General features: G+C 38.2%; 2 protein-coding genes and 2 non-coding genes across 5 annotated transcripts; 2 read left to right on the plus strand and 2 right to left on the minus strand.

Moving 5' to 3' along the window:
* The first annotated feature begins 6,005 nt into the window (after positions 1–6,005).
* LOC139309207 (U1 spliceosomal RNA) lies at positions 6,006–6,169 on the plus strand. Its single transcript, XR_011599852.1, has one exon. It is a non-coding gene; the product is annotated as a U1 spliceosomal RNA (small nuclear RNA).
* Positions 6,170–7,706: 1,537 nt separating this feature from the next.
* Positions 7,707–7,870, minus strand: LOC139309141 (U1 spliceosomal RNA). Its single transcript, XR_011599799.1, has one exon. It is a non-coding gene; the product is annotated as a U1 spliceosomal RNA (small nuclear RNA).
* A 2,889-nt stretch (positions 7,871–10,759) lies between these two features.
* Positions 10,760–21,907, minus strand: PROX2 (prospero homeobox 2). Its single transcript, XM_070935956.1, has 5 exons — positions 21,818–21,907; positions 16,627–17,748; positions 12,771–12,872; positions 11,912–12,106; positions 10,760–10,945 (listed from the first exon to the last, which is right to left on the minus strand). Exons 1-5 carry the CDS (start codon positions 21,905–21,907, stop codon positions 10,760–10,762), a joined length of 1,695 nt encoding a protein of 564 aa, XP_070792057.1.
* A 419-nt stretch (positions 21,908–22,326) lies between these two features.
* On the plus strand, positions 22,327–50,271 carry DLST (dihydrolipoamide S-succinyltransferase). 2 transcript variants are annotated; one of them, XM_070940884.1, is made up of 15 exons: positions 22,327–22,455; positions 27,419–27,452; positions 28,933–28,981; positions 29,944–29,999; positions 30,633–30,707; positions 31,015–31,070; positions 32,475–32,586; positions 33,492–33,641; positions 33,864–33,949; positions 35,186–35,283; positions 38,389–38,519; positions 44,482–44,555; positions 46,690–46,773; positions 48,068–48,235; positions 48,356–48,471. In XM_070940884.1, the coding sequence occupies exons 1-15, from the start codon at positions 22,381–22,383 to the stop codon at positions 48,467–48,469; spliced, it is 1,362 nt and encodes a 453-aa protein (XP_070796985.1). In that variant the 5' UTR covers positions 22,327–22,380; the 3' UTR covers positions 48,470–48,471. The 2 variants fall into 2 exon arrangements, with proteins under 2 accessions (XP_070796985.1, XP_070796976.1); XM_070940875.1 differs by lacking the exon at positions 48,356–48,471 and adding an exon at positions 49,030–50,271 and having other exon boundaries at positions 22,329–22,455.
* Positions 50,272–51,709: the final 1,438 nt, after the last annotated feature.

Genomic DNA, 51,709 nt, shown 5'->3' on the forward strand with positions numbered 1-51,709 from the left:
ATATTTAAATAATGTAAGGAGGAGATTTCCTCTTTCTTCTTTCTCTTTTTTATTTTTTTATTTTCCCTTTCTTTTCTTTACTATTCCCTTATTTTATTCCTCTTTTTTTTTCTTCCCTCTTTCTTTGAATCTTTCTTTTGATTTCTTTTGCCATACTCTTATTCTTTTTTTCTTCTCCCTTTCTCTTTCCTTTTTTATTTTTCATTATTATTGAGAGAAGTGATTCTCAAGATGGGGAAAATGTGATTATAGAAAAACTATAAGAAATATGAAGATTATGAATGTATTTTTGATTATTAATAAGAATTGCTGATAGATTTAATGATTACAGAAAATTGTTTCTTTAAAATGGTTTAAAATATTGTTCTTTATAGAAAATAAGAAAATGTGAATGAAGCTTTGAATATTAACAAGAATTGTTTATAGATTTTATGATTATTTTTAAAGCGAGAAATGTCATTATAGAAAAACTACAAAAAATGTGAAGACCTTGAAAGAATTTTTTTTAATACTAATAAGAGTTCTAACGGTTACAGAAAATTGTAGGAGTCTGCAGTCTGCATATGTGCAGGAATTTTCCTATCTTGGATGGCAAACCTCAGATAGGGAAGGTTACTTGCACGTAGGCACCAGGAAATGGCATTAGAAGATAAGACCCTAACTCTGTAAATAAGAGGAACAGGAGGAGAGGAAGTGGGATGTGTGTTAGATTTTAATTATAGCTAAATATTATAAGTGCTTAAGCAAAGCAGTAATAATTAACCTATGATTTAAGTTACCTGGAAGATTCTGTGAGCCAATGATACGCTGCTAAGTATGCTGTAACTTGAAAGTAACAAACTATATAATGTCACTATGTAAGGCAATAAAGTTACCATATATTTCCACAACCCCTTTGTGTGTGTGGTCATTTACAACAGAAAATTGATTTTAAAGTGGTTTAAAATGTTTTTTTTATAGTAAATAAGAGAAAGGGAATGAATTCTTGAACTTGTATAAGACTTGTTTATAGATTTTATAATTATGGTAAATTGGTTTCCAAAATGGTTTAAATTGTTGCATTTCATAGAAAAACAAGAAACAAATAGGAAAGAAGACAAATTTAAAGAAAATTAATAGTTCAGGAGAGAGTAGGAGAGAAGATATATATTAAAATGCATTATTATTTTAAATTAGTAAGGAAGTATGATTTTGGTGATTACATGATTAAAGCTAAATTGTGAATTAGTCAAATATAAGGTTAGGAGTGGAGGAAAGCATCCCTGGAGAACAGCTGATTAGGTTGTGAACCAGCCAAAAATAAACTTAGGAGGAGAGTAAGAGATAATGCTAGAGAGCAGTTGGAGCCAAACTGTGAACCAGTTTAATACAAGGTAAGGAGTAGAGGAAAGCATCCCTGGAAAACAGCTAATTAAGCTGTGAACCAGCCAAAAATAAACTTAGGAGGAGTGGAGGAGACAATGCTGGGGAGCAGTTAAAGCCAAACTGTGAACCAGCTAAATATAGATTAGGAGTGGAGGGAAACATCCCTGGAAAACAGCTGACTAAGCTGTTATCCAGCTAAAAATAAACCTAGGAGTGGAGGAGAAAATGTTGGAGAGCAGTTAAAGCCAAACTGTGATCCAGCCAAACAAATAAGGTTAGGAGTGGAGGAAAGCATTCCTGGAAACCAGCTAATTAAACTGTAATCCAGCCCAAAATAAACCTAGGAGTAGTGAAGGAGATATTTTTGAAGAATAGTTAAAGCCAAATTGATAGAAGTGGAGGAAAATATTGTTGGGGAATAGCTATATAAGTTATGAACCATCTAAACATTAGAATTAGTTGTAATGGAGAAGAAGCTAGTAATTAGCAAAAACAAAACATTTTGGGTATAATAAATTATAGGTGGAAATAAATTTTAAAGTGAATTGATTTTGAAATGTTTTTAAGAGAGGAGTAAAATATTCTATGTTGGTTATTAGATGTGATTCAAAAGAAACATTGATTTGATTAGGGTCTTTGAAGTAAGGAAAATATATGAAATAGTGATTGTTAAAATGATAAATGAATATTATAAAGAGCTGTTTAGATTTGGAATTTAAGATTTAGGGTGATACATACTAGAATGTCTAATGCTAGAATAAGATTTTAGATTGAATGATAATAGTTGGGTTTAGATTTGTTCCTTTTTTCTCTCTCTTCTTTTTTTTCTTTAAGATGTTAATGGATGAAATTTGGAATTTATACTTATTTTATACCAGATCAAACCCTTGCTCTAAAAAGATGTGTTTATGTTTTATGTTTAAAAATAAATAAATAAAAATTGACTATACCTGTAGTCCCTAAAAATTGGAGACCAAGACTACAAGAATGCAAGTAGACCCACTCTACAGTATTCTTCATGTACCTTTTAAAATCTAGTAAAATTTTGTAAGAATATATGTTGGTTAAGCATACATTATATAAAAAAGAATAAAAAGATTTGAAATACATTTGTTGTTGTGTATAGACCAGGTAATGATTATGGGATTTATTTTCTGAAATTAATGACAATCAATTAATCCATAACAATGCACAGTCTTCTAATATTGGCAGCATACAAAGAGAAGACAGTTTCTACTTAATATGGAAATTGTCTTAATATTAAGACAATGTAAGTTAAACTGGATCTAAATGATCAATTTGGTTCAAAAAGTCAAATCTACTTTGGGTATTCAGTTTGTTAAATCATACCAGTTTGATTCAAATTTCCAAACTGAATCAGAACAAGCATGCCCAAAAGGATTCAACAATCTGAGTCAAGATGCTTCTGTTCATCCTTGAGCTAGGAGAAAACTAGGCCGGCAAGAAATTTGTTGTCTCCATTGCCAGTCTATCCTGTTGCCAGCCACTGGATTAACCAAGATGAAGTGACACAAAGCCTAACAGATTTCACGTTCTGTAAAACTGCCTTTTGAATATCACCAGAATAAACCCTACTAAATAAATAAATACTACTTTAACACTTACATAATTAAGGGAGACTCAATTCTATGTCACTTGCACCATAGGTTATCACTTAGCTAAACCCGAGATCACTTGGAGGCATGTTATTCAATTTCAACCAACTTCTAATCAAAACTCTGAATCAAATTTTTGAGCAGCTGTTCTTGTTATTTCTCTCTCTTCTATGAAATCTGAACCATTTCATTACCCAACATTTGTGACAAATATTGGAGACTTGACTGCATAAAGAATGGCTGAGGGAACCCATAAATGGAGCAGGTATCTGTCAGGAACTGCTAGTTTGGGCCATTGTTAGATGCAAGTGGGAAAGACCTGGATTCTTTGACATAGAAAGTAAAACAGCTTCATGACAAGACAATCCAGGCATTAAAGAGAACAAAATTTTGAATCAAATAGTAGTCCATCAAATTGCAAATTAATTCATAATTTAAACAGTAAAATGGAAAGGATTGAGCCTAACTGATACTTCATTGCCTATACTGCTTAAGAATAAAGTGTACAACTGTATTTAAATTTTATTTTTCTATTCTTTTCCAATAGCTTGGTACACTGCACTAAAATTGTATCTGCTGTTTGTTCTGTTCATAGTTCAGTGGATAAAAATATTACAACAAAAAAGATAATTATATAGGAGACATGTTTTTGCCTCTGAATCTGTATTAAATTTTAATTTGACAACTTGTCAAATTTTACTATATAATGCTACACCATATTCCCCAATATATTAGCTATATCAAGAGGAATTTCCATTCTGCTGTTGCCAGAAAAAAGATTTTCCCATCATTCCTTACATTTATTATCCAATCAATACCTGCAAGCATTACTGAGACAAATACTTTCACTATTCAAGAAATCAGTCTAGGATAAAATTCCACTAAATTTCATGTAGCCACTTCCCTGCAATTCCACTGTTTGAAGATCCCAACAGTTCTTTTAAGAACATTTTCATAATATACCTTTGTCTCACAAAGGATCTCACACCAAGCCATAGTTAAGGCCACCTACCTCATGATATATTTATTGAGTCAGGTATATTAGGTAAATTTAAGTAAATAATTAGCATGCTTTGTTTTCTCCCAACACATTTGTAGCATTTTAGTAATTTATAACACTTTGCTTGTATCTTGGGTGTTTTTGGAATACGTATCTACCATCACAATCAATGTGGCCCAACCCTTCTGGCTTTCAGGAAAATGGAGAATTACTTCTCAAGCAGGCTCTGAGTTACTTTTATGTGTGGTCCTGATAAGCCCCAGCATCAGTGCAACATATCCGATTTATTCTTCCCAGCAGGGTTATTATTTTAAAAGTTGGTTTTAGTGATAGGCTGAACTCTTCATATAAATCATCCAGAATAGTTGACAAGTGAGCAGCCTTAGAAATCCATTAAATAAATGAAATTATGTGAAACCTGGGAACAGCTCAGCTCCTTTTGCTTTCAGCAGCAGCCAATACAGCCGTCCCCTGGGTGGGGTGACTGCCTTGATAGCAGAAGATGTCGGGAACAGAAAATAAAGTGCTCACAGGCCAAGTTGTCAAGACTGATGTCAATAAATAAATAAATTAAATAAATAAATTAAATAAATAAATAAATAAATAAAACACCTCAACTAAAGGACAGCAGGGTTTGCTGAAACAGGCAAGAGTTCTAGTAATACCCATAGAAAATTCTCCACCGCCATTATCAGGAGTGGAATTCCTCCTTGGTTAGCAAAGAGGTGGCAAGCCAGTTTCACTCCACCTTCTGCTGCCCAGGCTTGGCTATAAGAAAAGTGGAGGAAGTGAATTTCCCAGGGGTTCACTTTGCCAGTTCCATGCACAAGGCCTGCCCCTCAACCACCACCACCACTCCTCTATGGGGACTTGCAGGTAACCTACAAGATGTGAAGTAATGAAGCAATCTCACAAAACAAAGGAGTTTATACCCACCCTTGCATATTCCATAGGCCAGTATTTGAAATGCACAAGCATAAGTCCTATTTAGGGGAACACTGGAACACTTGTCTATCTGCTCAAAGGTGAAAATGCTTTATTAAATAGCTGCACCCCAAGACTACATTTCAGGACAAGAGCGGGGTTCTCTGTAGCCTCTCATGCGCCTCCTTCCCAGGGGTAGATGGAATAACTTCTGCAACTTCCACCCATCACACCGACTCCGAGGAGTTTTTTTCCTCGCCTTCATTGCTCAACGTTTCAGCCGTCAGGGGCGTCTATCCGGTTAACTGAAGCAAGGCAGGAAGGGCAGCACCATTAAAACGAGGGAAGGCTCGGGGAAAATCAGCAGGCAGCCCGCCAAACATTGAAACATCAAAGGCGGGTGGGGCGAACAGACGCCAAGACTGGGAGGCTGCGGCTGCGCACTAGGTTCCATTGTGAAGCAAGGGAAGATTATAATGGCCGTAGAAATATTGAAAGTATAGTTATTTCTAAGTCTAAATAAGTGGGCATAAGATTTACGCAAAGTGCCATTTGGTCAGTCAGTCCAAACTAAGGATTGGATTATAAACAAGATTAGAAAGGGTTAACACTGTGCCTCCCACTGGCTGCCATTGGAAATCAGCAACTAGCAATATTGTCATAATTTAAATTAATTAAATCATAATTTAGCAGGCAAGCCGCCAAACATTGAAAAATCAAAGGCGGGCGAGCGAACAGACGTCAAGACTGGGAGGCTGAGGTTGCGCACTAGCAGCGTCCCCGGCACACACCTCCGCAGAAAGCCGGGCGAGCGAAGCACTGCCCAGCTCAGACTGTCCACCCGGCGAGAAAGAGGAGGAGCTCCGCGGGTCTTATGCAGATGAGGCGGCGGCGCCGGGCATTGTGGGGGGAAATCGGCAAGCGCGGCGCACGGAGGACCACGCGAGTGTATGCCTCCCACGGGCTCCCCTCACGGTGTTCTCAGCAAGTTTCCGTGTGTAACAAGCGTGGTCTGGAGGACCTGGGCGGCATTCTATGGCCCACCGTGATCTGAAGTGAGTGGAGCAATGGTGGGAAGGCGTCCCGTCGCGAGGCAAAGCATACTTACCTGGCAGGGGAGATACCTTGATCATGAAGGAGGTTTTCCCAGGGTGAGGCTCATCCATTGCACTCCGGGTGTGCTGACCCCTGCGATTTCCCCAAATGCGGGAAACTCGACTGCATAATTTGTGGTAGTGGGGGACTGCGTTCGCGCTATCCCCTGATTTTACTGGTCAAAGAATAGATTAATGGTATTTCCTGCAGAGGTTATTTTCTTTATAGAAAATCTTGCAATGTTTAAAATTCATAAACATTAGTTGAAGTAAAGAAGCACTAAACGAGGAAATGATTAAAATACGCAAGTTATCAACGTGGAACAAGTAGTGATTTATACCGGTGGGCATCGTTTTATTGTATAGCTTTATATAGTACCGAGAATGTCATACAAAAGCACACACGTGAAAACACAGGAAAATTATTCATACAATACTCATCATACAAAATCAATACATTTATGTATGGTTTGATCATTTTAGTCTGTTTCTTATTCTTTTTATAAAGTTAAGCAGAGAAAGCAGTGTCAACACTGGCTATACCACTCAGCATACCTTGCATTTTTTCCATGGCAAATGACTGATTACAATTTCTGTGTCCTCCTCACTACCGTGTTTCCCTGAAAATAAGGGTCTTATTTTCTTTTGACCCCCCCCCAAATAAGGGCTTGTCCTTATTATCAGGGGGTCTTATTTTGGGGGTGCAGGAGGTGGTGAGCATGGGACTGGATATCCTGTTGCCTCTCCTCCCTGTTCTTCGCGCTGGCCAAAGTTAATACGCGCATCTCGCAGCCCAACACATCCCACCCTACTCCAATGGCAACAGCAGCCTGGCTGCTTCTCTTCCCCGCCAATTCTTTATTGAGAGGGGTGGCAGGTGGTGCCAGGGAGAAGTGAGAAGCATGGAGAAAGACGTGGCTCCTCTTGCTGTCTCTTCTCCCCGCCCTCACCGGGCATGGCAGGGCTCCTGCCCCTCGCTTAGCCACTCACCCCCTTTAGGGATGCAATTTGGGGGTGGCTGGTGGGGCAGGTGAGAAGCGGAACACGCATCTTACCTTTCCAGGTCCGTCGCGTTCCTCGCCGTTGTGTCCAGGGAAACACGTTGTAAAAAAAAAAAACTTCTCACAAGTTCAGTCAAACTCCTCAAACTCGCAAGAAGTTTTCTTTTACAACATGTTTCCCTGAACACAACGGCGAGGAATGTGACGGAGCTGGAGAGGTAAGACGTGTCTCACGGCCCAACACATCCCACCTGCCACCCCCAAATTGCATCCCTAAAGGGGGTGGGTGGCTAAGCAAGGGGCAGGAGTCATGCCCGGCAAGGTGGGGAGAAGAGACGGCAAGGAAAGCCACGTCTCGTTCCACAGGTCTCGATTCTCACCCACCCCACCTGCCAGAAATGAGTCTTTGTGAGACTCAAAACAAATGAGACAGAGAATGGGAAGAGAGAAAGGAAAAAAAAGGGAGAGGGAGAGGAAAAACAGAGAATGGGAAGAAAGAAAGTGAAAGAAAAAGGAAACGAAAAAAGAAAACAGAAAACGAGTGTTATTTCCCATGGTGGGAACTATGCAACACTTTTTTGCAATGATTGTGTTGCAAAGTGGATTTGAGAATTACTTCATAAAATGAAGCATTTAAAAAACGCATTCTCATAATAAACTCCACAATAACTCAAAAATAATTTATCTGTTCTTTAACTTGAAATATCAGGGGAAAGCGCGAACGCAGTCCCCCACTACTACAAATTATGCAGTCGAGTTTCCCGCATTTGGGGAAATCGCAGGGGTCAGCACACCCGGAGTGCAATGGATGAGCCTCACCCTGGGAAAACCTCCTTCATGATCAAGGTATCTCCCCTGCCAGGTAAGTATGCTTTGCTTCGCGACGGGACGCCTTCCCACCATTGCTCCACTCACTTCAGATCACGGTGGGCCATAGTATGCCGCCCAGGTCCTCCAGACCACGCTTGTTACACATGGAAACTTGCTGAGAACACCGTGAGGGGAGGCCGTGGGAGGCATACACTCGCGCCGTTCCCCGTGCGCCGCGCTTGCCGATTCCCCCCACAATGCCCAGCGCCGGCGCCTCATCTGCATAAGACCCGCGAAGCTCCTCCTCTTTCTCGGCCCTTCGCCGGGTGGACAGTGTGGGCTGGGCGGTGCCTCGCTCGCCCGGCTTTCTGCGGAGGCGTGTGCCGGGGACGCTGCTAGTGCGCAACCTCAGCCTCCCAGTCTTGACGTCTGTTCGCCCGCCCGCTCGCCTTTGATTTTTCAATGTTTGGCGGCTTGCCTGCTAAATTATGATTTAATTAATTTAAATTATGACAATATTGCTAGTTGCTGATTTCCAATGGCAGCCAGTGGGAGGCACAGTGTTAACCCTTTCTAATCTTGTTTATAATCCAATCCTTAGTTTGGACTGACTGAGAAATTGACTAAATTGCACTCTGCATAAATCTTATGCCCACTTATTTACGGTTAGAAATAACTGTACATTCAGTATTTCTACGGCCATTATAATCTTTCCTTGTTTCACAATGGAACCTATGTTGAATTTACAGCATAAAAATGCTGACCTGTTAAATTTTTTTATTGGGCTAATTCATAAGAAAATGCAACCAGGCAAAGGTCCAGCAAGAAAATTTATTGATTTATTACATTTTTAATTCATTTTCCCAAGGAACTCAAAATATAGTTCTTCATTCTTGTACCAACCCTATGAAGTATGTTTTTAATTAAGAAAACAGGAACATTACTGTCAGTCAATTATCAGGATGAGAATTTGAACCAGGAGAAGCAAAATGCACAAACTTCAGATTCCTTACAATTTAAAGTAGGTAACAGCTGGCACTGCAGAAAACTGTTGTTCAATTAAATAATACAGCACTGGATGGACAGATAGTGTGACCTGATATAAAACAGCTTCCTATGTTCTTATCCTTTTGGGAAATGGAGTAATTGGCATAGGGCCTGGTTATTCTGTGATCCCAATTAGAGTCATTAGGCAAGGATGACATACTCTTACTGCTCTTCTAGTTAAAACATGAGCCAGAGAATGAGATGCAGACAAGGGGACTATAAAAGCAAAATGCATTTTCCAACAGTTCAGGTAAAGTTCTAGTCACTCATCTTGAGTCAGTATTGTTTTTATACCTGCATGAAATCAGCTGTCCCCATTTCATATCCATTTCCTGCATCTAGTGTTGCTTTTCCCACTCCTGCCAGTCACCTGATTTCCCTCCTTAGTAGCTTAATAGAGTTTGCATAACTTCAAGCTTGAGCTTTGTCAAGACTTTGGAGGGAAATAGTATTTTTAACCCTGGTACAATTTAGGAAGAATTAAGGTTGTCTCACTCATGGCCTGAGCATGAAATTAAGACATGAAAATGACAGAAATCAATATAATGAGAATACTACCATGTTTCCCAAAAAATAAGACCGTTTTATATTTTTTTGAACCCTGAAATAAGCGCTTGGCCTTATTGCTATGTGCTCAAAAGCGATTGGGCTTATTATCAGGGGATGTCTTATTTTGGGGGAAACAAGGTATGTTTCTTGAAAGAGTGGCACAAAGTATAAATTTTAATGTAGATCAGGAGTGTGAAATTGGCAGTCCGTAGGCCGGATGAGTTATGCACAGGCCACATCCACCCCATCTCCACAAATGGGAAAAACATGATGGCAACGTGACACCGTGAGTTTGACACCCATGATATAGATGCTTATTTAATAATAAATGTATTGCCCCTCCTTTTAAAACATTAGTTTTCTAAAGGTAGCTCATTATGCTAAGGGTTCTATAAATTCTGTTAGGACCATTGAAGAAAAGTACAGCATGCCTAAATTCCATTCAGACTGATAACAGAGTATTTTAGGGTTGCATATTCTGAGAAAAAAATAACAGAATTTAAATGGATATATTAGATCACGGCTGTCAAACTCCCAGCCCATGGACCAAATGTGTCATGCACTTGGCCATGCCCATGCCTGGTTTAGCAAAGGGGAAAAGAGCCTGATACGTCACATGATGCCACCGTGACGTGAGTTTGACACCCCTGTATTAGATAATTGTACAGAAGAATTACCTTATAAACATTTATGGTAGTTCAGTAGATTTCAAGGAAATGCATGATATTTATTATTTATTGGATCATACTATTGATTGATCATACTGCAGCTTGGCTCCGCATTCTCTTTCAAAGGAGGATAGGAAGGATTGTAGAAAACAATCCTTGATGAAACGGTGTTGCCTAGTAGGGCTTCAGTGGGGCTTTCCTTCTCTGCATGACACCTGACATGAAACAGCCTCTCCCCAGAGATACAGATGGCCCCAACCCAGAAAAATAGTGAAGACTTGGATTTTCTCCCAGGTACTGAATCCAGGATGGATCCAGTGGTGGAGTAAATGGAGGAGATGGTGGATAAATGATTGCAAGTTTTATTGGAGCCTCATCATCTTGTTTAGTGTACGGTACTGTATTCTGTTACTGCAGAGTGTTCCTTTTGGTAGACAGGCAGCTATATGTTTGCTTATATAGTTTGATTAATAAATAAATAATAAAACATACAACTAAGGGATATACCAGAAAACCTTTCTGTAGACAGTCCCAAAATGTCCCTTTCATATATTTATAGAATATTAGAATACTGATCATGCTTTCTCTGTTGATTCAGATTTCAATTGTTGTGTTAGTATACAGTCAAAACTTACACAACAGTAAATGTAGAATCATTTCAGTCACATGCTATGACAATTGTACATTAATCTTGGGTGAATTCCTTAGGGCAGTTAGAGGATTTAAATACATCTGGGATCTCACTATCAAGCTTGGAAATTATTTTGTAAATTGGTTTTTTCCAGGAAGGATCCAAATCCCGCCCTGCTCTGACAGCACTAAAGAACTCCTGAAGGGTCAGACTGGCAACATCCAAGAAACCATCAGGAACCTGTAAAGATAGAATGAAACATTTAAGAAAAGTTTATTTAATTTGACACCTGTATGGTCAATGATCAGCCTCATTTTAGCAAAGCTATAGCACTGCGGTGTTTACTAGAAACTACCTATGTTCCCCAAGGTACCATCAATTTTATACCATAAGTGATAAGTTGTCAATTCATGGTCCTAAAACCTTCTACTTCTAGCCATTTATGGTTTAATATCAGAATTGGATCCTGCCAAGCAGGCACTCATCCATTAAGAGTACCTTATGTAATTATTCCACTAAAAAACTTCATATGGTTCACAATCTCAAAACATCAATATAAATATCCATCTCAGAATAACAAAAACACACTTAGTGTTAAGCTCCTCCTTAACAAAATGTGACAAAGGAATCCAGTGTGCATTTGGGGCTGTGCATTGGACAGTAGCAGAACAATCACAGAGAAGAATATCAGGGGTGGGTTCTACTTACCTCCAAGACCGGTTTGCAATGGGAGTGTGTGCGCACTTCTGCGCATGCGCAGATGCTTCTGCACATGCGCAGATTGTTCATCATGATGTCCAAGCGGGTGGGCGGAGCCTCCCGCCACCGTTACTACCGGTTCACAAGAACTGGACCGAACCGGGAACTGAAGAACAACTGCTCAAGTACTTACACCGTAGGATGTGGCTATAATTTAAGTAGCTAGTTGTTACCGTACTTCATTGAATGTATTTGGAATAGAAACATCTGTTATTCTTATAATTCAGGTAGTATTTCAATACTTGAAATACATTTCAACACAGTCTCTAAATAGTAGGATCAGAATGTAACCAGTATCACAACTTTTTGAGATGCAGGGCTGTGATACAGCTTCCTCAATTAGTTTCACAATAAATAATAATTGTAAGCTAAAGTGATCTCTGTGGTATTCTGATCTGAAAAGATTGTGGATGGTGCTTTTTCTATGCTATTCAAATATAGTCTCACCTCAAAATCATTCCCTTTGTTGTAATGGACATTGAGGATCCGGAAGAGCTCAGAGTCCCTGGTAACAATAAGATCACTGAGTTCTGCAATTCCTTCCAAAAGAGCTTGCCTTGCAAATTTTTCCATCTGGATGTAATAAAATTCACGGAAATTGCTAAACCACTTGATGAGCTGGGAGGTGATACAGCGAGTAAACTGTTAAAAAAGAGCAGTTAACATGGCATTATATGCTAACTTCTGTTTTGCCTGGACACTATATTGTATTATATCCGTGTATATGCTTCCTCCAAAAATATTGCCTATATAGGTAGTCCTTGCATAACGAAGTAATTGGGACTGGAATTGCCATTACTAAAAAACATAGCAATAAAGTATGATTTCACATGATTGTGCACTTATTGACAGAAATTCCTGCACTTTGATTTGCTGTCATTAAGCAAATCACTTAGGATTGTCACCATTTGAAACTTTCTGCTGGCTTCCCTATTGAATTTGCATGAAGGAAGCGGAGAGATGATTGCAGACTGATGACATGACCACATGATGCTGTCATAATCATGAACCAACTGCAATCACATGAGGGATACTGCAACAGTCATCACTTCAAGGTCATCAGTACCACTTCATCGGTGTTGATATAGGTTCAAATAGTTTCTGAACACGTGATCATTAAGCAAAAGTCATGTGTACAGTGTCAATCTGCAAGTATTTTGTACACAGTTGGACATAATGATTGGTACTTAATTTTTGCATCATCTTTGCTTCCCTTTCCAGTTTTCACAAGCATCCATGCTCTGCTAAGGGGGATTTGGGAGAATCTGTTATACAACATCAATGGAATACATGAAGTTAAGCTTACCTGTATATCTAGAAAATAAGCTTTCAACAGGGAAGATGTGGGATAGCGCGAGAAGAAGAACATCAGTTTAGCCTTTTTCAGATGGCCTGGGGTCAAAGCTTCCTGGATTTAATCTGGAGTTAAGGAAAAAAATATTTGCCCAACTTGGGGCTGTACAGCTATCTAGATGCATAAGACAGGATGTATAGCACCTATTGGGAATGCCTTACATTAAAAACAACTTTTTCTGCAATTACAAATCAGCTGCAGACTACTCTCATGCAAGCCCAAGAAAACATTTTTTGCTTTAAAGCAGTGGTTCTCAACCTTCCTAATGCCGCAACCCTTTAATACAGTTCCTCATGTTGTGATCCCCAACCAGGGGTGGGTTCTAAATTTTTTTACTACCGGTTCTGTGGGCGTGGCTTGGATGTCATGTGACTGGGTGGGTGTGGCTTATTTTGTGGGCGTGGCTTGGAGGTCATGTGTCTGGTGGGCATGGCTAGCTGGTCATGTGACTGGGTGGCCATGGCTATGTGTATAGGGACTACTCAGAGGGCTGAAAAAAGTCATTTCTCACAGGTCCTCGCACTTTTGACTGGTCCTCACACTTATGACCATCCTCACATTTATGCCCGTGCAGCATTCTTAACAACCATGTCACTCATTTCACAACTGCTTCTTTTCACCATGGTGATAAAATAGGGCAAAAAACATAAAATGTGAGGATAGTCGTAAGTTCAAGGACTGGTCAAAAGTGCGAGGACCAGTCAAAAATAACTTTTTCAGCCCTCTGAGTAGTCCATGTGCACAAAAGGACTACCCAGAGGGCTGAAAAAAGTGATTTCTGACAGGTCCTCGCACTTTTGACCGGTCTTCGCACTTATGACTGGTCATCATTTATGCCCATTGTAGCATTTTTAACAACCATTAATTTCACAACTGCTTCTCTTCACCATGGTGACAAGATAGGGCAAAAACATAAAATGTGAGGACAGTCATAAGTTCGAGGACTGGTCAAAAGTGCGAGGGCCAGTCAGAAATAACTTTTTTAGCCTTCTGAGTAGTCCATATGCATGAAAGGATACAGCAATAGAGAGGGATGAAGGAAGGGAAGGGAAATTAGAGTAAGAGTGAGGGTAAGAGAGAGAGGAGGAGAAGGAGAAAGGAAGAGGAAGTAGGGAGGAGAAGAAGGGGAGGAAGACAAAGTAAGAAGGAAAGAAAAGAGAGAGGTGGTAGGTTTGAGGAGAAAGATTGCTGTACAATAAAAAAGATGAAAGGGAAGAAAACCAACCCCAAACAAATATAAAGATATTAAGATAAAGAATGAATTGTTAAACTTTAAAGAATAAAAGAGAACAAATATGAATAAATAACAATAATTAGAAACACACATACAAACATACAATGTATTTTCTTTGAACAGAGTATTTGGCCGGTTCACAAATTTAAACAGTGTTTAGTCATTTCAATTAAATTTACAATTTCTATATTTCCTTTTTGCCATATTTATTCCTCATCTATTTTTATAAAAAACCAATATTACCCTTCATCCTCATCTCTAATCTTAATCAAATTCAATTGTTCCCTTCTATTCTATATTATACCCCTTCCCATTGTCATCTATTTTTATATCCATCCTCACATTGGTTAATTATGTAATATTACAGTTGTTTAATATAAATTCAACATTTTAATATAAATCAATTAGTTATATAACTACCTTTTTTGTATATTAATCAATATGAACATGAATATTCCAATTATTTCCATACAATCCAATTTCTTACAAATCAATTAATTATATTTACCAATAATAAACCAAATAATTTCCCCCATATATTCCTCCAAACCACAACTTAACCATTTCTGCTTTCAGTACAATATACAATTAATAGTATCTCAATTATTACAATTCCCTAGTTAAATAGAACTTTTTTTCTTTTGTGTTTTAAAATCTTGAACTCTCCTCTTTTTCCCTAAATTTCCCATTGTTTGCACTTACCTTTTTTGGTGAGGAAAAAGAAAAGAAATCTGCCTGCCTAATTTTCCAACGTTGCAGCAACAGCAAAGCCAACAGCCTGCTTTACTTTCAGTTTCATTTTTCAGCATAGCTAGGGGAAAAAAAATCTGCTCCAGCAAGCAGCAGAGCCCTGAGCAAAACACCTGAGAGCAAATCAGCTGAGAGTTGGGAGCCGATCTGATCAAGGGCTAATTAGCCTATGCTGAAGCTCCGCGGGCCAATAAAATTACAAAAAGACACCAAACCATTTGTTAAATTACTGGCTCGCCCGCCCCTTGCCCACCACTATTTATTGGCACCACTATTTATTCCCCCCCCGCGGAGGGGCGGGGCAAGCCAGCAATTTAACAAACGGCTCGGCCAAACCCCCTAGAACCGGCAGAATCCCACCACTGGCTATAGCCCCGCGGCAAGAATTTAAACAGTTTTTTTTCCTCTAGCCATCAGCTGGGACTCAGGAGGCAGCAATAGATTGGGAGTGGGCGGGGTAAGCGAACGGCCAGCGATCCAACAGAGTAGAGAGTGAGGGTGAGTGAAGGCATGGGGGGGGGGGCGAGAGAGGGCTTTGGCGACCTCTGTGAAATGGCCGTTCGACCCCCAAAGGGGTTGCGACCCCCAGGTTGAGAACCGCTACTTTAAAGTGTTTACAGAAGCAGATGGTACTTGAAAGCCCACGTGTGCTCCAGAGGTGGTATTCAGCACGTTCTGACCAATTCTGGAGAACCGGTAGCAGAAATTTTGAGTAGTTTGGAGAACTGGTAAATACCACCTCTGACTGGCCCCACCCCCATCTATTCTCTGCCTCCCAAGTCCCAGCTGATTGGGAGGAAATGGGGATTTTGCAGGAACCTTTCCCTGGAGTGGGGTGGGAATGGAGATTTTACAGTATCCTTCCCTTTCACACCCACCTAACCATGCCCACCAAGCCACGCCCACAGAACCGGTAGTAAAAAAAATTGAATCCCACCATTTGTGTGCTCCAAATCCTACTGTATTCCTCAAATCAGATACTGTGTACAGCCCAATCAATGCTACATGTCCCCATGAGATTCCTTTCTATGGATGTGTTCTATATCAATACAATAGCAATGTTATCAGGTGGGACTTTGAGGGGAAAAAATCTAGGCTTTCATCTTGGAAGACATGTGAAGAAATACAGATTAACACCCAAAGGGTGATGTCCCTGCCAGAACATAAAAGATGCCCAATAGTGCCACTATAATGGAAATATTGTCTTAATCCCATGCAATAGAGACTAGCAACAGAGACCTATTTTTTATTTTATGCTTTATCTGATTGATGAAAGTAGAAATCAGTTAACTCATTGTCATAAAAATAACCTTGGGTATAGCCCAGTATCGTGTAACATTTCTATCTGCAGTGACAGCTTTCATTTTAAGCAGGCATTTGAATTCATTTTACAAGAGTAGAAGGAAATAGCACAATTCAGGCTTTAGTTCAAGGTAACAGCATTCAGGCGTTTTTCTTATAAATAATGCACAATTAATTTGTTTGGCAAGTGGCAAATAAAGGGATGTGGCTATAGGCAGAAATAAAACATTTCAAAATGTTTTTGGAGGTTCCAAAGGGAACAATGTTTTAAGCCTTGCCTTTTGTCCCTTACCCGTTGACAAAAATAGGTGCAATCTTTTTTATGCAATGTCACCTTTTAAGGGGAATAAAATGGAACAAATGAAGCCCTCATTTGATTCAAAGTGTCAGGAAAGATTGACTCTAACCACTTCAAAAATGTTTGTGGAATATTAAATGGGTACTAATGAGTTGCATGCAAGCTGTCCCTCCTACCCTAAATGCAAAGAGGTTTTAAAGACCCCTAAAGGATATATTTCTTGCTGAGAAGTACACTCCGTCCACCATGGCATGCATTTCAGTAAACATTGCATCTGTAGAAGAAAGAGAAGCCAAACTTTCCAAAGGAGGTGGATATTGTTTCATGCCTGATGTCTTCAGTTTGACTGGTTGCCATGGCACTTCTAAAGACTCAGGATATACCATTCTTGGAGGAGGACTGTTCCAGTGGCCTTTTTGACCACAGAATAACATTTGACTAAGAATGCCATTTTCTTGAACTTCAGAGGTCAAGATCAAGGGGTAATTCTCTGGTGCCTGGCAAGGTTTTCTCTCTGTTTTTGTTTGGATGGGATGAATAGGAAAGCCTGGAGATTTTTCTGCGATTAATGATATAGGATCTTTAGGAGAAGAAATCTTAGGCAGCCATTTACTGGGTATATTTCTTCCAACAGGTGTCCCTATGGAATTATTGGGCAACTGAGATGGAAGGCTTAATGATTTAGGCAAGATCTTTTTCAAAACTGAATCTACAGCCTGTGTTAATTCTTGTTTCAATATTTCTGAAAGTGCTTTTTCTTCCAAATGTTGAATGCCTGTATCTTCTTTCTCTGACAGCACAAGGTCTCTTACTCTGGGTGTGCTTTTCCATAAATAATCTTTATGCTGGTCGCAACACAACACTTGACTGTTGGTGCCTATCTTTCCATCATACATCTTCAACAAGCCCATCGTTCTCTCTATACTTTCTTGGCTTGGATTAGATTCGTTTTCCTCATCATGTTGAAGAAACCTCTCTCCAAGTTGCTTCAACTGATGTTGCAAAGCATGAAGCTGTTTCTTCAGCTGAAGGAATTCTTCTGCTGAGATGCTGCTTCTAGGAGGTCTTGTTAGGGAAATTCCTGGCAAACTTTGCTGTTGAGGAAGTTTCTGTTTCCTCTTGTTCTGTCTACTGCTTTCCTTTCCTTTTTCAAAACTGTGATCCTGTTCCTCCAGAGTACCGGACACTATTGGATTTGGCATGATACTCATTCCCTGGATAATATTTTCCACTCTAGCTCTCTTAGCTTGTAGTTGTTCATTATGGAATTGGTTTGTGTTACCAAAACCATAGGTAGGCAATGGACTTGTGGCAATAGCTTCCCTAGAAGATGGGTGCTCAGTTTTCTGTGAGCAGGGGAGAAGAAAGCTTATATCTACCTCACTATTTACTTCTGACCGATTAAGAAGATGTGATATAATAGATTCATAATAAGGAGAGCAAAAAGAATAATTTCCTTCTGTACAAAACTCTCTTTTTTGTCCATCTACACATACAGAACTAGGAATATATTTATATTGATTAGCAATACTATTCATATTCATATCTCTTTCTTCTTTTAGGACAAAGAATTGATATCCAGTAAAACAGTGAAAATTGTAGAGGGAGATACAACTTTTGATTTTGAGAGCACAGATGCCTTGGGACTTTGTTTTTTATACTTTAATTAGCTAGGAATCTGGAGCAGAAAGAAAGAGTAAAATATATTATCTAGTATGTAAACACATATGTGATTAACTGTCAGTGTACAAACTATCAGATATTGATGACTCTGCAAATAAAATAGTGCAAGAAAAACAGCACACTAATCTACGTGTTGGTAGATTAAATGTTACATCTTGCCCAAGTTAGTAATTTAAAACATTCCTAAAGAGAGGCTTGTAGGTGAATATGGAGAAAGCAATCTTTGCTATCAGGTTCACAATGTAATAGGATTAACTGATTTATCACTATATCATTTATCTTCTTGGATATATCCTTCGTATTTGGAATTTATCAAGATTTCTGGACATTTTGGACATGGGATCTGGTAAAAAAAAATGATAATACACTTAATGACCACAACAGAGCTCAACTTTTCTCTTGTTAAGCCAGGTAGTTGTTAAGTGAGTTTTGCCCCATTTTACAACCATTTTTGCCACAATTGTTAAGGGAATCACTGTAGTTGTTAAATTAGTAACATGTTTGTTAAGTGAATCTGGCTTCCCCATTGACTTTGCTTATCAGAAACCAACTGAGAAACTTGCAGACTGTGATTACATGAACCCAGGATAGCACATTTGTCGCAAAAACATGCCAGTTGCCAAGTGCCTGAATTTTGATCACATGACGGGTGTGTGTGTGTGGTACAACAATCATAAGTTGAAAACAGTCAGAAGTTACTTTTTCAATGAAGTTTGTAACTTCAAATGTTCACTAAAGGAATAGTTGTAACTCGAGGACTACCTGTACAATATTGAAAACCAATGTGCAAAAATGGATTGTTGATATGCAGTATTTGAATTAGTCTTATTTCTTTTAATGTTTCTGTCCCTTTTGTGTTTTGATTAGTGTTTGACAAACGGAACAGGAAGAAAACATGATCATTTTTTTGGAACTGTTTGTAATTTTGCAATTTTCCCTCCTTTTTGTGGGGCAAAGTTGATATTATCTTGCATTATTCACATGTATATTTCTTTTATTTTAATTAAGTTGAAACAATAATTAAATATAAACTATTCGTGAATTAGTTTAGGAGGTTAGCACAGGCAGGTGTCGTCAGTACTTGGATGGAAGACTACTAGAGAATATCAGGACTGTAAACTAGAGTGAGAACCGAAAAACATCCAGAAGAAAGCATAGCTACTCATGGCTACGTTGATATAATCAGGACTCAAGCTTGACTACTTTCATTTCCACCACTCTATAATATGCTGAAGCTGAATTAATAGCATACTGATCACTCATGTAGATTATTAGCACAAATCCAAATGTGCACAGTAAGGAATGTCAGCCAATAACTCAGCTAATGTTTTCTTCGCACTAAGTGTAAATCCTCATAGCAGCAACCCATACTATAATAAAAGCATCCCTCTTAAGATGATATAAAATGTTGTAATTACTGTAGCCCAATGTCCTGTATAGAAATGGGCAGATCTTGTATACCACTCTAGATTAACAATAGGTGGTTATAGATATTAGGGTCAGACAATGATAGCTTGGCAGCACCTTCAAACTGCAGGAGATCCATATCAAGTAATTTATCTAATTTCAAGTCCAAGGAATATTTGACCGAAATGCCTCTATTTTATCAGTTTCAAAGTTAGTTTTACTGGACCTCATCCATGTCTAGGTTGTGCAGTATATTGACTTTTCTGTTTCAAATGTCACTGAAAAGTATTGCTGGGTCTCATCAGTTTTATGATAGTTTGCAACCCTTCAAAGTATTCTAAAATGAAAGAAGTTTACTGGTTTTTTTTCTTAATCTGTATGTATCTGCTGGCTCCCTTTAGGTATTTTTTCTGTAAGACACTGCAGTCTTATTGCTGAGTTGCATTCCAAGAATGTGAATATTTTGGAATATGACACACATTAATTCAGTCTCCTAATTTATGCTCATTAGCTACATTAATTTTATGAATTATCATTTGCACTCTCAAACCTTGTTTTACTCCTCTGAATGAAGACAAATATATAAGTACTTAACAGTGAATCATTTTCCAGTTTAATGTTCTCTTCAAAACAACTTCTCAATATCTGGTTATGAGGTTTTAAGTCACATCAAGTAAGATGCTACCAATGATCAAAAGTAACTTTGATCAAAGCTAACCTCAGAACTACAGTTATAAAAATAATACAAAGGAAACAAAGAAAAAGCATGACAAATAGATGAATTTACAAATATATAAAGTCAAACTTTTAAGAAGGGAAAAATATTACAGCATCCCTCCACCAATAGACTATCCAACATTGATCCCTTTTCTTGTGTTCCCAGACATAAAACACTCACCTTGGCTTCTTTGTCCTTTGAAAGCATCTGAAGCCTGCTGTTAAATGAGAAAGGGGCAGAGCTGTCAACAAAGACCTCCCGTTATCACTATCAGAGTCACAGATAGGGAGTGAGGGAAATCAAGAACAGCCAACCAGTTTGAGGAGCCTATGAATATGCAAAAGAAACCAAAATCCATGTCTTCTATTGCATCTTCTCAGTACACAGGAAGGCTTGAGATGCTATAGTTCTGAAGAAAAAGTGTGTGTGTGTATACACATATGTAGATATACACATACTAGAGTAGAGTAGAGTAGAGTAGAGTAGAGTAGAGTAGAGTAGAGTAGAGTAGGAGAGGAGAGGAGAGGAGAGGAGAGGAGAGGAGAGGAGAGGAGAGGAGAGGAGAGGAGAGGAGAGGAGAGGAGACCTGGACAAATAGTATTATTGGTTAAGAATCATTGTTCCTAGAATGTTTGTCTTTAGTGGATATTTTGTGACAAACAGATGCATAGAAAAATGAAAGCTTCTGTGTGAAAAGTGTTATTATTTCGCATACCCTAATAACATACTATACTATGAATGACAATATTGTTACAGATAACAAACTGTTGCGCTGGCTTTGGCTGCTATTCCAAATACACAACTTCTGTCTTGCTGATTATGTCCACAATCAATGCACTGCAGATTTTCTCCTGCTTCTGCCAACACAAATTTTTTGCGTGGTTCTATTTTATACTGTTTACATTACTGGGGTGGGGTGGATGCCATTTTGACTATTTCCAACACTAGCTATGGTCACTTGCTGCCAGCATCATCAGGGACATCCGTGGGGGTTGAAAAAGTCAACATGTCAGCCACAACCATGCAGTCAATACTGTAACCCGTTTTTGTGGAACACATGCTAAAAGAAGTGGGTTTACAACCGCATGGTTGTACTTTTAACTTTAAGTAACTGCTTTATTATTTATTTATTTATTTATTTATTTATTTATTATCAAATTTCTATACCGCCCTACTCCCGAAGGACTCAGGGCGGTGAACAGCCAAGATAAAATACAGATCATACAAACATTAAAAATCCATTAACATTATTAAATTTTTTGGCCAAAACAAATTTAAAACACCCAATTTATAAACAAATTAAACGATTTAAAAATTTAAAAGGGAGAGCTTTAACTTTCTTGTGCCCACTTTCCTCTGCAGGTGTCAGCCAGGCTATTTCTGGACACACTGCAGTAGTGCCCTTTGACAGACAAGCGACAACATGGCCCATTCGGAGCAGCCACCTAGGCACACCGATCCTCCTCCCACCCCACCTTCAGAACAGTTGGCTGTTTTTCTCCGCTGGCGGGTGATGCTCAGTGGGAGAGGAAGGGAAACGGCAATCAAAATGCTAATGAGAGCCCGTCTCATCAGCCTCAGGGCCCGGGCTCGACAGCGACCGGTACAGAGACCCGCACATCGTCTGCTGCCCGCTCTGCTGCTGGAGGTTTGCCTGGTGAAGCCACAGCGCACATTTCGTCATATTCCCTCCCCATAGACGCCTATGTAGATCCACCCTTCCTAAGATCTGAGGGTCGGATTAAAAATGCATTGCTCCTTTTCGGTTATATTGTCCGTGTAAGAAGCGGCTTGTTTCACAACGGTCATCCGGTTTAAAGCAGAGGCTTCCTTCGTTGCTTCTCGCAGGCGACTTTCCCTCCACTTTGTGAGGGGGAAAAAAATGACTTTCCATACAGAAGTTACACACCGCTCAAGGACCAACTCCGCACCTAAAACGCCCATCTCCAACACAACCCCCCCCCCCCTCCTCTTTCCTCTTGGCTCTTCTTAACCGACGATTCAGCCTATCCGCGGCTCCCTCGGTTTGCCTCGATTGGTACGTCCCGTTTGATTCTCCCCCTACCGCTGGCCTACTGTTGGTCGGTCCCAACTGGCATCCGGCCTCCGCCGGGGCCTGGTTCCGGCGCGCGCCCTGGAATTCCTTCTTTTGCCGTTGTTGGCCGCCGCGATGCTGCTAGTTTCTCTAGTTCGGGCTCGTTGCTTCACCCGGGTGTTCGGCCGTTCGCTCTGCGCTGTTCAGCAGGTAGCTCGCGGGCAGGAACGGAAGGCTGTCAGGGAGGTCACTCCGCTTGGGATCCAGCGGCTGAGATGGGGGGGCGGGAGCCGGCTCCAAGGACACCGGGAGGGGGGACGGGGGGCAGCGGAGAGAAGACCGCCGGCCTTTATTACACACCACACACATTTTTTTTTTTTTTTAGCCGGCGCTTGATTATAATAAGTGCGAGAGGAACAGCGGCTTGATTTCTAAGGTGCCTCCCCGAAGGTCCACGCCCAGCTGGTTAGCAAGGACACAGAGTCTTCCCAGGTTGAGGCAAACCACGTTGAACGGGCGAAGTCCTGTTTGAAAAGGGGGTGAAGTGGGGTTGGGAATCTTGGGGCTTCGCAAGACCGAGGCTCGCAAAGGGAACTTGCCCGGCGCGAAGGTGGCTCTGAAGGTTGAATGAAATACGGTGAGGCTCCTCTTGGCCCAGAACGTGCAAGAGAAACGGAGGGGTTTTAAATAAAGAATTCTAGTCATTTGACCCCCAGTTGCCCTCCTAGCACGGATCTCTGCAGTGAAATTTTAATTGGCGAACGTATCCAAAAGCACCTTCCTTCTCCTATTTTCCTCCACACAACAACCCTGTGAGGTGGACTGAGTTGAGAGAGAGAGAGACTGGCCCAAGGTCACCCAGCTGTCTTTCATGTTTCATTCCTTTTTTTAATTTATTCCCCCTTTTTAAAGCAAATTTAAATATTTTCAAATATGCTTAGTGAGGGTTGCCGATATTGCGCGCCTGCAAATTATTACGCTTTGCAGGCGCGCAATATCGGCAACCCTCACTAAGCATATTTGAAAATATTTAAATTTGCTTTAAAAAGGGAGATTAAATTAAAAAATTATTACGCTGTGGCATCAAGTTTGTACTGTGTACATACTCTGTACTCTTTGAGGGAGATGGGAGGTTTAAAAATATGAAATATAGTTAACTGTAAAAAAGATGCCTTTCAGATGTATTTCCAAATGGATTCATAAAGCTCTGTAAGGCTAGCACACTGCTCTTTAGCAGCATCCCTGTAAAGTGCAATTGTTGTCTGGTCTCCAGTATATTTTCTTCATTCTTGTACAACAGTTTATTTTAAGAAGTGCTAAGAAAAACTTTTATTGGGATGTAGCCCGTTTCTTAACTGGAAACTTAGTATATTTTCATATAGCACCGTTCAGCCCATATTGAGAGATAATATAAAGCCTTTTCTTAATATTATTATAATATGTGATAACAATGATGATTAAATTATAGCAGATCCTCTAAATCACTATTATACATGAAGAATGATTTGTGTGTCCAGAAAGACCTAAAAAGTAGTTTTAAAAAGTAAAGAGTACTGGACTACAGGTAAATAAGGATTGGTCCAGATTGGTCATGTTCTCCCAGGCTTTGTGACAGAATAAAAAGGGAACCTATTAGATAAATTTCTTTTTTATTATATGTTGTTTAGAGGGACATTTATGATTTCTTCTTTGCAATTTTTTTCTTAATTGTATGCTTCCCAGAGACATTGGCAATTGGGCAGCCTATGTATTGTATAAATATATTATTAGATAATTTTTATATATATTATATATAATTTATTTAAAAAGGAAGGCATCTGCAAGGCTAAATGTAATGTTCTAGAGCAGGGGTATCAAACTCGATTTCATTGAGGGCCACATCAGGGTTGTGTCTGACCTTGGGTACAGCCAGGGTGGACGTAGCCAGCTTGATGTCACTCATGTCGGGGGCGCCTGTGGTGGCCTGAGTGGTCTGCCAGGGAAAACGAGCTCCGTTTTCAGCTACCATGGCCTTCTGCAACCCTCTGGCAGTGAAAACAGAGTTTGGGAGGGCTGCATACGTTGGCTGTAGGATCATTGAATTTTCTACAAGTAGAAGAAAAAATGGAAAGTACAGAATCTGCTAGATTAGAAGGTGACTATAATATTTTTTATTTATTTTATTTTATTTATTTAATTTGTATACCGCCCTTCTCCAACAGGACTCAGGGCGGTGAACAGCCATGGTAAAACATAACATATAAAATTTAAAAACAATTTAAAAACATTAAATAATGAAATAATATATTGAGAGCTTAGATGGATGTTGTAGTTGTCATCTACATTTAGGATGATATACCATCTATCATCTTGCACAAAGTCTGTTTAGTCACTAAACATATCTTGATGGCACATAATCCATGGATCTGTTTTCTCAAACTTCATGAATGTGTAGATAGTATCTTCCATAAGTGAGGAAGACATGGTATGATAAAATGGCTTAGCAGACAAGGGGAATGTTGTGGATATAATCTGTCTATTTCAGCAAAGCTTTTGACAATCTTCATATGACATTCTCATCAACAAGTTCTTGAAGTATAGTTTGCATAGCACTACAGTAAGGATAGTTGTGAGTGGCTGACCCCACTCATAAAAGTCAGCACTAATGATTCTGTGCTGAGTTGAAAATGAATGGAGTTCTGCAGAGATTTTCCTAGGGGCAGTATCATTCCATTTTTAATGAATCAGCTGGATAACAGTTTTGATAAGTGGGTGACACAAAAAAAGGTGATCTGGCCAACACTCAGATGGAACAAAATTGCCAACTAATCTGGTTGAGTTAGAAGGAACAGTGTCCTCCTAGTAGGAGAAATACAAGGCATTATATTTAGAGATAAAATAAATAGAGCAGATGTACAAGATGAAGAATTTATTGTTTGGAAGCATTAGATCGAAGTGGAACTTGAGTGTGGTCATCAACAATTAGATTAATATGAACTTGCAATTCTGGACTGAATCAGAAAAAGCATCTTATCAAAGATATAAAGTTCTTATTTCCTTCTGCATTGATAAGACCCTGCTTGGAGACCCTATGTAAGGTTCATACTACATATGATTCTACATTTCTGGAAGTACATTGTTGGAATAGTTTAAAAGAACAGAACAAAGATGATACAGGGACTTGAGAACATGTCATATGAGGACAAGCTAAAGAAACTTGTGGTGTTCAATCTTGAGAAGAGATTACAAGGAGACATGGCATCAGTGTTCAGGTACAGGTAGTCTTCAACTTACAATCATTCATTTAGTGATCATTCAAAGTTCAAATTATTGGAAAAAGGGAGTTATGACCATTTTTCACACTTATGACCGTGGTAGCATCCCCATGGTCACATGATCAAAATTAAGACACTTGGCACCTGGCATCTATTTATGATGGTTGTAATGTCCCAGGATCATGTGATCATCTTTTGTGATTTTCTGACAAGAAAAGTCATCAGGGGAGCCAGATTCACTTAACAACTATGGCAAGAAAAGTCCTAAAATGGGGCAAAATTCACTTAACAGCTGTCTTGCTTAACAGCAGAGATTTTGGATTCGATTTTGGTTGTAAGTCGAGGATACCTGTACTTAAAAGAAATTGCTGTAGGGAAGAAAGCTAAGAACTTTTTTCATTTTTTTATATAAAAAAAAATCTTCCTTATATAAGATCTATGCTACAGTAGAACAGCCTCTGTGGAGGTTGTGGGTCCTCCATCTCAGCATGTTTTAAAAAGAGAGTCACATTAAAGGTGCTTTATTTGGTTTTTCTACACATTGAAGAGGGTTGAACCAGACGATTCAATAGAAATGGTTGCATTGGATTGCATTGTTACTTGTTAGAAATTTATTTGTTGTAAAACTAATGAGAAATGATAAATTTGGCTGGAATTCTTGTGGGCTTATTGAGAAGGAAAGAATAATATTCTTACCCAACTAACAATAGCAATAGAGCTTAGATTTATACACCACTCCATAGTGCTTTACAGCACTCTCTGAGCAGTTTACAAAGTCAAAATATTGCCACCACAGCTCCTCCTATAAGTAATTGATTTAGTTCTAGTTTGTTCTACTTTTTTATTGAATATTCCACATTTTATTTTAAAAGTGTTTTGGATGGACTATTTTTAAACTGGAAATCTATGCCATGAAATAAAAAATGATGAGATTATGTAAATAATGGATGCTAAAATTATTAGCTGAAAAGAATGTCTATAAACTTTGTAAGTTTACGTACACTAACTCAGGGGTCACCAACCCCTGGCCATGGTCCACTACTGGGCCATGGCCTATTTGGAATTGGGCCGTGCGAGTGGCTCTGCTGGATGAACCATTTAAGCACAGAGCTACTAGAATGCCATTTTCCCAACTTGTTGGTTGGGGCAGGGCAGATGGACACATTTTCAAACAAAGTATATCTTTATTTTCAAAGAAAGCTTATGATTCTCATATGGAGTTCTGAACCATTTTTTTAGAGAGAAAGATATTGTTGGCAGCTGAGACTCTTCATTTCAGCATACAAACTTTTTGTACTTCTTTTTAAAAAATGAAGTATTCAAGGAAGGAAGAATATATTTGAGGGCACACTGGAGCCTGGAGCAGTATCTTGATTCTGTATCTGGCAATTCTGGTTTAACATATGAAAATGCTGATGGTTAAGATATGTTCAGTAACCTATGGCCAAGCAAAACATGGTATAACGAGTAATGTGAATATAATCAAAGAATCATAATCTTACATCTTAAAATAATTTGTGTCAATAATTGTTTAAATCCAAGAATTTCAATTCTGCAATATAGAGCAGTCTTATATAGAAGCTTAAAAGGCATGTCATATTGACAGTGTAGAATTTTATTTCCCATGTTAAGCCATAAATTGTTTTGACCATGGTTTGTTGACTAACAACAGGAATGACACAGAATTAAGTCATGAAGTGTAGTTTGCAAATTACAATGGCCGGTTCACAAAATATTTTAAATTATACATAAAAAGATAGGTTTTCTTTTGCATGTTGTATGAACTAGATCAATATTGCACTTACTCGTTCTATGTTGCATGGAATAAATCTTACTGAATCCTGTGAGACTTGGGGCATGTCAAATTACTTCTAACATCTCTCTGCATTGGTGATTTGTATTATTTTTTTCTTTGGCAGGGAAACTGTCCACAGGCAAAGCGTTGGCTCTCTGGTGAGTTTTATGTAGGATTGGGCATTTCATAATGCTGTAATGAGAAAAATATCATCAACATTTTGCTAGAGAATACAATAAGACATAAAATCTGTTTTAATAAGCCGGCTATTAAATGGTTAAAAATAATATGAAAAAAATCTGCATGTGTTGGTAGAGAGGCCAGAGAATAGTTCTGTAGAATAAATAGCCAGTTCAACCAATGAGGAAATCCTTTCCAGAAGTAGAGTAATATAAACAAGGAATAACCTAAAAGTAACATTTTTTTTCAACTCCTGGTAACTTCAGTATTAAGTAAAGGATGTTTCTGCTTAAGATCTACGAATGGACAGTGACAAATACTAATTCTAATCTGTTCAGCGCACATTTATATACCAGTATATGAAAAGGAAAATGGCTGTCATGTATTTCTGATTCATTTGGTTGAGATTGTGTTCAACATGCTCCATCTAAAAAGCACCTTTTTCCAATCATATATTTATTAAGCATTTTTACTCCATTTAATTTTTAATTAAGTCAAATCAAGTTTTGTGTTTATCCTCATTCTACTAATTTTTGGAAAGCATTGCTAAATCCTGCAAAAGCACATGTGCGATAATAAATGTTGGCGTAACTTGCTGAGTGTAAGTATTCATAGGTTCACTACTACTTGAGCAACAAATTAGTTTAAATCAGTGTTTGGTTTATAGATATTTGGAGCCTCCTATTATTTTTCCAGATGATTTAATAAATCATAACCAATATCTTCCAAATAACATTTCCAATATAATTTTTTCTGGGCCACTTTGTTGTAAACATGGTTATTATTGGAGGAGGGAAGACTCATGATAGTCAGTTGCAGCAGTAGCAAAGTGTTGTGGGCACTTAAAAATTTAGTGAATTTACTTTGACAGAAACCACTAAGGACAAGAGTCCATTTTATCAGAGACATGATATGATATCCTGGGATGGATGGATGGATGGAGTCATTGTTTGCTAGATAAATTATATACAGTAGGTTAGTAGGAAAGTACAAACATTAATGATACTAACAGTGGTCATTTACAAGCCAATTGTTGAATAGCAAATTATTGCATTAATGAGATGATCCATGCAGTGTGATTGTTAAAAAAAAGCCTAGAAACATCACTGTGCCTTTAAAGCTACCTATATACCAGATAGTCAAACTATTAATTGAATAGAGTGATTCTGTAGCATTTTTTTTTATTTTCATTACTTAGTCTGGGTAGCATCAGCATATTCTTTTATTTCTTAATAGACATTAACTTTATCTCTTTGGGAAACTTTATAATATGCGGCTGGCTTTATAAAAATACATTAATTGTTGTGTATGAACAGCTATAGGTTTTTTTTTTAGTGACAATCAACTCTTTTCTTTTCTGACTTTTATGCCATTTAAATCTCCTTGTCTTTTCTATACATGACTGTACTAAGTGACTTGATAACCTGATACTTAGTTAAAGTGCTTTCTGCTTTACAGGGGTTTCTCGATGCCAGGCTCTGGTATATGCCAACAGCAGGAAGCATTTGTAAGTATCTAACTTATGAAGTCAGCAAGTGAATTGGCATAACTTAATTGCTACCGAACCAGTTGTTAATTAGATTATACTTGCAGGAAGGCTGGTTGAAAATACCTTATGCCAGAGCAAATCAGACATGATTGAACCAAGAATAACAGAATTTTAAAGCTATTTGCATATTTGAATTACGTTATTATCTATGTAGTCTATGTTTTACCTTTTATTTAAGTAGTTCACATGGTATAACATGATAGCTAGAATATTGAGCTCCTATCTACCCTCCTGTTTCCAAATCTTTAAAAAAAATACTTTTGAGATTTCTGAATGTGGAATTAATTCAGTCTGCAATGTAAATACCAAATCCCTAATTGCAATTATTTATGGTCTAATGTGCAATCTGATAAATCATAGCATACCTGCATTTCATCTCTCCATTTGGGAAAAGGTTGGATCTCTGGAGTTACAGTGAGCAGTTCCATCTTGCCAGGATTTGATTTTATACTGTTTTCCCTCATCCAACCAATTATCAAATGTGAGCTGATATTCAAGGGAGCCTCATCATTATTGGAAAATGTGGTAGAGAAAAAGATATATATACATATACGGTGTTTCCCCCAAAATAAGACCCTGTCTTATATTTTTTTGAACCCTGAAATAAGCGCTTGGCCTTATTGCCATGCGCTGAAAAGCCCGATTGGGCTTATTATCAGGGGATGTCTTATTTTGGGGGAAATGGTATGTTTGTGTGTGTGTGGTGTTTTGTTCACTTATATACATGTATACACCGATTAATTTAGTCACAAGCTGCCCCTTCCTGATATGCTTTAGGATCTGTACCTCCAGGTATATGAATCAGTGAGCAAGTTAAAAATATTGGTGAGGCTACTGATTGATTGACAGTCAAGCCAATCAAGACAGCAAATACAAATCTGTACTACTTATACACTGATATTGCTTTTCTTACTCTACAGGCTAAATGGTTCTCGTGTCTTCACTATCCGTTATTTCAGAACTTCAAAAGTATGCAGTAAGTAAGCCAGATGCCCGCAGGCCGTGGAACATTTGATCTACATGTCAATTTTCTTCCTAGTAAAATCATGTGACCTTGTTCCCTAATTTATATCTTTCCTAATCTTAAGTAAGGCTTAATGTATGTTTTTTATGCCACGGATAGTTAGCTTTTGGTATAATGCATCATTTCTGCATTTTTCTTCTTCAAGCAATATTTTTAAGGGAATAATCAATGCATGAATGTTATCCAGAACAATATAGGACTACTGACCTGAGAAATCTATGGTTTGTCCTTTTAGTATATTATTTTGATCAGTTTGAATAAATGATGACTAATTTCATTGGCTGGCCAACCAATTGCAGTTTTATGGGAGAGAAAAAATAATTATCCAAAAATGAGAGAAGTGGCTTCAAACAGAAGTAATATGGTAGCTTCCCTCTAGATAGGAAAAAAATAATTCCTAGTAATAGCCATGCTGGTTGTGGAATGCTGGGAAATGGTCTACACATCTGATAAGAACTGGAATTATTTAAATTATGACACTCTCTCTCTTTATTATTTGCATTTTCTCTAAATCGTATTTATTCATCGCTCCCAAGGGCTGAAATGCCAAAATGTGAAGCATTTTATTACATGTATCTTTCACAGGGGAGGAAGTTGTCACAGTGAACACACCAGCATTTGCAGAATCTGTCACAGAGGGAGATGTCAGGTGGGAGAAAGGTAAGAGGATTTTTTTCTCTTTAGTCACTCTCATCTTTTCCCCATCCCATGATAAGTTTTTCATAGCCTGTTAAGAAAATATGTTAAACATTCAAGTAATAAAAAATGTTCTGAATACTCTTATTATGTAGGTGAAGATTGATCAGACCTGTTATTGGTTACTAGTTCAATTGCTTACAAAATAAAATATGCCTCCTTAGCCCGTGTTGATGTTTTAAGTCTACCTTAAGGAGTTATTTATAAAAATTAGGGAAGGAAATGCCACAACATAACTCCTTGTTTAAGTCCTGTTCTCTTCATTTTTTAGCTGTTGGGGATACTGTAAGAGAAGATGAAGTGGTATGTGAGATTGAAACCGACAAGGTAATTTTTTAAATTTAGTAATCAAATTTGTATAGCCACCATTTCACTAAAAGCAACTCTAAATATGTTGTCATCTTATTCATGATAATGATTATCCCCAGAGACAAAATGGACATTGTTGCCCAGGGAAGAAATGTTTTGAATTTATGAAATCTACTGGCCTTAACAGAGTCGTGAGAATCCCTAACTGCAGATCTGTACTATTTACTCAGATTAATTGATTAAATTTTGATGCCAGCTGACTCCAGCTGTTTCTAGACAGCTCACGACAATGAGAATAACATAAAAATAACAGAATGCAAAGAATTAACAGAAATAAGTAGAAATGTAGCTACAAAATAATTACAAGATGGCAAACCAGTCAACAAAAAATATGACATACAGAAGAATCTCATCCACCCTACTCCAAGTCCTGAGTAGATAGCCAGTTTTTCAAGTCTTGCAAAACATCATCAAGGTGGGAACTATGTGGATCTCAAGGGGGAAACCTCATTTCAGATAGCTGGCACTGCTACAGAGAAGTCATGTTTTCTGAGTCCCTGTTTAATTCAGGAACCCTAGGGTATACCCACTCTGTCAGATCATACTAGACAAGCAGAAACCATGGGTGGTCCTTCAAATAACAGGACCTTTTGCCGTGTAGGGCTTTGTGGGTAGAAAGCATCATCAGATGCATCATGCTTTCCGTACTGTCCTTTCCATCAAAGAATTAAAAATACTGTAGTATATATAGCTCTTCTCCCATTTTTAAAAGTTAGAGTTGAATCAAGATTTGTTGAATGGACTCTGCTGTTCTAGCTTGGTGCTTTATCCATTGGAGCATTCCAAACTTGCAAAATAGTCATTCCACACACTTTTATTTGTCAAGGTTTCTTTATTTCAACAATCTTAACTTTTTTTGAGTATCTGGAGAAATATTGCTGCTGCTATTTCTAAACAACTAGAATTCAAACCGTTCTGTTGATAAATTACAAATTACTTTTATCAGTACTTCATGAACTATTTTCTGATAACCCCTATATTATACTATTCTGAGTAGAAGCAGATAAACTAAATTGAATAATGTAACTTTTGAATATAAAGAGCATTCTTAGCTTTCAGTTAAGAGTGTAATGTCCTTCACTTTTTCTTGGATTTTCTGCACCAGAATGAAAGTTATTATATCACTGATTTCATTCAGGAATTTAATGACTCTGTAAAGAATTATTTTAAATGAGAGTTAAATTCAGCAAGTTGATTTCCTGTATGTTGATTAGGTTGTGATGTTTGCATGGAACTGAGTTTGTTTTCATTATTTTTGTTGAGGTATTCTATGAACGTAGCATTCATGTCTCTTCAAGACCAGACCTTTTTGTTTATTTATCTCCCTCTTATGTTCAATGGCTATTTATTTTTTCTATATAGACATCTGTGCAGGTTCCAGCTCCAGCAGCTGGTGTAATTGAAGCTCTTCTTGTCCCTGATGGAGGGAAAGTAGAAGGAGGAACACCTTTATTTAAACTCAGGAAAACTGGAGGTAAATTTGGATTATATGATCGAAAGTTGTTTATCTGGGTGACTTAGGTTAGTTACTATTCATCTTACGTCATTATGCAATTGCAGTATAAATTAAAATATAAATTACATAAATTAGGTTGTTTTTCATCCTTATGGCATCAATTTTTCATATTAATGCATTGTAAATGGGAAGTATAGGGAATTGATTATAAAATTTGTTCACAGTGTAAAATGTGGGAATGCTCAATGCACAAGCAAGGGCAGCTTTTTTCCCCTAATGAAAACTGCCATAGACAAGAAATCTGAGTTTCAGGTGAAGGACTTACATTGGTGAATCTGATCTTAAGTACTTTATGAAATGACCAAAAATGAAGGTTGCATGTTCTCTGCCATAAACTGAATGTGGAAATAAAGCGAAGAAAAAGGGCATAAAATTATTACTATCTTACTTGCATTGATGAACAATTTGGAACATAGTCTATAGGATCACATCTAATTATGGGCTTTGTTATATCTAGAGTATATACTCAATAGAGTAAGCAATGTAATAAAATAGATATTTAAAATAGGATCTCTTTCTTGATTCTGTCAGACAGTTAAGGCTAGGGACATGGCTTCAGATGGTAATTCCATTGGGTCCTGTAGAAATAGATGATTTTAGGGCTTTAGAGTCCTGAAACCTACTGTGTTTAATAGAAATAGGTCTGCCACACATTTTGCTACTTAAGCATACACCTTCTGCATTGTGTGGCATGTCAATAGTTTACTTTATGAATGCCATTAATGGAAAGATAGAGCACCTTCTAAGTTTATTGATGTGGATTCTGGCCCAAGTACTTTTTTGCTAGAACCATTTGCTTGGGAAAAATACGTTCCTATTATCCATATATGTAATACTTTTTCATATTTTTTTTTTTTACTAAGCTGCACCTGCCAAAGCCAAGCCAGCAACAGCCCCTACAACAGAGCCTGTGGCTCCTGCAGCACCACCAACACCTCCCTCTGCAGCACCAATTCCCACTACAATGCCTCCAGTGCCCCCAGTGTCAGCCCTTCCTGTTGATGCTAAACCAGGTGAGATCACAATGTTCTTGTTCTTACTTTCCCACCTATATAACAGAGGGTCCTCAGAACTTAATTTCACTTAAAATTGTGAAATGATACATAGTTAGAGGCATTATCCCCACACTGAATCTTTCATTTACATTCAGAGCATTGGTGTTGACTCGTTTTAGTCAAGGACATGATCCCTGCTTGCTTAATCCCCTGACATTTTATTTTTCCATTGACTTTCAGTGTCTGCAATAAAGCCAACTGCAGTGCCAACAGCTTCTCCTGCTGTGGAACCTGGGACTGGCAAAGGTGCCAGATTGGAACAAAGGGTACTTGGAGGTTTCTCAGTCTGATGGGATATGATGTGAATATTCATTTCTGTAAGGAATTGAAATATGATAACATTGAGGCAGAATAGAAAATATTTTCATAAGAGCCTCATGAAAGGCTGCAACAAAGTAACACTAAAGAGTTAAGGGCAATGGCTGAATCCAAGAAAGTTCTTCATTCATGAATGTTCTTACTCAGTGGTCTCTAAAACAGGTGGTCAGTACAGGTAATTGTCGATTTACAACAGACCACTTATGACTGAACTCCCAAAAACTACTTATGACCTGGTTTTGAATGTTATGATTGGGGGGGGGGGGAGCGACTATGTGACTGCATTTTGAGCACTTGGCAACCAGTCCACATATACAGTTGTTTTCAGCTTCTTCCTCCCTCCCCATCATGTGAATGCAATTTACTAAGTTTTTTTCTGGAATTGGTGTTTACTTCCAATGACCCTGGCATATGCTTTATGATCACAATGTTCACTTAATAACTACCTCAAAAAAGGACATGTGATGACTCGCTTCATCCTGACTTACGACCATAATTGTCAGGCTCAATAAGTCATAAGTCGCAATTACCTGTAGTGGAAATCACAAACCACTTTAGCAAGTACCTGAGCTTTGATAGTACAGTGGTCTACACACCCTGTTATTAACACAGCTGCCTGCAATTTACTGCTAGTTCGAATCTCTCCAAGGCTCAAGGTTGACTCAGCCTTCCATCCTTTCTAAGGTAGGTGAAATGAGGACCCAGTTTGTGGGGGCAATAAGCTGACTTTGTATAAATATACAAAAGTATGAAGGCTATTGCTTAACGCATTGTAAGCCGCCCTGAGTCTCTGGAGAAGGGCGGCATATAAATCAAATTAAAAAAAAAAAAAGTACCACTTTTGTGAATGTTTGAAATTTAGCTTCTTAAAACCTATCCTGCTAGCTTTCTTGAGGTTTCAGAGATAAACTCCTATGTCGTACAACTTCTTTTTATAGCAATTTGACTTGCGATGCCTTATGATATCATTTGTTGTTGGTGTGTGTGTGTGTGTGTGTCTCAGCTGGGCAATTATTTTAGGCTAAAAATGAGTTTTGATTAACTTTTGGATTCACTGCTCAAAGATAACCCATTATGTGTAGATAAATTATTCTGATGTGTTCATCAGGAGGAGAGGAAAAAAAGGGCACACTTAATTTGTTCAGGGTCTTCACTATTTTTCTATGGTTTATTTCTGTCTTCAGGTAAAGATGAACAGAATGCGTCAACGCATTGCTCAGCGCCTGAAAGAGGCCCAGAATACATGTGCCATGCTGACCACTTTCAATGAAATTGACATGAGGTAGGGGCTTTGCTCTCATTCAGCATAAGAATGCCTGGATTTTGACTTCAGTGTTTGAGATTCTTCAATCTGACTCACCCTGTATTTGGGTGCTTTTTTAAAAAAGCTGTATTAATGTTACAAGCTGATTATTTTGGCTAGCTTTGGGGGGAAAGTGATACTACATGATGTTAGAAACTACATGGAACCTGTTGTTACATCTCTTGCTGACAAAAATATCTAATCTTGTTATTTTTTCTATTAAAAATTTAGAGTTCCTGTATTGATAATAGCATTATACCAGACTTTTAGTAGCTGTCTCAATTGAGAGTGTTTTTCTTCCAAGCAGGAACCCCAAACAAAACAAAGTTCTTTTTTTGCAAGCTTTATTAAGATGGAATGATACATGAATTCCAGTAAAAGAATTATTTTCTATTTAGAACCAGATATCTATTTGTATATTAGGATGGAGATTTGCTGAGTTTTTCACTGACAAGTTTTATGGTAGAGCAGGAGAGGAGGCAGGCTTCTTCTCTGCAGCTGTGAATAATTTATCTTTACTTGAGTTCATACCATTCTTCTACTTACCATTCTTGTCATCTCTAATTAGTTAATTGTTGAGGTGCTTATAGGAAGAAGCGGTTCTGGAGTGCTCATTGAAGTTTAATGTCGGTATTTGAGGTGGGGGAGCCACCAGTGTTCAAGCCGAGTGCTTGGGTGATCTGAGCACTAATGGATTTGAGGAGGGGGAAGCTTATGTTTCAGTGCATTAGGGAAATGATGCCCAAATCAAATTGCCCCATGAAATCTTATCCTCCTCCTTAAAGCAAAACATGTAAATATTTTGTGCTTAGAATATTAAGGTTGGCAAAATAGTCATGATTGGAAAGGAAGTGATGCAGCTTATCTCCTATTAGAGACTAATGGAAGTGTCACTTTACTCTGGCCTTGTGCTCTTGTTGCAATCAGTAATATGTTTTGCATTGATTACCGACTGGCGGTATTCCATAGAGCTGACTTGCAAGGATTGAGACTGAGGCCTTTTGCTTCCCGATTCGGGGTCAGTGTCTGCTGTGAAGCCTGTTCTTGATGGCTTCCTCTTTTCAGCCACCACTTCATACCTACAGATCTTGTATCTTGGGAGGCAGTAATGTCTTTGAACAGTAACCCTAGCTCTAAATGAGATTTGGCAAAGAAAAAATAAACAGACTAAACCCAGAGGGACATTTCTGTTTGCTAAAAACTGCCTCTCTAAAGCCATATTGTCTAGGAGATTGATGATGAAGGTTGAAACTTCAGTATCTATCTAGAATTATATGACACAATTATTCAGTTTAATTTGTATGACTGGCTTCTCTTCCAGTAAGTGAACAAGGGAAATTGCTGTTTTCTGTTCTGATTAAAGATGTTTTCAAAATGCTGTTATATTGGAGACTTCGAAAGGCCCTATTCCCATACTTGGGTAGTTTGCTTTAAGTCTGACCAAAGAAATGGGCATGCTATTTCTTTTTTTTAGATCCTTTTTAAATAAATGCAAATATAAATTTTTCTACGGTAGATAAAAGCCTACATAAAAATACAAAAATTTTAATCTTATTCTAATATACCTTATACTAAAGTTTCTGGAAAATTGCTGGAAATCAATCTTTCCAGGAGAGTTCTTGACTTGGTATTGTATCTTGACTTGGTATTTTATCTTCAGTCTTGGACATTCTCTTATCTCTTGCTTGCTACCAAAGAAATGTTACCAAAAAAGATAGTTGAATCTTTTTTATATGAACATAATTCACTATATCTCATCATCCCTTTATATCCTTGCAAACTCGCCTTGTTACCATCATGACCAAAAGCACTTCCTGTGCTATCTTTTGTTTTTAAAACTTGTAACTTCTCTCTTTTTGAGGAACTCAACAATCTCAACTTTTTCAGTCTTCCCTTTCCTTTAGACCAGAGGTGTCAAACTTCCGGCCCACGGTCCACATGTGTCACATGCTGGCCACGTCCCACGCCTGGTTTAGTGAAGGGAAAGTCACAATTGGTCACGTGACGACACCGTGACAACACAAGTTTGACACCCCTGCTGTAGACCCATTCCCTTTTTTGTATACTTATTTTGTGATTTATGATCCTAGATTGAATAATCATGAGAAATTTAGGGTGCACTTTCCTTGTGTAGGAACAGATTCTGACTGATGTTTATGTATGGACTGTAATAAGTTACTATGGTTGAAAGATTCAGTATGAAATAAAGTATAAACATTACTGGATATATTATTTTAAGGAATAGAAAGAAAACATTAAACTGTAAATATTTAACATTATTAATAATTTTCAATCTTTTCTAAGTACCTTATTAGCTGAATCCTTATTTTGGTAACCAACATCAGATATTTGACTATTGCAAGACAGCAAAAACTTACTATGATTGGTTATTTTTAATAAAAGCAGAAGAAGATCTTGGGGAAACTTCCATATTAAATTTAAAAACCAGGAGAATATATTCCACTGAATCTCTTAACATTATTGCACCAAATCTTTATACAGTATGAATACCTCAACAGATGTGATTGCAGGACATTTAATGAAGCCTTAGTAAAAACAATCCAATATTTACTGTGGTTAAGGTTATTAAATAAAAACCCATTTGGAAGGCATAGTTATTTCTGATGCTGAAGTTCTGTAACAAATTTTTACCTATTACTTCCTGTGATTTATTTATCACAGTAATTTATTTATCAAAGCAGATTACAGATTACAAAGCAGATTGTTTATTATTTTTAAAAAGTTCACTAATTATGATATTCATTCTTGAAAACAAAGCTGAATTATTGTGTCCTTGAACATTAACATTAGTCTTGATATATTGGTAGTAGTTTTAAGAATACAGAAGCTATTAAAAATCTTGGTATCCATTTGGAAAATATGCCACTCAGTCTGAGTTTTGAATATGCATTGTTGATAATAGTGTCACTTCTTGTGTGAGGCTTTTGTATTTGCATTAAAAAAACACACATGGCATGTTTGAGACGCAAATCAATACATAAATAAATACCAGGTGAAATGTAGTGCAGATTTGAAAATCTTTTGTAAAATTTGTGGTAAATATTCTTATGATGATATTTGCAGTAACATCCAGGAAATGAGAGCCCGGCACAGGGAGAGCTTCCTGAAGAAGCACAATATGAAATTAGGTTTTATGTCTGCCTTTGTGAAAGCTGCAGCCTTTGCTTTGCAAGAGCAGCCTGTTGTGAATGCAGGTAAGAAGCCAGGGCTTACATTTCTGAGTAGAAGACAAACCAAGTATATACGTAGCTGGGATTTGCCCTCTTTTTAATTAAATCTTTTGTTGCTATGTTGCTGATTGAGTCGCCTGGACTTGCTAGGTAAAAATCCCTGTGCTAAAACAAACTCTTTCTCCAGCAAAAGAGTAATCAAAGTGGGGATGAAAAAGACCCTCTGATTTGCATCTGGGGACATTTCGTCAATAATAACGAAGATGGTTTTATTAGGAAATGATTGTTTCCTGAGGCTGCCAGTGTATCCTCTGAGAGGATACTCTCCCACTTTGAGAAAAACCTAATTTACTTTTGTACTATGATGTGCAGAATCTTATTTTTTCACTATGATTTTGTGTAAACATATTTTTTTCACCATGATTTGCAGCAGTCCTAACTTGGCTTCCTACCTTGCCTGTATTTTTCTTTTCCATTAGAACCCCTTGGCTTCTAATTTGAAAGTTCAACTTTGGAAAAGAGGCAGGAATTCCTCTCACTTGTACTAGAGTATGGGGAAATAATGAATCAACAAGACTTTCTTTTGCGGCCCCTTTTCTTTTTTTTTTTTTTTTTTTTTTTTTTAATTGAAAAAGTTTTCAAATACAAATTTTTCCCCCTTTTTCCCCCCCCCTCCCCTCCCTCCCTAACCCCCCCTCCCCACCCTTCCCCCCCTGTGACTTCTTCGTAACAAAAAAAAAAACCCTAATTCATAACAGATTACTTACTCCCTCCTCAAAATACTGACCTTTACTTACTAAAAGTATTATAAATCCCCCTTTATCCATACATTTCAGAAAAGAAGAAGAGAAAAAAACAAAACAAAAAACAAACACATTATACTATAACTATTATAAAATAACTTCTAATTTAGCATAATAGTGTTTTATATCTATACATTATTGCAACAATTCAAAACCACCTTCCACTTTAAAACTATACGATAAGTCCTACTTTAATAACATTTCAAAGCGGGCTCCCCATAAAATCTAATTTAACATTTATTCCACTCTATCCATTTCCTCCACTCCCCTAAATGTATCACTTAAAAATCCCTTTTCTTAAACTAATCAATCTGTAGCTAGCTTATTCACCCACTGTCTTACAAATTTACCATACACAACAATTCTTGATATCTTTAATTCACTGCCCACACTACTTAAAAATATATATATATATATATTCCATTATATCTAAATAAAAAAAGAAAAGACAATAACTTTAAATTTATAGTCCATATAATATCTTCTTGAAGTCTTTCCACTGGATTGTTAGAACCAACATCCATAATAGGGTAACATAGCTTGCTGATGCAACAGTTTATTCAAGGTCTCCAATCATATCTGCCCCCATCAGTAATAAACATCTTCTTATATATATAAAAGTAAAAACAACCACCCGAGTGACATTATAATTATATTCCATATAATAATAATTGTGGGTTTCATCAGGATTATTAATTTCCATCATCGTATTGGGTAACAACCCGATCTTCTGCATGTCCCAATGTGATTCTCTTGCCTTATAATTCAAAATAATTATAATATATTTATCAACACAAAAAGAAGTTTCAAAGTAGATAATTCAAAACCATCAATTTGAGGCTCTTTCCATGTCCCAAAATTACGGCAATGCAGAGATCTGCCACTATCCTCAGGATGATATTGACCAATGTGTCGCCTCCTCTATGTTTTCACATAATCATTCATATTTTAAAATCACTGGCTTCACTGTTGCTTGGGTTAGAAATTTCTATTTTTGTACAACCTATTTCTTTTTTGTTTTCTTTTTGTGGGTTTGACTTCCATCCTAATTTTTTGTGTCTCGCGTTTCTTTTTTATCCCTTGTATATCCTCTAATTGGTTTCCATGCTTGTCCTTGCCTTGATAAGTCATCACATTAAAATCAGATGGCACTTCTCTCGAATTTGTAGATAATCCAGCTGGGGTATCCGATAAATCCAAAGGCAATTTATCTGGTACAGTCTCTGTCTTTAGTTCCAGCTCCTTCTGCTTATCCTGTATTATATCTGAAGACGTTAAATTCATTTTCAACCTATTTTGATAAAATTCTTCCGCTCTTTCAACAGTATTTAACTGGTATCTTTCTCCTTGATATCTCAATATAATACCAACTGGGACGTCCCACCGGAATTGAATATTTCTCCTTTTTAACTCAGACACCAGAAAGCCAAATTTCTTCCTTTCCATTAATATCTTAGGTGGGAGTTCCTTGTAAATCCAAATCTTTCTTCCATACAATTGCAAATTAGAATTGAAGGAATTTTGCACAATTTTATTCCTAATTTCTTTATCTGAAAAATAGATTACCACATCTCTAGGCAATTGCCTTTGCTTGGCAGTCCAGGAGTTTATTCGATAAGCTCTGTCAATCCTACAAAACACTTCCTCAGGTTGAATCTTTAAAATCCCAGCTAGAAATTCAGAAGATATTTTCCTTAAGTCATCTCTGTTATTTTCCTGCAAACCTCTAAGTCTTATTGCATATTCTGTAAAATTATATTGTATCTTTAGAACCTCTTTTTCAATCCTCTGTTGCAGAGTTTCTACATTACCAGACTTTTGATCAGCATCCATTTTAAATTTTTCTTCTGAACTATAATCCTGAATATTTAACAAATCATTTTCAATTTTTTGAATTCTATTGTCCAATTTGTCTTGAATTTCATCCATTTTTGACTCTAGTAAATTAGCATTTATTTCCAACCGAATCATGAATTCTGACATTTTTAAAATTTTTTGCTGCAAAAAGTCAAACTTGGATTTCACCAATTCCTTAGTTTCCTGCTTAAATTTTTCAAGTTGCTGATTCACAATCTCATCCCTTCTTTCAATCTCCTCTAAGAGAAATTCTATTATATTAAAATCAGGTTTCTGGGACTGAAGAATTAAAACTTGTTCCTTTAAATTCTTAGTGGGGGAATCCCCCCCACCTATTTTTTTGTCTGACTTCACAAGCCTCAGTGCCATGTTTCCGCCTAAGCAGGCTTTGTTAGAAGAAAAAAAAAACAAGACAAAAGACTTCCAGCCAGCAACAATCAGGCCTCCAGGGGAAAAAGAGAAAAACAAAAACAGGAGCGGAGTTTTGTCTACAAATGTAGCCAGTGGTATTTATTCCGCTACATTGTAATAATAAAAAACGGAAGAACTTTCCCTCTCAAACTCTTCTCCAGCCGCGGCAGACGCCATTTTAAAAAAAACCTTTTTTCCTCTTTCTCTTCCTCTATTCTCTTAAGTAATTTTTAAAAGATAAGTAAAATACTTGCGCTTCAGTATTACAGGTCCAGCTCACATTTTCTTTGAGTAATCTGTCAAATTCGCAGGCTTGCTTTTGACGCCTAGCTCTGCATTAGCAGAGGTCTCCCAAAGCCCGGAGCAGCGGCTGGGGATATGGGGCATCTCATCCGCTCCATCCCAAAAGTAAAAGAAAAACTTTTGGGACTCTGCAGAGAGTTCTACCCACCCCTGCCGGCTCTATCTCCGTTTCCTCATGGGAACGGAGTTTTTTCGAGCCGCCGTTCCGTTGTGAAGGCGGCTCTGACAGGCTATGGAAGCTGACGATCCCAAAGGAACGTCTGGCGGCGGCCAGCAGCAAACAGGAAGTCCGCAGCCCCTTTTCAATAACTGGAATGGGAGACTACTGAGGGCCCCAACAAAAGGGCAAAATGTATGATAGTAAGCATGCATTTTTAAATTTTCTTCTGCTCTTTCTTCCAATCTCCAAACTGCTGTACAAGTAAAAAGAAACTCTACTTGTCTTCTAAGCTCTCTAGCAAGTACCGAAGGCTTAGAAGAGGGACAGAGGTTTGTCTCACTTGGCTGATGATTTGAATAAGGTAAGAAATAATGGATGCCAACAGGCTCCACCCTGCTATTCCTTACTTTATTCAAACATTGTTTAAATAAGACAAAACTTTATGCTCTATCTTATCAGAGAGCTTGGAAAAATGTGAAGCAGTTTGAAAGAAGGAAGAAGCAGCAGGATACATTTCAGCTACAAACTGTTTTCCAGATTGGAATAAAATTCTTTTATGTGTTGCCTTGAATTTTGTTTTTTGAAACTTGAGATAGCTACCGTTCCCAAATTGATGACCGGTAATAGTTATATTCATTCACTATGAAAGATGGGAGAAAATTTGTTTAAATCATAAAAAGTTTTTCAGGTTTTGCAAGACTTTTTTAAAAAAATGAATTGAGAGAAGCTCAACACATTGTGACTACATGGGCTCACCTTTGTAGATGTTTTTGGTAATAACACAGAATGGTTTAACCTGCCTTTTTCCAGGATGTGTTTTTAACTTCCCAGTCTAGTTTCAACTTATCTACTATACTCCTAGGATTTTTTGGCGGAACTTTATTCTGATCTTTGCTATTTTCTGAATTTTGTAATGCAAATTAGAAATCTGCATTAAAAATAGGATATATTTGAAATACCCATATTTTTTGGTGTATATGATGCACTTTCCCCCCTTAAAAAAGTGGGTGGAAATGTCTGCATCTTATACAGCAAATGTTGCTGAAGCCCCACCCACCTGCTAGCCCCACCCTTCAGCCTCTGCCTCCCAACAATTTACCTCCTTGCAGAAAACAGCAAACAGCCTGGTCAGCTTCAACACAGCCTGATTTAGCATAAGCAGCTGATTGGCGGTTGGATCAGCCACCCGGAATACTGCCTATCAGCTGTTCCAGGCTGCAGGGATCACCACTGCCTGTCGCCACCCATCGTTGCTGCTGCCTATCTCCATCTCTGCGCGCCCCATTTTCAGCCTCCATGCACCCCATTTTTGGCTTCCGCACGTCCCATTTTTTCCCGTTCTAGGTAGTGGCAGCAATGATCCCTACCACCTGGAATGGGCCAAAAACAGGATGCACCCCATTTTTGGATGCCTGTCACCATCTCTGCACGCCCCATTTTCAGCCTCCATGCACCCCATTTTTGGCCTCCGTGCATCCCGTTTTTTCCCATTCTAGGCGGTAGCAGCAAAGATTCCCACCGTCTGGAATGGGCCAAAAACAGGATGCGCGGAGGTTGAAAACGGGGTGCGCGGAGGTAAAAAACAGGATGCGCGGAGGCGGCAATAGGCAGCAGCAGCAATGAGTGGTAATAGGCGGTGGCGATCCCCACAGCCTGGAACAGCTGATAGGCTGTATTCTGGGAGGCTAATCCAACCGCCAATCAGCTGCTTATGCTAAATCAGGCTGTGTTGAAGCTGACCAGGCTGTTTGCTGTTCTTAAGAGTCATTGTTAGATAAGAACAATGCACAGAGTGCAACCCAAAAATACATACATGCATACATAAATACTGCCATTAAAAAAAAGACAAAAATAGCCCTGAGCGGTACAGATCATCTTAGAGTCTAGAAGAAATGCATTTAGATATAGTTTTATATTTATATTAAAATTATTAAAATCAGTAGCTTACTAGTTGGTAAGCAAGTTTTCTTATGAGTGGGACACAGCTATTATGGAAAACATTGCATGAACCAATAAGCCACACTCCAAAAGTAACTATATTTAAGAGCACTATAACATATTGTCAAATTTCCAATTATATTCATTGACCCCAAAATATTTGTCATACACAGACAAGTTTGCATTAGGGAATATTGCAAAAATATGTTGCAGAAAGTATATACAGTCTTAAGAAAAATATACCCAGAAATACATAGACATTTTTCCAAGTCTTTGATAAGCAATACAGAAATGGGATGAGATGAAATTCAGCTGAAAAAAAATTAGAAACTGAGTGAAATTAAAATTCATAGATATGTCTTTCAAGTATTTCAAGTAAACTGAAGGAACTAATTCGCAACAAATAGGAAGATACTGGATAGGCCTTGATTCTCATTATTGTGTAGTTCTTCTAAATCGAGTCTTGATTGTTGGTGTTATTCTGTGTAACACCTACTTTCCTTTTTCAATTTAGTGATTGATGATACAACCAAAGAAATGGTATACAGAGAATATGTGGATATCAGTGTTGCAGTGGCAACTCCTAGGGTAGGTATTATGGAGACAATTTTCACCTGGCCAGTAATCGTTCAAATTTATGAAAAAGGGGTTGCCAGGGATAGAAGTAAACCAAGGCTGGCTTTATGAAATGGAAGCTGAGCCTATTGACGTTGTCTTACTCTGCAGTGACAGATAGAGGGTTACAGAGATGAACCGCATACAGGTAATCCCCAAGTTATGACAGTTCACTTAGTGACCGTTTGAAGTTATGACATATCCCCGCCCCCCCCCCCCAAAGTATTTGCGACTCAGTTATGAATGTTCCACCACCAGTTCGTAAGTGTCGTAATGACACTACGAACGACAGCAGAGGCACTGCAACTTTCGCCCTGCATATTCCTCGCCCCGGCACTCCACAGTCATTGGGCCTGTGGAGACTCACTTACCTTGTGACAATCTAGCAAGCTATCAGTTCCTTTGTCTGCTTCTATGCATTTACAGAAAACAGAGGCCTAAAGTAGTATGAGATCACACAAGATCAGAAGCGCAAAATGTCGCATTACTGATCTTGTACTACAGTACTTAAGGCCTACGTTATCTACAAACCAAGGTCTGCATGAGATCCATTGGAAAAGGCTTTGCAAACAGAGAGAAGGCCTTTTCACTTGCAAAGCGTTTTGCCCCATAGAGAAGAGGCCTAAAGTACTGTAATGCGAGACCATGTGAGATCAGTAGCATGAGATCTCACACTACAGTAGTGTAGGCCTCTGTTCTCTGTGAACCAAGGCCTATACCAGATCCAGCTGAAGAGCACTTGCAAGCCAATGAGATTTTGGAGCAGCAAAATCGCCTTGCTTCAAGCCTCCCATTATCTTGCAAATACTTTTCGTGCCATTCCAGTCTCGGCATGAAGAGTGCTTGCAAACTGATGGGAGGCTTGAAGCAATGCGATTTTGCTGCCCCAAAATTTCGTCGGCTTGCAAATGCTTTTTGTGCCGAGACTGCAAGCAGGCAAAGAAACCACAGCAGAGAGGCTGATGAGGAGACAGATCTTCACAAGGTAAGTGACCTGGTGTGACAGGATGAGTTGGGGAAGCAATTATGGGGACCCTAGGGGAGGGAGCATGAGGTATCTCAGTGGGTTGGGGGAGGCCTTGGATGATCTGAAGCAGGTGACCTGTTCTATCGCTAGGCCCCCATGGGCTTCCCCAACCTGAGATACCTCATGTGCACTTAATGACCTGCACATTTGATTAGCAAAATTTGTCGGCAAAAGCAGGGAGTGATCACGGTCACGTTATGTGATTCACTCCTATGAATCCTCAGGTTACAGATGTAATTGGCAAGCTCCATTACATTTGTATATTTGTACCTCAAGGACTACCTGTAGTAGTTTTTGGACAAAACACCATGGTGGTAGAAACCTGATTTCTTACAGTTTTGCACTCTGTTTGACTACTCCCCATTTAGCTCCTTCTCTCTGGCTTAACAACCCCAATATCCAGTGTGCATTTCACAGTAAATCCACAGGGCAGTTGTTCAAGTCCATGACTCACTTGCTGTTGGGACCAGTCTAGCAGTATGTGCCAGCATGTTGCTCATTCATAAGCTATAGTTCTGCCTTGCCTTTACAGATAAATGTAGCCATGGTCTAACACAGGGGTGTCAAACTCAAGGCCCGGATCCGGCCCACAGGGTGCATAGATCTGGCCCGTGGGGCCACCGTGGAAACTAACAAAGGACTGGCCCACAGTGCCTCTGCCAGCGAAAATGTGTGGCCCTCCCGAGGTCCGTTTTTGCTGGCATAGGGTTGTAGGAGGCTATTGCAGCCAAAAATGGAGTTCAGGAGTCCCTTTTCTCTGGCGAGCGCTTGGGCTACCACAGGCACCTCCAACACGAGTGACATCGAGCTGGCCACACACACACACACACCAGTTCAAACAGAACCCTGATGCGGCCCTCAATGAAATCTAGTTTGACATTCCTGGTCTAACATGAGATATATTCAATGTTAAATTCAAAATATTAAACATACTGTATCATATGAATATGAATGAGCACTTATAGTTTGAAATCATTTTAGAAAAGCTTTTTTAATTGCTGCTCCTTAATTAGCTTTTTCTATGTTTCTTGGAAATTATATTAATATTGTTGGTTACTCAGTGGTTTTTATTTCCCATAGGGTCTAGTGGTTCCTGTTATCAGAAATGTAGAAACAATGAATTTTGCTGACATTGAGCGTGCAATCAATGAGCTGGGAGAGAAGGTAAATCACTCTGAAGGGATCTTCAAAAGAGACAGTAGAATCCACATATTGTTTTAGAAATAAAAAATAGTATGTAGCTTGCAGAAATTGAAAGTAACAGAATCAAAATTTACATTCAGCAAATTGAGGACAAGACAAACGGTATGTGGGTATTCTTCACCTTCATTAACCTTAACAGTTAACATAAGACATTCCTCCATTGTTAATTGATCCAATAAGCATCTAGGTAGTTCAGCATTTTGTTTTGAAGACTAGCCAGAATGATGTCTCCAGAAAGTCTGCAAGTGTGGAGAATAACTTTTTTTCCCTCTTCTTACCCAGTATAAAACCTATTTTTATTTTATTCTTGTTTGTTTGTTTATATCCCACCTTTATTAATTTTTTAATAAACAATTCAAGGTGGTTAAGTTACCGTATCTAATACTTCTTCCTTCCATTTTCACCATAACAACCACCCTCTGAAATGAATTGAGCTGAGGGAGAGTGAGCCAAAGATGACTCAGCTGGGTTTCATAGTTAAGGCTGGAATAAAACTCCTGGTTTTCTGGTTTCTAGCCTGGTGCCAAACTGATCTTGTCAGACTATTCTAAAACTATACCCGTATCAGGAACAGATAAATAATTTTCTTCCAGATAGTAGAACCATATCCAGAAAGGTTATGTCAGTGTTGTGGCAGAACAAGTTAATCCTTATCATTCTTAATAACATTGTGTGTGTATGTTCTGTACTAGGAAAAACCATGTCCCACGAATCAGCCCTCTGCTCAGTGCAGGATCCGCCCATAGTATCTCTAACAGATGATCATCAAGCTTTGATAACTTGGTGAAAGAAAACCCACTGCTTCATACAGAACCCCATACCCTTGGCTGACAGTTTATACAGTTAGGAAACTTTTTTTCAAGATCTCGTTCTAACCCATAGGATCAGGCCAGGAAATTAAAGACTGCTAAATTTCGTCTCCATCATCTCATCTCCTGAATGTGCCCTGATCCTTTTAACTATTCATCATACAGCTTAGCTTGCAGAACCTTCAGTAGGATCTTCTAAACTTGTTATTGTTTCTGAATACATTATTTTCAAATTCTCTGCCACTCTGAACTTTGAAGAAGGACGACTGTATTTTATTAGTGATCAAGGTGGGACAGTAACACATTGTCTTTGCTCTGATAAGGGCTGGTATTTGTAATGTCCATGTTTGTTCTGTTGAGAGCTGACACCCAGACACTATTGTTTTCTCATTTTCTTTAATATTCCAGCATAAGTCATTTGTGGTCTTTTTTTAATCTCATTTCAGGCTCGCAAGAATGAGCTTGCCATTGAGGATATGGATGGTGGCACATTCACCATCAGCAATGGTGGTGTATTTGGATCTCTTTTTGGAACACCCATCATCAACCCTCCTCAGTCTGCTATCTTGGGCATGCATGGCATCTTTGACAGGCCTGTTGCTATTGGAGGCAAGGTATGTTCCGTGGAAACAATACTGAAAGTTTTAGGGATCCCTTAACATTACCCTAGTCACTGAAAACCACTTTTCCATGATTAGCTCTTATTTAGCTTTTTTTTTCTTTTCTTTTTTTAGCAGCAGAGTGGATTTTTAAATGGCCATCTAAATGAATATCAAACTCCTCAATGCTGCTCATGGAAAAGTATATCCTATTTGGTTATATTAATGTTGATAAGATTCTTTAGTTGAGAGGAAGGGAAAAATTGGTTAGCTTTAATCAAACAGTGTAAAAGATATTCTAACTGTAAAACTTGACTTTTGTGACTTATTTCAGAAAACAAAACCACGTTCAGAGAATTCTTTTGAGCTGTAAGTGATTTTAAAAGGTTTTGGATCTACTAAAAGCTCAATTTTTTTGCCAAGAAGTCAGCGATACCATTTATTCAGTTTATATAGCCCTCTATTTACCAGGCAATTCTGGTAAAGATTAAAAACCTGGGATTATTTACTTTACTAAGGGTTAAAAACATAAAAAAAGCAAAGGAAGAATGATAAAGCAATGCCTTGGGGGCAAGATACAAAGAATTAAGAATTACAAAGACCTGATTCTTCTCCCAAGCACAGAGTGCCTGGTGCAGAAGAATCAGGTCTTTGAGGCTTTCTTAAAGGGCCAAACAAACTTTTCGGAAGGGGGCTGACTCCAAGGGCACTTGAGGTTCTTGGGTAGCATAAAGTACAGTAGGTGAAAATAAGTTGAGGCAGAGACTAAGATGATGTTCAGTTTAACAGTGAGACTTCTCTTAATTTAGGTTGAGGTGCGACCAATGATGTTTGTGGCGCTGACTTATGATCACCGGTTGATTGATGGGAGGGAGGCAGTGACTTTCCTGCGCAAGATCAAGGCTGTGGTAGAAGATCCTCGAGTTCTGCTGCTTGACCTATAAAGTGTCACAGCACATCCTATCTCACCCCATCCAGTAGACCAAGGATACAGCACCAGCAGATAAAACAGAGGACATTGAGGAATCAGCAGGGCTTCATTCCAGTCTTTTCTTCCCTAGTTGCAAGAGGTGTTTTAAAAGGAAATTTAAGAGACATGCTCTCTTCTGAAGAGTTCACTTTATTCCCAGAATAAATCAAAGGCTGTCCTGGTCTATTTGTGTATAGCCTATCCTTCCTGCCCACCTCGTCCAATCCAAATAAGTCTAACCTTGCCTCTTTCCTGAGGTTATTGCAGGAGGAGAAACTACGTCCTTCTTAGCTAGAGTTTCCCTCCCAACCTGGTCTTGCACAAACTTTCAGCTTTAATTCATTCTCTGGGGCAAGATGCCAGAAAAGAGAGAAATTGCTGCTGGGTTTCTGCTTAATATGACGACTTATATTTTGCAAAGTTAACAAGGGAGATGAGTTGTCTACCATGATTTTTTATGCAGTGCCTGGTCTTACCACCTCCATAATAAAAAGCAGATATTTATTGTACCCCCTCCTACCCAATTTTTATGGCGCTTTTTTGGCTTTTACAGGCACTTCTGATATTAAGACCGTAACCCAACAAACTTTTTTATAGCCTCTATTAGCATCAGGCAATTTAAGGATGACTTTCAAGAATTTTTCTCTGCCCCAGTTCTTTAAGAACCGGAAGATCATAGTATAACTCAGATTGGGAAAAGATAAGAGCTACTTTTAAAACTTGAATAAGGCAGAATTGGTGTCCCTTCTTACAATTGGGACCAGTTCAAACTGGGTAATCTCCACAACTGTCCTAAATTCCAAGCAATTCTCCTTGATTGACTTCTTCAGCTATTTGTCTACAGTGGTTTGGCCTGATTGTGTGGTATTGTGAGTTGGGACTCGAGTGTCTCTGGCATATATCCTGACATAAGACTGCTGGTTCATGGGGACATATTCTTAGTACAATAGTGTGCACATGTATTGTTGAGTAAGAGGGTTGCTAGTGCCTGCAGGGTTTATTACTCTTGCCCACTGCACAGAACTTGTAATTAAAATATTTAACAACAGATTTTAAAACAAAATAAAACAAAGAAATTATGCATGAGTGTCGTTTCTGATTTTCACTTTGATGATTAGAAAAGTTTTTCCAGCCTTTCATAGAAGGGAAATTAAATGTTCCACAGGCAGCTCTTGAGAATTGTTGCTGCGCTTGCTCTAAAATCTAACCAGATGAGCTAATTAAGTGAGAAGAACTGCTGAAATTTCACAAAAGTAAAATAACCGAATATAATTGTGTTGACTTATTAGGCTTGAGACTTGGCTTTTCCCCAGGGAATTTAAATATGGCCTAATTAGTGTGTTCTGTTTAACATGAACAAATAAACTCTAATGTATTTGACTTATGTGTACTAACCCTCAGCTACTGGTCCAACAAATCACTGTTAGTCTAATTTAGAGATTCATATTAAAGTACTAATATGTGCGTGAAGAAAAATGTCATGATTAGAAAAATAATGTGCGACACTCTCTAGTCTAGGCACTATTTAGCACGTACTGTATTCTAAATTCACTTAGTATTAAGTGAATCAATCATATTGCAAAAAATATTTTCTAAAATTAACCAGAACCTCTCTCCATTTTCTGTTTGAGGGAGAAGATTTTCCCCTTGATTCAAATGTAGTATAACTTGTCCATTCAGCGTTCGTGTATGCTCTGTAACGGGCCCGGTCAGCATGACCACTTTCATACACATGCCAAAGCTAGCCATTCCTTGGACAAAGAACACTGCTAGAACTGTAGCATCAGTGTGGCTTTTCTGGTATGGCCCAACCTAGGCCTTGCTTGAAAACCTTATTTGTGGCAGGTGGCAACATTTCTAAAGATACACACAGGTTCTTGTGCTCCATTTGTTTTATTGATGTTACAATAGTTAAGACAAGACATTGGATAATCCACAGAAGTCCAAAGAATAGTCTTTTGCTCACTTTCTTGCTAGGTAAAAGGTTGTGTCAGAGCTACAAATAAGTCATGTTTTTTTGAAGGGGAAATACAAGCTGTGGCACATAAAAGTTACTGAAAATGTCCCCCCAGTGGTACATTTACAAAAATGCACCACTACCCTGCAAAAGTTGTGTAACATCAAATAAAAAATGGGGTGAAAAATAGGAAAATTTTATAGGACAAATATATGCAAGAAAAAATTAGATAACCCTCTGAAAGTTGAACTAAACATGAGATATGGAAATGAGAAAATACAATATAAAGTTATCTCCTACTCATATTTGGTTTGGGAAAAAAATTGTCAAGTAGGATAAAACAAGGAGACCCTACTTATACTACTGTGAAGGCACATCAGACTTGGTCTTTGAAATGCCAGAACATGCTGCAAGAGTAGATGCTTGACTTTCTATTTGGGTTACATTGGACATTTTTAGGGCTACAATTTGGTAACCGCTGCCTTATAGGAAACTTGAGGTGTCTAGGATTTTCATGGAGCTGCTGCTGGCACACAATTAGGAAGAAAAGGAGCAGAAGTGT

Source organism: Pituophis catenifer, unplaced genomic scaffold (genome assembly GCF_029215685.1).
Source record: "Pituophis catenifer annectens isolate HBS135680 unplaced genomic scaffold, rPitCat1.0.hap2 SCAF_1, whole genome shotgun sequence".
Classification (NCBI taxonomy): Eukaryota; Metazoa; Chordata; class Lepidosauria; order Squamata; family Colubridae; genus Pituophis; species Pituophis catenifer.

Excerpts from the sequence above, each read along its gene's own strand:
- DLST (XM_070940875.1), top strand. The coding sequence starts at position 22,381 with ATGCTGCTAGTTTCTCTAGTTCGGGCTCGTTGCTTCACCCGGGTGTTC. Across the intron at positions 22,456-27,418 it reads CGCTCTGCGCTGTTCAGCAG|GGAAACTGTCCACAGGCAAA; the intron begins GTAGCTCGCGGG and ends TTTCTTTGGCAG. Across the intron at positions 30,708-31,014 it reads AGATGTCAGGTGGGAGAAAG|CTGTTGGGGATACTGTAAGA; the intron begins GTAAGAGGATTT and ends TTCATTTTTTAG.
- PROX2 (XM_070935956.1), bottom strand. The coding sequence starts at position 21,907 with ATGGGGAGGGAATATGACGAAATGTGCGCTGTGGCTTCACCAGGCAAA. Across the intron at positions 12,107-12,770 it reads CTTATTTTCTAGATATACAG|TTTACTCGCTGTATCACCTC; the intron begins GTAAGCTTAACT and ends CTTTTTTAACAG. Across the intron at positions 10,946-11,911 it reads ACAAAGGGAATGATTTTGAG|GTTCCTGATGGTTTCTTGGA; the intron begins GTGAGACTATAT and ends CTATCTTTACAG.